The 70,728-nt window shown below is 39.7% G+C and overlaps 6 protein-coding genes and 1 pseudogene across 6 annotated transcripts; all 7 read right to left on the bottom strand.

The window, feature by feature from the left end:
• The window catches only part of LOC139909337 (cytochrome P450 2K1-like), a 3,836-nt pseudogene extending 3,737 nt beyond the window's left edge, over positions 1-99 (bottom strand).
• Positions 100-5,067: 4,968 nt separating this feature from the next.
• LOC139918265 (cytochrome P450 2K1-like) lies at positions 5,068-11,268 on the bottom strand. The gene is made up of 9 exons (XM_078284456.1): positions 11,065-11,268; positions 10,501-10,663; positions 10,110-10,259; positions 9,849-10,009; positions 7,885-8,064; positions 7,646-7,787; positions 5,852-6,036; positions 5,578-5,719; positions 5,068-5,420 (listed from the first exon to the last, which is right to left on the bottom strand). Exons 1-9 carry the CDS (start codon positions 11,266-11,268, stop codon positions 5,233-5,235), a joined length of 1,515 nt encoding a protein of 504 aa, XP_078140582.1. The 3' UTR covers positions 5,068-5,232.
• A 4,900-nt stretch (positions 11,269-16,168) lies between these two features.
• On the bottom strand, positions 16,169-22,363 carry LOC144539517 (cytochrome P450 2K1-like). The gene is made up of 9 exons (XM_078284882.1): positions 22,160-22,363; positions 21,594-21,756; positions 21,206-21,355; positions 20,945-21,105; positions 18,990-19,169; positions 18,751-18,892; positions 16,957-17,141; positions 16,683-16,824; positions 16,169-16,525 (listed from the first exon to the last, which is right to left on the bottom strand). Exons 1-9 carry the CDS (start codon positions 22,361-22,363, stop codon positions 16,338-16,340), a joined length of 1,515 nt encoding a protein of 504 aa, XP_078141008.1. The 3' UTR covers positions 16,169-16,337.
• Positions 22,364-27,290: 4,927 nt separating this feature from the next.
• On the bottom strand, positions 27,291-33,488 carry LOC139915524 (cytochrome P450 2K1-like). Its single transcript, XM_078284883.1, has 9 exons — positions 33,285-33,488; positions 32,720-32,882; positions 32,332-32,481; positions 32,071-32,231; positions 30,108-30,287; positions 29,869-30,010; positions 28,075-28,259; positions 27,801-27,942; positions 27,291-27,643 (listed from the first exon to the last, which is right to left on the bottom strand). The coding sequence occupies exons 1-9, from the start codon at positions 33,486-33,488 to the stop codon at positions 27,456-27,458; spliced, it is 1,515 nt and encodes a 504-aa protein (XP_078141009.1). The 3' UTR covers positions 27,291-27,455.
• Positions 33,489-38,421: 4,933 nt separating this feature from the next.
• On the bottom strand, positions 38,422-44,637 carry LOC144539459 (cytochrome P450 2K1-like). The gene is made up of 9 exons (XM_078284505.1): positions 44,422-44,637; positions 43,858-44,020; positions 43,467-43,616; positions 43,206-43,366; positions 41,234-41,413; positions 40,995-41,136; positions 39,198-39,382; positions 38,924-39,065; positions 38,422-38,766 (listed from the first exon to the last, which is right to left on the bottom strand). The coding sequence occupies exons 1-9, from the start codon at positions 44,623-44,625 to the stop codon at positions 38,579-38,581; spliced, it is 1,515 nt and encodes a 504-aa protein (XP_078140631.1). The 5' UTR covers positions 44,626-44,637; the 3' UTR covers positions 38,422-38,578.
• Positions 44,638-49,576: 4,939 nt separating this feature from the next.
• On the bottom strand, positions 49,577-55,691 carry LOC144539458 (cytochrome P450 2K1-like). The gene is made up of 9 exons (XM_078284504.1): positions 55,482-55,691; positions 54,917-55,079; positions 54,528-54,677; positions 54,267-54,427; positions 52,316-52,495; positions 52,077-52,218; positions 50,280-50,464; positions 50,006-50,147; positions 49,577-49,848 (listed from the first exon to the last, which is right to left on the bottom strand). The coding sequence occupies exons 1-9, from the start codon at positions 55,689-55,691 to the stop codon at positions 49,661-49,663; spliced, it is 1,521 nt and encodes a 506-aa protein (XP_078140630.1). The 3' UTR covers positions 49,577-49,660.
• A 2,404-nt stretch (positions 55,692-58,095) lies between these two features.
• On the bottom strand, positions 58,096-62,237 carry LOC139915523 (cytochrome P450 2K1-like). The gene is made up of 10 exons (XM_071904165.2): positions 62,031-62,237; positions 61,608-61,770; positions 61,376-61,525; positions 61,107-61,267; positions 60,428-60,607; positions 60,175-60,316; positions 59,865-60,049; positions 59,485-59,626; positions 59,035-59,304; positions 58,096-58,894 (listed from the first exon to the last, which is right to left on the bottom strand). Exons 1-9 carry the CDS (start codon positions 62,235-62,237, stop codon positions 59,117-59,119), a joined length of 1,518 nt encoding a protein of 505 aa, XP_071760266.1. The 3' UTR covers positions 58,096-58,894; positions 59,035-59,116.
• Between the last annotated feature and the right edge of the window lie 8,491 nt (positions 62,238-70,728).

The raw sequence follows: 70,728 nt of genomic DNA, 5'->3' as shown, positions 1-70,728 counted from the left end.
GAAGCTGGAGGAGAAGAGGTAGAGGACCAGCAGGAACACAGCAGCCCCCAACAGGGAGACTGAACTGCAGGACTGGAGAAGAAGATCCAATATGCCCATGACTTAAATAAACTGTATACTTATGTTACCAGTGTGTTGACAAATAAGAAACCTGCTTGTTCCCTTTAGCTGGGTGTGCCCTTTTGGTAAAAACACACATCTTTCGTAGCTGCCAGCAGAGATTAAGGTACAACCCAAAGGAGGGACTACAGAATCATGGAAAGATTTGGCTGTACACATTTGTAAATTGTTGCCTTCTTTGTGAACTCCTTAGACTTTCCAGCTGTCATAGTTTGATATCTACAAATTGGAGGCAGAATTTAACAAGGAAGTTAAATTACAACTAGGGATGCTAATTTTAATCAATTTCCTTAATCAATTGTCAGTCACGTTAATGAATTAATTAATTGATTAATCATTATGTAAAAAATAGGTTTTGACATAGAAAATAGAAAATACAAAAAGCGTGTTTTTACACTTGTCTTTAGGCCTACTCAAGTTAATCAACCAAGCATAATTCAAAAGATTAACTAGTCGGGATTAAAAGATCCAGACTCCCAACAATATACCTCTGTGTTTCCCACAGGCTGAAAATTTACTTTGTTTAGGGTTAATTACTTGTCTTTACATTGTGTCCAATGGAATCCAACTGGTGATCAGGGGGAATAATAATAATAATAATAATAATAATAATAATAATAATAATAATAATAATAATTAATTTTATTAATATAGAACACTTTAAAATACAACGAAATCTCAAGGTGCTGCACAGAAAGAGTAAAACAATCATAGTACAACGTTAAAACTGGTCAATTTACACAAAAAATCATGCGATTATAGGCATAAACCAAAATAAGGGTTAAAATAAGATAAAGAAAAATGTCAAGTTTAAAGGGAAAGCACATGAACCAGGACCCTAGGGGAAAGCAGAGAGGAACAGGTGAGTCTTAAGATTTGATTTAAAAACAGCGAGTGAGTCTGAGGCCCTAATCGTTCCTGGGAGCTGATTCCACAAGCGTGGCCCCAGCGACGAAAAGGCACGATCTCCCATGCTTGTCAGCTTTGTCCGTGGCACAGCAAGAAGATTTGAGCTGCCAGACCTGAGTGTCCGGGGTGAGGATTGAGGGGTGAGGAGCTCCTGGAGGTAGGTTGGACCGGTGCAATTTATGGCCTTGAACACCAGGAGGAGTAACTTGAAGATGATCCGTTGGTTTATTGGGAGCCAGTGAAGGGAGTGGAGGACTGGAACATGCAATGAAGTCTCTGCACTGGACTCATGTTAACGTTAAGAGTGTTGAGCAGTGTTAGAATTGTCCGATTAAAAAGTATCAAGTTACTCTTTACAATTACCGTTACCAACACGTAAATTTGGAGAAAATGTGGAATTTTATTTTTTTTACTAACGTTTTCAGAGACAGACTGTCGGATTGAGTACAGAGCTACTGCATCACCAAATGACAGACATGACGTGATGCGCACATTAGGCGCATTACCGAACGATTTTGATCAATTTCTATAGCCTACATTGACTAACTTTTGATTTTGCGCCACAAATTATTGATTGGAAACACTGGCACTGTAATCTACTGTTTTTTTATTTAAGAATAAGAGCATATCTACATGGTCAGGGATGAGTCCAGTGTGCAGCCTGGTGACAGTCAGTCCAGTATGGAAGCCCATTCCCGCCACTCAATAAAATAAAAAACGACTCAATTGTGAGTTTTTTTCTCACAATTGTGACTTTATTTCTCAGAATTCTGACTTTATATCTCACAATTCTGACTTTATTTTTCTCTCACAAAAAAAAATGTCTGAATTCCGAGATATAAAGTCAGAACTCTGGATTCTCATACTCTTGGAGGAGCAGCCCACTCCATTGATAACAAGTCCATAAAGTCCTTCAGCCAATTTTCTATGCTGAAACAGTTGGTTTACGTTGTTTCCAGTTCATTAAAATAATTGGCTGATAGGAAGGCCAATGCAAAAATACGCTGTTCAAATTGTGATTGTACGTTGTCCATCTTCACATCTAGTATACAAGTTACCGGACATGGTTTGATATCTATATTAAGAATTTATGCTAAGTTTTCAACAACATAGCTACAACCAAAATCTCTTAACAAGTGGACAATGCCACAATAAGTGCATAAGTGTGCCCTCTACTTCATAACCATGCCTGCACAAGTTTGATAACCTGTGGTCAATTCTTTTTCAATGTGCAGGGTGTAATATAGGCCCTGTGTATTACCTTTACAATTTAAAATTTGTATCTGACACAATAGCATTTTTAATTGCTGCATCCCATTGTGTTGTAGATATGAGCACACCCATGTCACCTTAATTTAGTTTGGGTGTTGCAGTCAGGTGAAGCAAGGCACAACAACCTGAAACTGTACCTCAGCTCCCCTTAGTTTATCCACTAGATCTCGCTTGTTTTCCTATGTGTATACCCTTAGAAAGCAATGATTTGATAATGGACTTTATTTGCAAATAAGTAAAAAATTCAGAGTCTTTCAGCCCAAACTGTGTTTTCAGTTCATTAAATGGAACCATGTCCCCATTCCTGATCACTTGCCCCACCAGTTTTATGCTACACTGCTGCCATACATTGTTCTTAAGGGTTTTACCACCTGCTGTAAAGAGAGAATTGTTCCATAATGGACATGATGATAAAGACATTCCACTAAAAGCCAAACCTTTCTGTATTATTTTCACTATTTCACATGAAAATTGTGTCAGTGGATTGTCCATTCTAAGAATGGGTTTCAGGTTATACCATAGAACAGGCAGAGATCAATCTTTATCTCTCTTTCTCTCTCGCCATGATAAGCCCAAAGCAAGGGGTACCTTGTATTGTATGCTATATACTACTGGTAGATCTCCTCTATGTCGTAGATTAGACAGAAGTGTTGTAGAAGTGTTTTTGTAACTGATCCTGGGTTTTTTATTTCTCCATTGGAAGTCTGAAAATAATTGATTTATTTCCTTAAACCAGCTAGAGGGGAATTTAAGTGGTATAGATGAAATGAGAAAAGCCACCCTTGGTAAAATGTTCATTTTTATAACTTTAATTCTGCTCCACAGTGATAGAGGCAAAACTGTCCACCTTTTAATGTCTTCCCTTACAGATTTTAAAAGATCTGGTGCATTTAACTGAACGATTGTTCCAATAGGGTTTCTAATTTTGATTCCTAAGTATTTCATACCTTTTGTGTTCCAATTAAAAGAGGTAGTGCCTAGATGTGATTAAAAAGTGAAATGATTAAGTGGAATAATCTCACTCTTACTGTAATTTACTTTATAACCAGAAAACTGACCAAATGTATTGATTACCTGTAGCACATGTGGGATAGAATGCTTTGGTTGGTAGTGCGGTTATTTATGAAATATCCTTGGTGGCATGAGGAACTGATTTGAGGAATTAAAATGGTGATAATGTTGGACAGTGACCTGACACCTTTTTCTCAACCTCCTCAGCCAGAGGCACAAAGTAGGGACATGAATACGGTAACACTTTATTTTCCGGGTCCACAATTTCCTAATAATTTCCTAGAAAGGAACTGTTCATTTCTTAGGAAGTTAGTAGTGACAGTAAAATAACAAAAATCCCATTCTGGGATTGCAACCTGAATACAGAGCTGTGCGTCTTTCAGCACCATCAAGGCCTGGAAAGTGGAAAGGAGAGAGAGAAGCAGAGAGGGAGGAAAATAGAATGACCAAAAAATACACAGACCCAAAACGCATTTACATAAAGGTGTGGAAAGCAGTATGGACGGCACAGACTGCAGAGGGAGCTGCAGGTGAGCAGCAAATGTGAATCAAATACCTGTTGATACATAATGGAGCCAAAGCTATGAAGTGGGAGCTGAGAACGTTTGTAGGAGATGTTGGCTACGGTGCCAGATGATTATGTTGCAAAACCGGACTGCGCATTTACATTGTCTGGTCAGGACTACCGACCGGACATGTAGGCTAATAAATAATAATTATAAAACCTGACTTTCCGGTCTAAAATCGGCATCTGGCAGCCAAGGTTTTGTGTAAACAATAATTGAGTCTTCTCTGTATTTTTTTCCTGTGTGCCTTGGTACCAGAAAGATTGGTAGGCCTATCTATAAATGTATTGTATGAAGAATTAACTAGTTGATTGCTCCTTGGTGTAGGCTAAACACTGTATTGGCTTGTTATGGCATAGCTTCATAGTTTTTAATTGGCTATTGACGGGACCCACTGCATTTGAGTTGTTGACGAGTACACACTACCCGACTGCGTCCAGATTCCGCTTGTAAAAATCAAACATGTTTGATATAATCGTAGTGGCTCCGACTCACGTCGGGAGGCAAGAGATTAGAGTCTGTTCCCCTCACACACTTGTCGATTAAAGTCTGTTCCCCTCACACACTTGTCGATTTTCTGTGCCAACTGGCCACGCCGACTGCCCCAAAATCTGCAGACTAGTGCAGACCAGGACAGACTCGGCCCGATTGTGAATCCTGGCTAAAATCGGGGCAATAGCTGTCTAGTGTATCCCCAGCTTTACCAGCTACCAAATATTGCAAGATGTCGGTTAGTGGACATAGCATTAAAAATGTGTGCCCTGAATTTATTTCAAATGGTCTGCTTGAATGAATGAATGAACTAGAATCTCTTTCAAACAAACATCAAATGAAATAGAATTTTATGAAAATGAATTAAAAGGGATTACAGAACTAACATTGCAGAATACATACTCAAGTGGGTTTTTTTTAATACAATATCTTATCAAAACTAAGACATCATGAAACACAAAGTAATAATAATGGCTGATAAAGGAATACATAATTTTGCACTATAACAATGACAAACTAGTGAAGAAATAGGTGGAATCTTAATGTCATCCCTAAAAAAGGAATGTATATTGAGCTACTTGGATGCATGTGCAAAGCATTATCAAGATTTAGCTCTTATAATGTATTTAGTGTTGTTTTCTTTCTCCATTTTTGCATGAATTATAGTAGCATGCAAGGGTAAAAGTTTACTGTCCAATTGTCCAACATGGAAAGCTAACAAAACAAGAAATGATATTTCCTATTGCAAAACTCTGCATTTATAGGTAACATTGGATATTTCCATTCATCTGGGTCATAGGTAAATTACTTCTTTTGCATTTCTTTGGTGATGAATAATGAATGTTGGTTCAAGTCCCTTTACTTAGAACTGGCTGACAGCACACAGCTGATGAGGTGAAGGGTTGAGGGTGAAGCCCACAGCTGGTGTCAGATCCAGTTCATCCTCTGTAACTCCGGGTGGAGGAGTGAAACGAAAGTGCTGGAGGAGAGAGGTGAAGAAGAGGAAGAGCTCCATCCTGGCCAGACTCTCTCCGAGACAAACCCTGCGACCTGTAAGACACAACACAAATTCAGACACAGAATTCAGAAGGTGCCATAACTATTAGAAATGTGTGGATTTAGAAATATAAAAAATACATGAATTGTACAAATTTTCATGTCAAATGCAAAGAAAGATTTCACTCTTTACAGAAATGATATATCGTACCTGCAGAGAAGGGCATGAATGCATCTTTTGTCACAAATTTTCCATGCTCATTTAAGAAATGTCCCGGGTTGAATGTGTGGGGGCTCTCCCATTCACTTTCATCATGAAGGACAGACATCAGCAAAGGATACACAATTGTCCCCTGTCATCACAGGATGGAATATTTTAAATGATCAAAAAGGAAATACAATCACATATTTGATGATGTTCATTTTAACATCATCAGTTTTGCTGAATACATTATTCAGCACTTAATGTATTTCATGTATCTGACCTTCCTGATGAAGTAGCCCTGGAAGGTGACGTCTCGGCTGGTGACGTGAGGAATAGAAATGGGGACGATGTTGGCCAGTCTCTGAGTCTCATGGATGACGGCATCAGTGTAGGGCAGGTTCTTCCTGTCCTCCACCCGGACCGGACGACTTCCTATCACCCTGCTCAGCTCCTCCTGGACCTGGTCTGGACAAGCAAAGTAGGAAATAAAACTAAATTTGCCTACGTCTGCTACTCACCCTTAAAAAAAAATGACATTCTTAATCTCTTTAGGTTTCTCTTTAGATTGCATGTGGTTCTCCTTTTTAAAAATATTGTTGGAACAAATCTGATTAACAACCAATTCTCTGTTTTCATAATTGTTCTTACAGCTTCTAAAATAGAAAGCACCTACTCTTTTCGTTATGTGGTCTCTACACTAGTACTGCTGTGATATTGGGCTATCGTATCTGTAACACTATTTTGAATCAATAAAATCAAAGAGTATAACTGAATCAGATGCACAGAGCCTTTGCTCTGATCTTGTCAACAATCTGGATTTCACAAATCTTCTTTCACTAGTAAAGACCCTGTGAGATCTTGATAGCTTGTGAAGTTAGCTGTGGTCTTACTGGCATTGTAGAACTCTCTGTCTGCAGCATTGGAATAATTTCTCTTTTTTAACTCATGTTAATGCTATTGAATTATCTGACTGCCTTCAGTGGCATCACTCTGAAACAGGAGATGCAACCGCAACATACAGTATGATTGCAACCAACCAAAGTACATTTAGAGAGCATGTTAATGTAACCTTACAAAAGGAAAATGAGGGACACTGATATCATAAGGGTGAGGTGGGTGGGGGTACTAAAGAATTCCATATGGTCTCGTGATTATAGCTTGCCTTAAAATGGAGTAAGACAATGTAAGTACATGTAAATGTAAGAAATCTTGTTATTCCTATTGTCTAGGTTAGTGGTTCTCAATGCTGGTCCTCAGGAACCAGAGTACTGCTAGTTTTCTATCCTGCTGGGTATTTAATTGTATTCACTCTGCATCCTATGTGTAAATTATCTATCAACCTATTCATTTGCTATTCATTTGTGGACCCAGATTAGACCCACAGATAATTGGATTATTGTACTTTTTATTCTCAAATGATTTTCATTTTTCAGAAAATGTAGCCTTAACCCAGACAATCGCCCTGGGTCATTTCTGCCCAAGAACTAATACTTCAACATGTTAAGTTGTAAAATATCTTGAAAAGTTGGTTGAAACACAGTATTAGAGGGGTGCTGGCTCACAGGAACAGAAATTCAAAGTAAAAAGTTGTAGCCGCACTCCCACAGCTCCGATGCAGAATTCTTTATTGTATAAAAACCAACGTTTCGACAGAAACCTGTCTTCGTTAGGGTATATGGGAGTTTTTATACAATAAAGAATTCTGCATCGGAGCTATGGGAGTGCAGCTACAACTTTTTGCTTTGAAGTTGTAAAATATGAAATGGAAAAAGATGCCAAATTCATTCTCTTTAGAACAGCCCAGTTCATTCACAGGTTCATGTTTTCTATATGTTCTGTATGTTTTCTGGCTTTATGGCTGTGGATCTATTATGTTGCTCTTGCTGGAGAAATCTTAGTCCACAATTGATTCATAACTGTGTTTTCCTCACCTTAATCACCAAAGAATAAGAAACAGAGCAAACCGCATTCCTTATTGATTTATTAAGGGACGTAAAATTTTTCTCTTTATTACGATGCAATTCTGACGAGTATGTGGGTCCATAACATGTGCATGCCTCAGCGCTGTTCTTACCCTGTACCCGTGGATATTTGGCCATGAACAGCAAACCCCATCTCAATGTAGTGCCTGTGGTATCTGTACCAGCAGCAAACAGGTTGGACACTGTGACTATGAGGTTCTTCTCATGGTAGTGAGAGTCCATGACACAGGAGTCCTGAGAGGAAACACAGCCACATATTGTAAACTAGACATGTATGCAGCATTGCTGTACATACTTTTTCTATGAAAGACATCAAAGGTGTTTGTCGTACCTCCTCTTTCTGCTTACGGATCAGAAAAGAGTCTACAAATCCCCTGCACATCTGAGGGTTCAGAGTCTCTTTCAGATGCTTGACTAAGTCTCTGACATCCAAAATATTATTTTCAACATTTTTTAATATCAGCTCCCGGCTCTTTATCCAATTGGCCAGCCAGGGAAATGTGTTGTACAACTGCCACACAAGAGTACAGGTAACAGAGATTACAATTAGTGAGAATGTAAACCAAACACCAACCCAAAATGTAGATAAGCTTTGGAATTTAATTTCATTGAAAGATTCCAAGAATTCTGTGCAGTAAATTCATGATTATTGACAAAATCTTTCATGTTTTTTAAGTACCTTAGACTTTGTTGTTGTTTATCATTCCACTGCTTAGTTCTTTTGGCATTTTGCTTACTCAGGTTTAACTTTCATGCCAAAGATGAAGTTTTACAGCATTTTATTTACTTTGTAGATTAGGTTATTAGCATGTGTATATAAACCAGTATATGCAGGAATTGATTTCTACATTTACCACATCGCTGGTATACGGAAGAGGATTAGGGCCACATGTGAAAAATGTATTTGAGTTCTTAATCTCAGTATTCTGAGAATCAAGTCAGAATTCTGAGATTAAATATAAAATATAAAACATTTTCTCGGAATTCTGACTATGACAAACACTTCCAGAGTGTACCAAGCTTTCTGCAGCACCTATGTACCATCTACTACCAGTTACCAGTGTGCTGACAAATAAGAAACCTGCCTGTTCCCTTTAGCTGGGTGTGCCCTTTTGGTAAAAACACACATCTTTCGTAGCTGCCAGCAGAGATTAAGGTACAACCCAAAAGAGGGACTACAGAATCATGGAAAGATTTGGCTGTACACATTTGTAAATCATTGCCTTCTTTGTGAACTCCTTAGACTTTCCAGCTGTCATAGTTTGATATCTACAAATTGGAGGCAGAATTTAACAAGGAAGTTAAATTACAACTAGGGATGCTAATTTTAATCAATTTCCTTAATCAATTGTCAGTCACCTTAATGACCAATTAATCGATTAATTATTATGTAAAAAAATAGGTTTTGACATAGAAAACAGAAAATACAAAAAGCGTGTTTTTACACCTGTCTTTAGGCCTACTCAAGTTAATCAACCAAGCATAATTCAAAAGATTAACTAGTCGGGATTAAAAGATCCAGACTCCCAACAACGTCTACTGGTTGAAATCTGCACTTAGGCCGGTGTAAACATGTGGCACCTTGATGAATTTGTCCATTGCATCTTTGTCCCGCGGATACTTGCCATGTGTTTCACAAAATGGATTTCGTGCCACAAAATAAACTTTGTGGTAATTTAAATACAAATGAATACATCTACACAAACAAGTTTCATTTAGATATAAGATGATTTCGTCCACAAAATTTAAATGGTGTTTTCATTTTCATCCACAAAATCAAAAGCCAATTTTATGCACAAAATTAAGTGTTGTGTATGCATTTTGTGGATGAAATCAAACAAGTTGTTTCAGGATTTCATGTTACGAAAAGAATGAAATTCACAAGGTAATATCTCCATCTCACTGACGGCCTCAGGTAGCAAGATTCCCTGTGAAATCTCTCCCTGGCAGGCACAGCTGCTGTCAAATAAATGTACAGTATGTTTTAGGTCTGTTTCTTATCCCTTTGAATGAAAGGTGGTAATAGGCATAATCAGTCAGCATAGGCCTACTGTAAAGAAATACCTTGAGTGATTTAAAAGATTGCAACTGTTTTTAGAATAGATATGATGTTGATGTTGATGTTGATGATGATGATGATGTCAGTACAGTACAAAGTCTCTGCTCCCCAATCATAGCAGTTTTTCATTTTCTAAAATCCACCCGATAATGAAATGCCTGTGTAGGAATTAAGCTGATTTCCAGTTAATCAACTTTTAAAACAACATCAAGTCAATAAACAAAGATTATGCTTACCCGGATTGGTGCAGAACCTGAAATGCGTATGGTCTCATTGGCCCTATTCACCATGCATCTGAATCGGGGGTCAGTGTATTCAAATCTGCTACCATACACAATGGATGAGATAATATTGGATGTAGCGTAATTCACTGGACATGTTGTGTCAAATGCATTCCCTGTTAAAAACAGCAGTGGGAAACAATGAAAGTGTAAAGACTGGAATACAAGACAAACAATACAAAAGAGCATGTTACATTGAGATATGTTACTCCATACCTTCATGCTCTGCAAACACTTTCATCAGATGGTGGCATTCCTCTACGATTTTCTCCTCAGCTGCTCTCTTGCCCATCCCAAAGTCTCTCAGGTTAGTCAGGGCAAAACGCCTCATCTCTTTCCAGGAATCTCCATTGGCAAACAGAATTCCTGCAGAAATCAGAGATTATCACAGATAAAACAAGCTAGAAATGAAAAGATAGAACACTGCAACAAATGATAAAAAAAATAAAAATACAAAAAAAATCCAGAATGATTTGAAACAGGTGAAACAAACAGAACTTGTTGGTGCTGTTGCTTTTGGTATAGTTGTTAATTGCTATTATTTATTTCTTTATTATACCTCTTTATCAGACTGTGCTGCTAAAGGTTTTGTAAGGGAAGTCCATACCATGTCCTTGATTGATGTCATGAGAAAGAGGGGTGATGCCTCTATCCCCAAAATCCTCTGCATGGTTGACCAGAGCCTGCTTGACTGCCTTGTATCCTGCCAGGACCACCACTTTATTGGGTCCAAAGTACACCGTAAATACAGATCCATATTTCTTAGAAAGCTGGAAAAATCAATCATGCAGTCAAATACTGTATCTCAGAAATAAACCCAGAACACTCATTATTACAAAAAAAAAAATGATATTATATTGACCGTAAACATTCTTTTTTTATATATCTAAACCTTTACATACTACTGTGTACTTATCGGTAAAAATTCTAAATGCAATCTTTCCTAAACCAAGGTCTGTCACATCCTTTGACATTCTAATAAATTGCAACATGGTGACTCATTTAACCCAAACACAGTCAACCAAGCCATCATTTAACACTAGAAAGGCTAATGGAACATTGGTCCAGTTAAAATCATGGAGGGATTTTTTGAAAACTGAGATAATTCAGTTCTAAAATTCAAAACAGGCCTAAACTGACGATCGCTTGGCCTTTCTCGTGTTAAACTTACCTCACACAGAGTGTGGTGGGGCCTCTTGAGATCCAGCTGCAACAGGTTACCAAGCAGGGGAAGAGGTTTGGGTCCTGGAGGCTCCTTCCCCTTTTCCTGGGAGCTGAAGCTGGAGGAGAAGAGGTAGAGGACCAGCAGGAACACAGCAGCCCCCAACAGGGAGACTGAACTGCAGGACTGGAGAAGAAGATCCAATATGCCCATGACTTAAATAAACTGTATACTTATGTTACCAGTGTGCTGACAAAATAAGAAACCTGCCTGTTCCCTTTAGCTGGGTGTGCCCTTTTGGTAAAAACACATATCTTTTGTAGCTGCCAGCAGAGATTAAGGTACAACCCAAAAGAGGGACTACAGAATCATGGAAAGATTTGGCTGTACATATTTGTAAATCATTGCCTTCTTTGTGAACTCCTTAGACTTTCCAGCTGTCATAGTTTGATATCTACAAATTGGAGGCAGAATTTAACAAGGAAGTTAAATTACAACTAGGGATGCTAATTTTAATCAATTTCCTTAATCAATTGTCAGTCACCTTAATGACCAATTAATCGATTAATTATTATGTAAAAAATAGGTTTTGAAATACAAAAAGCGTGTTTTTACACCTGTCTTTAGGCCTATTCAAGTTAATCAACCAAGCATAATTCAAAAGATTAACTAGTTGGGATTAAAAAATCCAGACTCCCAACAACGTACCTCTGTGTTTCCCACAGGCTGAAAATTTACTTTGTTTAGGGTTAATTACTTGTCTTTACATTGTGTCCAATGGAATCCAACTGGTGATCAGGGGGAATAATAATAATAATAACAATAATAATAATAATAATAATAATGAATTTTATTTTTATAGCACACTTTAAAATACAATGAAATCTCAAGGTGCTTCACAGAAAGAGTAAAACAATTATAGTACAATGTTAAAACTGGTCAATTTACACAAAAAATCATGCGATTATAGGCATAAACCAAAATAAGGGTTAAAATAAGATAAAGAAAAATGTCAAGTTTAAAGGGAAAGCACATGAACCAGGACCTAGGGGAAAGCAGAGAGGAACAGGTGAGTCTTAAGATTTGATTTAAAAACAGCGAGTGAGTCTGAGGCCCTAATCGTTCCTGGGAGCTGATTCCACAAGCGTGGCCCCAGCGACGAAAAGGCACGATCTCCCATGCTTGTCAGCTTTGTCCGTGGCACAGCAAGAAGATTTGAGCTGCCAGACCTGAGTGTCCGGGGTGAGGATTGAGGGGTGAGGAGCTCCTGGAGGTAGGTTGGACCGGTGCAATTTATGGCCTTGAACACCAGGAGGAGTAACTTGAAGATGATCCGTTGGTTTATTGGGAGCCAGTGAAGGGAGTGGAGGACTGGAACATGCAATGAAGTCTCTGCACTGGACTCATGTTAACTTTAAGAGTGTTGAGCAGTGTTGTCCGATTAAAAAGTATCAAGTTACTCTTTACAATTACCGTTACCAACACGTAAATTTGGAGAAAATGTGGAATTTTATTTTTTTTACTAACGTTTTCAGAGACAGACTGTCGGATTGAGTACAGAGCTACTGCATCACCAAATGACAGACATGACGTGATGCGCACATTAGGCGCATTACCGAACGATTTTGATCAATTTCTATAGCCTACATTGACTAACTTTTGATTTTGCGCCACAACTTATATATTGGAAACACTGGCACTGTAATCTACTGTTTTTTTATTTAAGAATAAGAGCATATCTACATGGTCAGGGTTGAGTCCAGTGTGCAGCCTGGTGACAGTCAGTCCAGTATGGAAGCCCATTCCCGCCACTCAATAAAATAAAAAACGACTCAATTGTGAGTTTATTTCTCACAATTCTGACTTTTGTTCTCAGAATTCTGACTTTATATCTCACAATTCTGACTTTATTTTTCTCTCACAAAAAAAAAGTCTGAATTCCGAGATATAAAGTCAGAACTCTGGATTCTCATACTCTTGGAGGAGCAGCCCACTCCATTGATAACAAGTCCATAAAGTCCTTCAGCCAATTTTCTATTCTGAAACATTTGGTTTACGTTGTTTCCAGTTCATTAAAATAATTGGCTGATAGGAAGGCCAATGCAAAAATACGCTGTTCAAATTGTGATTGTACGTTGTCCATCTTCACATCTAGTATACAAGTTACCGGACATGGTTTGATATCTATATTAAGAATTTATGCTAAGTTTTCAACAACATAGCTACAACCAAAATCTCTTAACAAGTGGACAATGCCACAATAAGTGCATAAGTGTGCCCTCTACTTCACAACCATGCCTGCACAAGTTTGATAACCTGTGGTCAATTCTTTTTCAATGTGCAGGGTGTAATATAGGCCCTGTGTATTACCTTTACAATTTAAAATTTGTATCTGACACAATAGCATTTTTAATTGCTGCATCCCATTGTGTTGTAGATATGAGCACACCCATGTCACCTTAATTTAGTTTGGGTGTTGCAGTCAGGTGAAGCAAGGCACAACAACCTGAAACTGTACCTCAGCTCCCCTTAGTTTATCCACTAGATCTCGCTTGTTTTCCTATGTGTATACCCTTAGAAAGCAATGATTTGATAATGGACTTTATTTGCAAATAAGTAAAAAATTCAGAGTCTTTCAGCCCAAACTGTGTTTTCAGTTCATTAAATGGAACCATGTCCCCATTCCTGATCACTTGCCCCACCAGTTTTATGCTACACTGCTGCCATACATTGTTCTTAAGGGTTTTACCACCTGCTGTAAAGAGAGAATTGTTCCATAATGGACATGATGATAAAGACATTCCACTAAAAGCCAAACCTTTCTGTATTATTTTCACTATTTCACATGAAAACTGTGTCAGTAGATTGTCCATTCTAAGAATGGGTTTCAGGTTATACCATAGAACAGGCAGAGATAAATTTGTATCTCTTTTTCTCTCTCGCCATGATAAGCCCAAAGCAAGGGGTACCTTGTATTGTATGCTATATACTACTGGTAGATCTCCTCTATGTCGTAGATTAGACAGAAGTGTCGTAGAAGTGTTTTTGTAACTGATCCTGGGTTTTTTATTTCTCCATTGGAAGTCTGAAAATAATTGATTTATTTCCTTAAACCAGCTAGAGGGGAATTTAAGTGGTATAGATGAATTGAGAAAAGCCACCCTTGGTAAAATGTTCATTTTTATAACTTTAATTCTGCTCCACAGTGATAGAGGCAAAACTGTCCACCTTTTAATGTCTTCCCTTACAGATTTTAAAAGATCTGGTGCATTTAACTGAACGATTGTTCCAATAGGGTTTCTAATTTTGATTCCTAAGTATTTCATACCTTTTGTGTTCCAATTAAAAGAGGTAGTGCCTAGATGTGATTAAAAAGTGAAATGATTAAGTGGAATAATCTCACTCTTACTGTAATTTACTTTATAACCAGAAAACTGACCAAATGTATTGATTACCTGTAGCACATGTGGGATAGAATGCTTTGGTTGGTAGTGCGGTTATTTATGAAATATCCTTGGTGGCATGAGGAACTGATTTGAGGAATTAAAATGGTGATAATGTTGGACAGTGACCTGACACCTTTTTCTCAACCTCCTCAGCCAGAGGCACAAAGTAGGGACATGAATACGGTAACACTTTATTTTCCGGGTCCACAATTTCCTAATAATTTCCTAGAAAGGAACTGTTCATTTCTTAGGAAGTTAGTAGTGACAGTAAAATAACAAAAATCCCATTCTGGGATTGCAACCTGAATACAGAGCTGTGCATCTTTCCGCACCATCAAGGCCTGGAAAGCGGAAAGGAGAGAGAGAAGCAGAGAGGGAGGAAAATAGAATGACCAAAAAATACACAGACCCAAAACGCATTTACATAAAGGTGTGGAAAGCAGTATGGACGGCACAGACTGCAGAGGGAGCTGCAGGTGAGCAGCAAATGTGAATCAAATACCTGTTGCTACATAATGGAGCCAAAGCTATGAAGTGGGAGCTGAGAACGTTTGTAGGAGATGTTGGCTACGGTGCCAGATGATTATGTTGCAAAACCGGACTGCGCATTTACATTGTCTGGTCAGGACTACCAACCAGACATGTAGGCTAATAAATAATAATTATAAAACCTGACTTTCCAGTCTAAAATCGGCATCTGGCAGCCAAGGTTTTGTGTAAACAATAATTGAGTCTTCCCTGTATTTTTTTCCTGTGTGCCTTGGTACCAGAAAGATTGGTAGGCCTATCTATAAATGTATTGTATGAAGAATTAACTAGTTGATTGCTCCTTGGTGTAGGCTAAACACTGTATTGGCTTGTTATGGCATAGCTTCATAGTTTTTAATTGGCTATTGACGGGACCCACTGCATTTGAGTTGTTGACGAGTACACACTACCCGACTGCGTCCAGATTCCGCTTGTAAAAATCAAACATGTTTGATATAATCGTAGTGGCTCCGACTCACGTCGGGAGGCAAGAGATTAGAGTCTGTTCCCCTCACACACTTGTCGATTTTCTGTGCCAACTGGCCACGCCGACTGCCCCAAAATCTGCAGACTAGTGCAGACCAGGACAGACTCGGCCCGATTGTGAATCCTGGCTAAAATCGGGGCAATAGCTGTCTAGTGTATCCCCAGCTTTACCAGCTACCAAATATTGCAAGATGTCGGTTAGTGGACATAGCATTAAAAATGTGTGCCCTGAATTTACTTCAAATGGTCTGCTTGAATGAATGAATGAACTAGAATCTCTTTCAAACAAACATCAAATGAAATAGAATTTTATGAAAATGAATTAAAAGGGATTACAGAACTGACATTGCAGAATACATACTCAAGTGGGGTTTTTTTAATACAATATCTTATCAAAACTAAGACATCATGAAACACAAAGTAATAAATAATGGCTGATAAAGGAATACATAATTTTGCGCTATAACAATGACAAACTAGTGAAGAAATAGGTGGAATCTTAATGTCATCCCTAAAAAAGGAATGTATATTGAGCTACTTGGATGCATGTGCAAAGCATTATCAAGATTTAGCTCTTATAATGTATTTAGTGTTGTTTTCTTTCTCCATTTTTGCATGAATTATAGTAGCATGCAAGGGTAAAAGTTTACTGTCCAATTGTCCAACATGGAAAGCTAACAAAACAAGAAATGATATTTCCTATTGCAAAACTCTGCATTTATAGGTAACATTGGATATTTCCATTCATCTGGGTCATAGGTAAATTACTTCTTTTGCATTTCTTTGGTGATGAATAATGAATGTTGGTTCAAGTCCCTTTACTTAGAACTGGCTGACAGCACACAGCTGATGAGGTGAAGGGTTGAGGGTGAAGCCCACAGCTGGTGTCAGATCCAGTTCATCCTCTGTAACTCCAGGTGGAGGAGTGAAACGAAAGTGCTGGAGGAGAGAGGTGAAGAAGAGGAAGAGCTCCATCCTGGCCAGACTCTCTCCGAGACAAACCCTGCGACCTGTAAGACACAAGACAAATTCAGACACAGAATTCAGGAGGTGCCATAACTATTAGAAATGTGTGGATTTAGAAATATAAAAAATACATGAATTGTACAAATTTTCATGTCAAATGCAAATAAAGATTTCACTCTTTACAGAAATTATATATCATACCTGCAGAGAAGGGCATGAATGCATCTTTTGTCACAAATTTTCCATGCTCATTTAAGAAATGTCCCGGGTTGAATGTGTGGGGGCTCTCCCATTCACTTTCATCATGAAGGACAGACATCAGCAAAGGATACACAATTGTCCCCTGTCATGACAGGACAGAATATTTTAAATGATCAAAAAGGAAATACAATCACATATTTGATGATGTTCATTTTAACATCATCAGTTTTGCTGAATACATTATTCAGCACTTAATGTATTTCATGTATCTGACCTTCCTGATGAAGTAGCCCTGGAAGGTGACGTCTCGGCTGGTGACGTGAGGAATAGAAATGGGGACGATGTTGGCCAGTCTCTGAGTCTCATGGATGACGGCATCAGTGTAGGGCAGGTTCTTCCTGTCCTCCACCCGGACCGGACGACTTCCTATCACCCTGCTCAGCTCCTCCTGGACCTGGTCTGGACAAGCAAAGTAGGAAATAAAACTAAATTTGCCTACGTCTGCTACTCACCCTTAAAAAAAAATGACATTCTTAATCTCTTTAGGTTTCTCTTTAGATTGCATGTGGTTCTCCTTTTTAAAAATATTGTTGGAACAAATCTGATTAACAACCAATTCTCTGTTTTCATAATTGTTCTTACAGCTTCTAAAATAGAAAGCACCTACTCTTTTCGTTATGTGGTCTCTACACTAGTACTGCTGTGATATTGGGCTATCGTATCTGTAACACTATTTTGAATCAATAAAATCAAAGAGTATAACTGAATCAGATGCACAGAGCCTTTGCTCTGATCTTGTCAACAATCTGGATTTCACAAATCTTCTTTCACTAGTAAAGACCCTGTGAGATCTTGATAGCTTGTGAAGTTAGCTGTGGTCTTACTGGCATTGTAGAACTCTCTGTCTGCAGCATTGGAATAATTTCTCTTTTTTAACTCATGTTAATGCTATTGAATTATCTGACTGCCTTCAGTGGCATCACTCTGAAACAGGAGATGCAACCGCAACATACAGTATGATTGCAACCAACCAAAGTACATTTAGAGAGCATGTTAATGTAACCTTACAAAAGGAAAATGAGGGACACTGATATCATAAGGGTGAGGTGGGTGGGGGTACTAAAGAATTTCATATGGTCTCGTGATTATAGCTTGCCTTAAAATGGAGTAAGACAATGTAAGTACATGTAAATGTAAGAAATCGTGTTATTCCTATTGTCTAGGTTAGTGGTTCTCAATGCTGGTCCTCAGGAACCAGAGTACTGCTAGTTTTCTATCCTGCCAGGTATTTAATTGTATTCACTCTGCATCCTATGTGTAAATCATCTATCAACCTATTCATTTGCTATTCATTTGTGGACCCAGATTAGACACACAGATAATTGGATTATTGTACTTTTTATTCTCAAATGATTTTCATTTTTCAGAAAATGTAGCCTTAACCCAGACAATAGCCCTGGGTCATTTCTGCCCAAGAACTAATACTTCAACATGTTAAGTTGTAAAATATCTTGAAAAGTTGGTTGAAACACAGTATTAGAGGGGTGCTGGCTCACAGGAACAGAAATTCAAAGTAAAAAGTTGTAGCCGCACTCCCATAGCTCCGATGCAGAATTCTTTATTGTATAAAAACCAACGTTTCGACAGAAACCTGTCTTCGTTAGGGTATATGGGAGTTTTTATACAATAAAGAATTCTGCATCGGAGCTATGGGAGTGCGGCTACAACTTTTTGCTTTGAAGTTGTAAAATATGAAATGGAAAAAGATGCCAAATTCATTCTCTTTAGAACAGCCCAGTTCATTCACAGGTTCATGTTTTCTATATGTTCTGTATGTTTTCTGGCTTTATGGCTGTGGATCTATTATGTTGCTCTTGCTGGAGAAATCTTAGTCCACAACTGATTCATAACTGTGTTTTCCTCACCTTAATCACCAAAGAATAAGAAACAGAGCAAACCACATTCCTTATTGATTTATTAAGGAACGTAAAATTTTTCTCTTTATTACGATACAATTCTGACGAGTATGTGGGTCCATAACATGTGCATGCCTCAGCGCTGTTCTTACCCTGTACCCGTGGATATTTGGCCATGAACAGCAAACCCCATCTCAATGTAGTGCCTGTGGTATCTGTACCAGCAGCAAACAGGTTGGACACTGTGACTATGAGGTTCTTCTCATGGTAGTGAGAGTCCATGACACAGGAGTCCTGAGAGGAAACACAGCCACATATTGTAAACTAGACATGTATGCAGCATTGCTGTACATACTTTTTCTATGAAAGACATCAAAGGTGTTTGTCGTACCTCCTCTTTCTGCTTACGGATCAGAAAAGAGTCTACAAATCCCCTGCACATCTGAGGGTTCAGAGTCTCTTTCAGATGCTTGACTAAGTCTCTGACATCCAAAATATTATTTTCAACATTTTTTAATATCAGCTCCCGGCTCTTTATCCAATTGGCCAGCCAGGGAAATGTGTTGTACAACTGCCACACAAGAGTACAGGTAACAGAGATTACAATTAGTGAGAATGTAAACCAAACACCAACCCAAAATGTAGATAAGCTTTGGAATTTAATTTCATTGAAAGATTCCAAGAATTCCGTGCAGTAAATTCATGATTATTGACAAAATCTTTCATGTTTTTTAAGTACCTTAGACTTTGTTGTTGTTTATCATTCCACTGCTTAGTTCTTTTGGCATTTTGCTTACTAAGGTTTAACTTTCATGCCAAAGATGAAGTTTTACAGCATTTTATTTACTTTGTAGATTAGGTTATTAGCATGTGTATATAAACCAGTATATGCAGGAATTGATTTCTACATTTACCACATCGCTGGTATACGGAAGAGGATTAGGGCCACATGTGAAAAATGTATTTGAGTTCTTAATCTCAGTATTCTGAGAATCAAGTCAGAATTCTGAGATTAAATATAAAATATAAAACATTTTCTCAGAATTCTGACTGTGACAAACACTTCCAGAGTGTACCAAGCTTTCTGCAGCACCTATGTACCATCTACTACCAGTTACCAGTGTGCTGACAAATAAGAAACCTGCCTGTTTACTTTAGCTGGGTGTGCCCTTTTGGTAAAAACACACATCTTTCGTAGCTGCCAGCAGAGATTAAGGTACAACCCAAAAGAGGGACTACAGAATCATGGAAAGATTTGGCTGTACACATTTGTAAATCATTGCCTTCTTTGTGAACTCCTTAGACTTTCCAGCTGTCATAGTTTGATATCTACAAATTGGAGGCAGAATTTAACAAGGAAGTTAAATTACAACTAGGGATGCTAATTTTAATCAATTTCCTTAATCAATTGTCAGTCACCTTAATGACCAATTAATCGATTAATTATTATGTAAAAAATAGGTTTTGACATAGAAAACAGAAAATACAAAAAGCGTGTTTTTACACCTGTCTTTAGGCCTACTCAAGTTAATCAACCAAGCATAATTCAAAAGATTAACTAGTCGGGATTAAAAGATCCAGACTCCCAACAACGTCTACTGGTTGAAATCTGCACTTAGGCCGGTGTAAACATGTGGCACCTTGATGAATTTGTCCATTGCATCTTTGTCCCGCGGATACTTGCCATGTGTTTCACAAAATGGATTTCGTGCCACAAAATAAACTTTGTGGTAATTTAAATACAAATGAATACATCTACACAAACAAGTTTCATTTAGATATAAGATGATTTCGTCCACAAAATTTAAATGGTGTTTTCATTTTCATCCACGAAATCAAAAGCCAATTTTATGCACAAAATTAAGTGTTGTTTATGCATTTTGTGGATGAAATCAAACAAGTTGTTTCAGGATTTCATGTTACGAAAAGAATGAAATTCACAAGGTAATATTTCCATCTCACTGACGGCCTCAGGTAGCAAGATTCCCTGTGAAATCTCTCCCTGGCAGGCACAGCTGCTGTCAAATAAATGTACAGTATGTTTTAGGTCTGTTTCTTATCCCTTTGAATGAAAGGTGGTAATAGGCATAATCAGTCAGCATAGGCCTACTGTAAAGAAATACCTTGAGTGATTTAAAAGATTGCAACTGTTTTTAGAATAGATATGATGTTGATGTTGATGATGATGATGATGATGTCAGTACAAAGTCTCTGCTCCCCAATCATAGCAGTTTTTCATTTTCTAAAATCCACCCGATAATGAAATGCCTGTGTAGGAATTAAGTTGATTTCCAGTTAATCAACTTTTAAAACAACATCAAGTCAATAAGCAAAGATTATGCTTACCTGGATTGGTGCAGAACCTGAAATGCGTATGGTCTCATTGGCCCTATTCACCATGCATTTGAATCGGGGGTCAGTGTATTCAAATCTGCTACCATACACAATGGATGAGATAATATTGGATGTAGCGTAATTCACTGGACATGTTGTGTCAAATGCATTCCCTGTTAAAAACAGCAGTGGGAAACAATGAAAGTGTAAAGACTGGAATACAAGACAAACAATACAAAAGAGCATGTTACACTGAGATATGTTACTCCATACCTTCATGCTCTGCAAACACTTTCATCAGATGGTGGCATTCCTCTACGATTTTCTCCTCAGCTGCTCTCTTGCCCATCCCAAAGTCTCTCAGGTTAGTCAGGGCAAAACGCCTCATCTCTTTCCAGGAATCTCCATTGGCAAACAGAATTCCTGCAGAAATCAGAGATTATCACAGATAAAACAAGCTAGAAATGAAAAGATAGAACACTGCAACAAATGATAAAAAAAATAAAAATAAAAAAAAAATCCAGAATGATTTGAAACAGGTGAAACAAACAGAACTTGTTGGTGTTGTTGCTTTTGGTATAGTTCATTGCTATTATTTATTTCTTTATTATACCTCTTTATCAGACTGTGCTGCTAAAGGTTTTGTAAGGGAAGTCCATACCATGTCCTTGATTGATGTCATGAAAAAGAGGGGTGATGCCTCTATCCCCAAAATCCTCTGCATGGTTGACCAGAGCCTGCTTGACTGCCTTGTATCCTGCCAGGACCACCACTTTATTGGGTCCAAAGTACACCGTAAATACAGATCCATATTTCTTAGAAAGCTGGAAAAATCAATCATGCAGTCAAATACTGTATCTCAGAAATAAACCCAGAACACTCATTATTACAAAAAAAAAAAAAAGATATTATATTGACCGTAAACATTCTTTTTTTATATATCTAAACCTTTACATACTACTGTGTACTTATCGGTAAAAATTCTAAATGCAATCTTTCCTAAACCAAGGTCTGTCACATCCTTTGACATTCTAATAAATTGCAACATGGTGACTCATTTAACCCAAACACAGTCTACCAAGCCATCATTTAACACTAGAAAGGCCAATGGAAAATTGGTCCAGTTAAAATCATGGAGGGATTTTTTGAAAACTGAGATAATTCAGTTCTAAAATTCAAAACAGGCCTAAACTGACGATCGCTTGGCCTTTCTCATGTTAAACTCACCTCACACAGGGTGTGGTGGGGCCTCTTGAGATCCAGCTGCAACAGGTTACCAAGCAGGGGAAGAGGTTTGGGTCCTGGAGGCTCCTTCCCCTTTTCCTGGGAGCTGAAGCTGGAGGAGAAGAGGTAGAGGACCAGCAGGAACACAGCAGCCCCCAACAGGGAGACTGAACTGCAGGACTGGAGAAGAAGATCCAATATGCCCATGACTTAAATAAACTGTATACTTATGTTACCAGTGTGCTGACAAAATAAGAAACCTGCTTGTTCACTTTAGCTGGGTGTGCCCTTTTGTTAAAAACACACATCTTTCGTAGCTGCCGGCAGAGATTAAGGTACAACCCAAAAGAGGGACTACAGAATCATGGAAAGATTTGGCTGTACACATTTGTAAATCGTTGCCTTCTTTGTGAACTCCTTAGACTTTCCAGCTGTCATAGTTTGATATCTACAAATTGGAGGCAGAATTTAACAAGGAAGTTAAATTACAACTAGGGATGCAAATTTTAATCAATTTCCTTAATCAATTGTCAGTCACGCTAATGACCAATTAATCGATTAATTATTATGTAAAAAATAGGTTTTGAAATACAAAAAGCGTGTTTTTACACCTGTCTTTAGGCCTATTCAAGTTAATCAACCAAGCATAATTCAAAAGATTAACTAGTTGGGATTAAAAAATCCAGACTCCCAACAACGTACCTCTGTGTTTCCCACAGGCTGAAAATTTACTTTGTTTAGGGTTAATTACTTGTCTTTACATTGTGTCCAATGGAATCCAACTGGTGATCAGGGGGAATAATAATAATAATAATAATAATAATAATAATGAATTTTATTTATATAGAACACTTTAAAATACAACGAAATCTCAAGGTGCTTCACAGAAAGAGTAAAACAATCATAGTACAATGTTAAAACTGGTCAATTTACACAAAAAATCATGCGATTATAGGCATAAACCAAAATAAGGGTTAAAATAAGATGAATAAAATTAGAGACAAAAATGTCAAGTTTAAAGGGAAAGCACATGAACCAGGACCCTAGGGGAAAGCAGAGAGGAACAGGTGAGTCTTAAGATTTGATTTAAAAACAGCGAGTGAGTCTGAGGCCCTAATCGTTCCTGGGAGCTGATTCCACAAGCGTGGCCCCAGCGACGAAAAGGCACGATCTCCCATGCTTGTCAGCTTTGTCCGTGGCACAGCAAGAAGATTTGAGCTGCCAGACCTGAGTGTCCGGGGTGAGGATTGAGGGGTGAGGAGCTCCTGGAGGTAGGTTGGACCGGTGCAATTTATGGCCTTGAACACCAGGAGGAGTAACTTGAAGATGATCCGTTGGTTTATTGGGAGCCAGTGAAGGGAGTGGAGGACTGGAACATGCAATGAAGTCTCTGCACTGGACTCATGTTAACGTTAAGAGTGTTGAGCAGTGTTGTCTGATTAAAAAGTATCAAGTTACTCTTTACAATTACCGTTACCAACACGTAAATTTGGAGAAAATGTGGAATTTTATTTTTTTTTACTAACGTTTTCAGAACGGGAGACAGACTGTCGGATTGAGTACAGAGCTACTGCATCGCCAAATGACAGACATGACGTGATGTGCACATTAGGCGCATTACCGAACGATTTTGATCAATTTCTATAGCCTACATTGACTAACTTTTGATTTTGCGCCACAACTTATGTATTGGAAACACTGGCACTGTAATCTACTGTTTTTTTATTTAAGAATAAGAGCATATCTACATGGTCAGGGATGAGTCCAGTGTGCAGCCTGGTGACAGTCAGTCCAGTATGGAAGCCCATTCCCGCCACTCAATAAAATAAAAAACGACTCAATTGTGAGTTTATTTCTCACAATTCTGACTTTTGTTCTCAGAATTCTGACTTTATTTTTCTCTCACAAAAAAAAAGTCTGAATTCCGAGATATAAAGTCAGAACTCTGGATTCTCATACTCTTGGAGGAGCAGCCCACTCCATTGATAACAAGTCCATAAAGTCCTTCAGCCAATTTTCTATGCTGAAACATTTGGTTTACGTTGTTTCCAGTTCATTAAAATAATTGGCTGATAGGAAGGCCAATGCAAAAATACGCTGTTCAAATTGTGATTGTACGTTGTCCATTTTCACATCTAGTATACAAGTTACCGGACATGGTTTGATATCTATATTAAGAATTTATGCTAAGTTTTCAACAACATAGCTACAACCAAAATCTCTTAACAAGTGGACAATGCCACAATAAGTGCATAAGTGTGCCCTCTACTTCACAACCATGCCTGCACAAGTTTGATAACCTGTGGTCAATTCTTTTTCAATGTGCAGGGTGTAATATAGGCCCTGTGTATTACCTTTACAATTTAAAATTTGTATCTGACACAATAGCATTTTTAATTGCTGCATCCCATTGTGTTGTAGATATGAGCACACCCATGTCACCTTAATTTAGTTTGGGTGTTGCAGTCAGGTGAAGCAAGGCACAACAACCTGAAACTGTACCTCAGCTCCCCTTAATTTATCCACTAGATCTCGCTTGTTTTCCTATGTGTATACCCTTAGAAAGCAATGATTTGATAATGGACTTTATTTGCAAATAAGTAAAAAATTCAGAGTCTTTCAGCCCAAACTGTGTTTTCAGTTCATTACATGGAACCATGTCCCCATTCCTGATCACTTGCCCCACCAGTTTTATGCTACACTGCTGCCATACATTGTTCTTAAGGGTTTTACCACCTGCTGTAAAGAGAGAATTGTTCCATAATGGACATGATGATAAAGACATTCCACTAAAAGCCAAACCTTTCTGTATTATTTTCACTATTTCACATGAAAACTGTGTCAGTAGATTGTCCATTCTAAGAATGGGTTTCAGGTTATACCATAGAACAGGCAGAGATAAATTTGTATCTCTTTTTCTCTCTCGCCATGATAAGCCCAAAGCAAGGGGTACCTTGTATTGTATGCTATATACTACTGGTAGATCTCCTCTATGTCGTAGATTAGACAGAAGTGTTGTAGAAGTGTTTTTGTAACTGATCCTGGGTTTTTTATTTCTCCATTGGAAGTCTGAAAATTATTTATTTATTTCCTTAAACCAGCTAGAGGGGAATTTAAGTGGTATAGATGAAATGAGAAAAGCCACCCTTGGTAAAATGTTCATTTTTATAACTTTAATTCTGCCCCACAGTGATAGAGGCAAAACTGTCCACCTTTTAATGTCTTCCCTTACAGATTTTAAAAGATCTGGTGCATTTAACTGAACGATTGTTCCAATAGGGTTTCTAATTTTGATTCCTAAGTATTTCATACCTTTTGTGTTCCAATTAAAAGAGGTAGTGCCTAGATGTGATTAAAAAGTGAAATGATTAAGTGGAATAATCTCACTCTTACTGTAATTCACTTTATAACCAGAAAACTGACCAAATGTATTGATCACCTGTAGCACATGTGGGATAGAATGCTTTGGTTGGTAGTGCGGTTATTTATGAAATATCCTTGGTGGCATGAGGAACTGATTTGAGGAATTAAAATGGTGATAATGTTGGACAGTGACCTGACACCTTTTTCTCAACCTCCTCAGCCAGAGGCACAAAGTAGGGACATGAATACGGTAACACTTTATTTTCCGGGTCCACAATTTCCTAATAATTTCCTAGAAAGGAACTGTTCATTTCTTAGGAAGTTAGTAGTGACAGTAAAATAACAAAAATCCCATTCTGGGATTGCAACCTGAATACAGAGCTGTGCGTCTTTCAGCACCATCAAGGCCTGGAAAGTGGAAAGGAGAGAGAGAAGCAGAGAGGGAGGAAAATAGAATGACCAAAAAATACACAGACCCAAAACGCATTTACATAAAGGTGTGGAAAGCAGTATGGACGGCACAGACTGCAGAGGGAGCTGCAGGTGAGCAGCAAATGTGAATCAAATACCTGTTGATACATAATGGAGCCAAAGCTATGAAGTGGGAGCTGAGAACGTTTGTAGGAGATGTTGGCTACGGTGCCAGATGATTATGTTGCAAAACCGGACTGCGCATTTACATTGTCTGGTCAGGACTACCAACCAGACATGTAGGCTAATAAATAATAATTATAAAACCTGACTTTCCGGTCTAAAATCGGCATCTGGCAGCCAAGGTTTTGTGTAAACAATAATTGAGTCTTCCCTGTATTTTTTTCCTGTGTGCCTTGGTACCAGAAAGATTGGTAGGCCTATCTATAAATGTATTGTATGAAGAATTAACTAGTTGATTGCTCCTTGGTGTAGGCTAAACACTGTATTGGCTTGTTATGGCATAGCTTCATAGTTTTTAATTGGCTATATTGACGGGACCCACTGCATTTGAGTTGTTGACGAGTACACACTACCCGACTGCGTCCAGATTCCACTTGTAAAAATCAAACATGTTTGATATAATCGTAGTGGCTCCGACTCACGTCGGGAGACAAGAGATTAGAGTCTGTTCCCCTCACACACTTGTCGATTAAAGTCTGTACCCCTCACACACTTGTCGATTTTCTGTGCCAACTGGCCACGCCGACTGCCCCAAAATCTGCAGACTAGTGCAGACCAGGACAGACTCGGCCCGATTGTGAATCCTGGCTAAAATCGGGGCAATAGCTGTCTAGTGTATCCCCAGCTTTACCAGCTACCAAATATTGCAAGATGTCGGTTAGTGGACATAGCATTAAAAATGTGTGCCCTGAATTTACTTCAAATGGTCTGCTTGAATGAATGAATGAACTAGAATCTCTTTCAAACAAACATCAAATGAAATAGAATTTTATGAAAATGAATTAAAAGGGATTACAGAACTGACATTGCAGAATACATACTCAAGTGGGGTTTTTTTAATACAATATCTTATCAAAACTAAGACATCATGAAACACAAAGTAATAAATAATGGCTGATAAAGGAATACATAATTTTGCGCTATAACAATGACAAACTAGTGAAGAAATAGGTGGAATCTTAATGTCATCCCTAAAAAAGGAATGTATATTGAGCTACTTGGATGCATGTGCAAAGCATTATCAAGATTTAGCTCTTATAATGTATTTAGTGTTGTTTTCTTTCTCCATTTTTGCATGAATTATAGTAGCATGCAAGGGTAAAAGTTTACTGTCCAATTGTCCAACATGGAAAGCTAACAAAACAAGAAATGATATTTCCTATTGCAAAACTCTGCATTTATAGGTAACATTGGATATTTCCATTCATCTGGGTCATAGGTAAATTACTTCTTTTGCATTTCTTTGGTGATGAATAATGAATGTTGGTTCAAGTCCCTTTACTTAGAACTGGCTGACAGCACACAGCTGATGAGGTGAAGGGTTGAGGGTGAAGCCCACAGCTGGTGTCAGATCCAGTTCATCCTCTGTAACTCCGGGTGGAGGAGTGAAACGAAAGTGCTGGAGGAGAGAGGTGAAGAAGAGGAAGAGCTCCATCCTGGCCAGACTCTCTCCGAGACAAACCCTGCGACCTGTAAGACACAAGACAAATTCAGACACAGAATTCAGGAGGTGCCATAACTATTAGAAATGTGTGGATTTAGAAATATAAAAAATACATGAATTGTACAAATTTTCATGTCAAATGCAAATAAAGATTTCACTCTTTACAGAAATTATATATCATACCTGCAGAGAAGGGCATGAATGCATCTTTTGTCACAAATTTTCCATGCTCATTTAAGAAATGTCCCGGGTTGAATGTGTGGGGGCTCTCCCATTCACTTTCATCATGAAGGACAGACATCAGCAAAGGATACACAATTGTCCCCTGTCATGACAGGACAGAATATTTTAAATGATCAAAAAGGAAATACAATCACATATTTGATGATGTTCATTTTAACATCATCAGTTTTGCTGAATACATTATTCAGCACTTAATGTATTTCATGTATCTGACCTTCCTGATGAAGTAGCCCTGGAAGGTGACGTCTCGGCTGGTGACGTGAGGAATAGAAATGGGGACGATGTTGGCCAGTCTCTGAGTCTCATGGATGACGGCATCAGTGTAGGGCAGGTTCTTCCTGTCCTCCACCCGGACCGGACGACTTCCTATCACCCTGCTCAGCTCCTCCTGGACCTGGTCTGGACAAGCAAAGTAGGAAATAAAACTAAATTTGCCTACGTCTGCTACTCACCCTTAAAAAAAAATGACATTCTTAATCTCTTTAGGTTTCTCTTTAGATTGCATGTGGTTCTCCTTTTTAAAAATATTGTTGGAACAAATCTGATTAACAACCAATTCTCTGTTTTCATAATTGTTCTTACAGCTTCTAAAATAGAAAGCACCTACTCTTTTCGTTATGTGGTCTCTACACTAGTACTGCTGTGATATTGGGCTATCGTATCTGTAACACTATTTTGAATCAATAAAATCAAAGAGTATAACTGAATCAGATGCACAGAGCCTTTGCTCTGATCTTGTCAACAATCTGGATTTCACAAATCTTCTTTCACTAGTAAAGACCCTGTGAGATCTTGATAGCTTGTGAAGTTAGCTGTGGTCTTACTGGCATTGTAGAACTCTCTGTCTGCAGCATTGGAATAATTTCTCTTTTTTAACTCATGTTAATGCTATTGAATTATCTGACTGCCTTCAGTGGCATCACTCTGAAACAGGAGATGCAACCGCAACATACAGTATGATTGCAACCAACCAAAGTACATTTAGAGAGCATGTTAATGTAACCTTACAAAAGGAAAATGAGGGACACTGATATCATAAGGGTGAGGTGGGTGGGGGTACTAAAGAATTTCATATGGTCTCGTGATTATAGCTTGCCTTAAAATGGAGTAAGACAATGTAAGTACATGTAAATGTAAGAAATCGTGTTATTCCTATTGTCTAGGTTAGTGGTTCTCAATGCTGGTCCTCAGGAACCAGAGTACTGCTAGTTTTCTATCCTGCCAGGTATTTAATTGTATTCACTCTGCATCCTATGTGTAAATCATCTATCAACCTATTCATTTGCTATTCATTTGTGGACCCAGATTAGACACACAGATAATTGGATTATTGTACTTTTTATTCTCAAATGATTTTCATTTTTCAGAAAATGTAGCCTTAACCCAGACAATAGCCCTGGGTCATTTCTGCCCAAGAACTAATACTTCAACATGTTAAGTTGTAAAATATCTTGAAAAGTTGGTTGAAACACAGTATTAGAGGGGTGCTGGCTCACAGGAACAGAAATTCAAAGTAAAAAGTTGTAGCCGCACTCCCATAGCTCCGATGCAGAATTCTTTATTGTATAAAAACCAACGTTTCGACAGAAACCTGTCTTCGTTAGGGTATATGGGAGTTTTTATACAATAAAGAATTCTGCATCGGAGCTATGGGAGTGCGGCTACAACTTTTTGCTTTGAAGTTGTAAAATATGAAATGGAAAAAGATGCCAAATTCATTCTCTTTAGAACAGCCCAGTTCATTCACAGGTTCATGTTTTCTATATGTTCTGTATGTTTTCTGGCTTTATGGCTGTGGATCTATTATGTTGCTCTTGCTGGAGAAATCTTAGTCCACAACTGATTCATAACTGTGTTTTCCTCACCTTAATCACCAAAGAATAAGAAACAGAGCAAACCACATTCCTTATTGATTTATTAAGGAACGTAAAATTTTTCTCTTTATTACGATACAATTCTGACGAGTATGTGGGTCCATAACATGTGCATGCCTCAGCGCTGTTCTTACCCTGTACCCGTGGATATTTGGCCATGAACAGCAAACCCCATCTCAATGTAGTGCCTGTGGTATCTGTACCAGCAGCAAACAGGTTGGACACTGTGACTATGAGGTTCTTCTCATGGTAGTGAGAGTCCATGACACAGGAGTCCTGAGAGGAAACACAGCCACATATTGTAAACTAGACATGTATGCAGCATTGCTGTACATACTTTTTCTATGAAAGACATCAAAGGTGTTTGTCGTACCTCCTCTTTCTGCTTACGGATCAGAAAAGAGTCTACAAATCCCCTGCACATCTGAGGGTTCAGAGTCTCTTTCAGATGCTTGACTAAGTCTCTGACATCCAAAATATTATTTTCAACATTTTTTAATATCAGCTCCCGGCTCTTTATCCAATTGGCCAGCCAGGGAAATGTGTTGTACAACTGCCACACAAGAGTACAGGTAACAGAGATTACAATTAGTGAGAATGTAAACCAAACACCAACCCAAAATGTAGATAAGCTTTGGAATTTAATTTCATTGAAAGATTCCAAGAATTCCGTGCAGTAAATTCATGATTATTGACAAATTCGTTCATGTTTTTTAAGTACCTTAGACTTTGTTGTTGTTTATCATTCCACTGCTTAGTTCTTTTGGCATTTTGCTTACTAAGGTTTAACTTTCATGCCAAAGATGAAGTTTTACAGCATTTTATTTACTTTGTAGATTAGGTTATTAGCATGTGTATATAAACCAGTATATGCAGGAATTGATTTCTACATTTACCACATCGCTGGTATACGGAAGAGGATTAGGGCCACATGTGAAAAATGTATTTGAGTTCTTAATCTCAGTATTCTGAGAATCAAGTCAGAATTCTGAGATTAAATATAAAATATAAAACATTTTCTCAGAATTCTGACTGTGACAAACACTTCCAGAGTGTACCAAGCTTTCTGCAGCACCTATGTACCATCTACTACCAGTTACCAGTGTGCTGACAAATAAGAAACCTGCCTGTTCCCTTTAGCTGGGTGTGCCCTTTTGGTAAAAACACACATCTTTCGTAGCTGCCAGCAGAGATTAAGGTACAACCCAAAAGAGGGACTACAGAATCATGGAAAGATTTGGCTGTACACATTTGTAAATCATTGCCTTCTTTGTGAACTCCTTAGACTTTCCAGCTGTCATAGTTTGATATCTACAAATTGGAGGCAGAATTTAACAAGGAAGTTAAATTACAACTAGGGATGCTAATTTTAATCAATTTCCTTAATCAATTGTCAGTCACCTTAATGACCAATTAATCGATTAATTATTATGTAAAAAATAGGTTTTGACATAGAAAACAGAAAATACAAAAAGCGTGTTTTTACACCTGTCTTTAGGCCTACTCAAGTTAATCAACCAAGCATAATTCAAAAGATTAACTAGTCGGGATTAAAAGATCCAGACTCCCAACAACGTCTACTGGTTGAAATCTGCACTTAGGCCGGTGTAAACATGTGGCACCTTGATGAATTTGTCCATTGCATCTTTGTCCCGCGGATACTTGCCATGTGTTTCACAAAATGGATTTCGTGCCACAAAATAAACTTTGTGGTAATTTAAATACAAATGAATACATCTACACAAACAAGTTTCATTTAGATATAAGATGATTTCGTCCACAAAATTTAAATGGTGTTTTCATTTTCATCCACGAAATCAAAAGCCAATTTTATGCACAAAATTAAGTGTTGTTTATGCATTTTGTGGATGAAATCAAACAAGTTGTTTCAGGATTTCATGTTACGAAAAGAATGAAATTCACAAGGTAATATCTCCATCTCACTGACGGCCTCAGGTAGCAAGATTCCCTGTGAAATCTCTCCCTGGCAGGCACAGCTGCTGTCAAATAAATGTACAGTATGTTTTAGGTCTGTTTCTTATCCCTTTGAATGAAAGGTGGTAATAGGCATAATCAGTCAGCATAGGCCTACTGTAAAGAAATACCTTGAGTGATTTAAAAGATTGCAACTGTTTTTAGAATAGATATGATGTTGATGTTGATGTTGATGATGATGATGATGTCAGTACAGTACAAAGTCTCTGCTCCCCAATCATAGCAGTTTTTCATTTTCTAAAATCCACCCGATAATGAAATGCCTGTGTAGGAATTAAGTTGATTTCCAGTTAATCAACTTTTAAAACAACATCAAGTCAATAAACAAAGATTATGCTTACCTGGATTGGTGCAGAACCTGAAATGCGTATGGTCTCATTGGCCCTATTCACCATGCATTTGAATCGGGGGTCAGTGTATTCAAATCTGCTACCATACACAATGGATGAGATAATATTGGATGTAGCGTAATTCACTGGACATGTTGTGTCAAATGCATTCCCTGTTAAAAACAGCAGTGGGAAACAATGAAAGTGTAAAGACTGGAATACAAGACAAACAATACAAAAGAGCATGTTACACTGAGATATGTTACTCCATACCTTCATGCTCTGCAAACACTTTCATCAGATGGTGGCATTCCTCTACGATTTTCTCCTCAGCTGCTCTCTTGCCCATCCCAAAGTCTCTCAGGTTAGTCAGGGCAAAACGCCTCATCTCTTTCCAGGAATCTCCATTGGCAAACAGAATTCCTGCAGAAATCAGAGATTATCACAGATAAAACAAGCTAGAAATGAAAAGATAGAACACTGCAACAAATGATAAAAAAAATAAAAATAAAAAAAAAATCCAGAATGATTTGAAACAGGTGAAACAAACAGAACTTGTTGGTGTTGTTGCTTTTGGTATAGTTCATTGCTATTATTTATTTCTTTATTATACCTCTTTATCAGACTGTGCTGCTAAAGGTTTTGTAAGGGAAGTCCATACCATGTCCTTGATTGATGTCATGAAAAAGAGGGGTGATGCCTCTATCCCCAAAATCCTCTGCATGGTTGACCAGAGCCTGCTTGACTGCCTTGTATCCTGCCAGGACCACCACTTTATTGGGTCCAAAGTACACCGTAAATACAGATCCATATTTCTTAGAAAGCTGGAAAAATCAATCATGCAGTCAAATACTGTATCTCAGAAATAAACCCAGAACACTCATTATTACAAAAAAAAAAAAAGATATTATATTGACCGTAAACATTCTTTTTTTATATATCTAAACCTTTACATACTACTGTGTACTTATCGGTAAAAATTCTAAATGCAATCTTTCCTAAACCAAGGTCTGTCACATCCTTTGACATTCTAATAAATTGCAACATGGTGACTCATTTAACCCAAACACAGTCTACCAAGCCATCATTTAACACTAGAAAGGCCAATGGAAAATTGGTCCAGTTAAAATCATGGAGGGATTTTTTGAAAACTGAGATAATTCAGTTCTAAAATTCAAAACAGGCCTAAACTGACGATCGCTTGGCCTTTCTCATGTTAAACTCACCTCACACAGGGTGTGGTGGGGCCTCTTGAGATCCAGCTGCAACAGGTTACCAAGCAGGGGAAGAGGTTTGGGTCCTGGAGGCTCCTTCCCCTTTTCCTGGGAGCTGAAGCTGGAGGAGAAGAGGTAGAGGACCAGCAGGAACACAGCAGCCCCCAACAGGGAGACTGAACTGCAGGACTGGAGAAGAAGATCCAATATGCCCATGACTTAAATAAACTGTATACTTATGTTACCAGTGTGCTGACAAAATAAGAAACCTGCTTGTTCACTTTAGCTGGGTGTGCCCTTTTGTTAAAAACACACATCTTTCGTAGCTGCCGGCAGAGATTAAGGTACAACCCAAAAGAGGGACTACAGAATCATGGAAAGATTTGGCTGTACACATTTGTAAATCGTTGCCTTCTTTGTGAACTCCTTAGACTTTCCAGCTGTCATAGTTTGATATCTACAAATTGGAGGCAGAATTTAACAAGGAAGTTAAATTACAACTAGGGATGCAAATTTTAATCAATTTCCTTAATCAATTGTCAGTCACGCTAATGACCAATTAATCGATTAATTATTATGTAAAAAATAGGTTTTGAAATACAAAAAGCGTGTTTTTACACCTGTCTTTAGGCCTATTCAAGTTAATCAACCAAGCATAATTCAAAAGATTAACTAGTTGGGATTAAAAAATCCAGACTCCCAACAACGTACCTCTGTGTTTCCCACAGGCTGAAAATTTACTTTGTTTAGGGTTAATTACTTGTCTTTACATTGTGTCCAATGGAATCCAACTGGTGATCAGGGGGAATAATAATAATAATAATAATAATAATAATAATGAATTTTATTTATATAGAACACTTTAAAATACAACGAAATCTCAAGGTGCTTCACAGAAAGAGTAAAACAATCATAGTACAATGTTAAAACTGGTCAATTTACACAAAAAATCATGCGATTATAGGCATAAACCAAAATAAGGGTTAAAATAAGATGAATAAAATTAGAGACAAAAATGTCAAGTTTAAAGGGAAAGCACATGAACCAGGACCCTAGGGGAAAGCAGAGAGGAACAGGTGAGTCTTAAGATTTGATTTAAAAACAGCGAGTGAGTCTGAGGCCCTAATCGTTCCTGGGAGCTGATTCCACAAGCGTGGCCCCAGCGACGAAAAGGCACGATCTCCCATGCTTGTCAGCTTTGTCCGTGGCACAGCAAGAAGATTTGAGCTGCCAGACCTGAGTGTCCGGGGTGAGGATTGAGGGGTGAGGAGCTCCTGGAGGTAGGTTGGACCGGTGCAATTTATGGCCTTGAACACCAGGAGGAGTAACTTGAAGATGATCCGTTGGTTTATTGGGAGCCAGTGAAGGGAGTGGAGGACTGGAACATGCAATGAAGTCTCTGCACTGGACTCATGTTAACGTTAAGAGTGTTGAGCAGTGTTGTCTGATTAAAAAGTATCAAGTTACTCTTTACAATTACCGTTACCAACACGTAAATTTGGAGAAAATGTGGAATTTTATTTTTTTTTACTAACGTTTTCAGAACGGGAGACAGACTGTCGGATTGAGTACAGAGCTACTGCATCGCCAAATGACAGACATGACGTGATGTGCACATTAGGCGCATTACCGAACGATTTTGATCAATTTCTATAGCCTACATTGACTAACTTTTGATTTTGCGCCACAACTTATGTATTGGAAACACTGGCACTGTAATCTACTGTTTTTTTATTTAAGAATAAGAGCATATCTACATGGTCAGGGATGAGTCCAGTGTGCAGCCTGGTGACAGTCAGTCCAGTATGGAAGCCCATTCCCGCCACTCAATAAAATAAAAAACGACTCAATTGTGAGTTTATTTCTCACAATTCTGACTTTTGTTCTCAGAATTCTGACTTTATTTTTCTCTCACAAAAAAAAAGTCTGAATTCCGAGATATAAAGTCAGAACTCTGGATTCTCATACTCTTGGAGGAGCAGCCCACTCCATTGATAACAAGTCCATAAAGTCCTTCAGCCAATTTTCTATGCTGAAACATTTGGTTTACGTTGTTTCCAGTTCATTAAAATAATTGGCTGATAGGAAGGCCAATGCAAAAATACGCTGTTCAAATTGTGATTGTACGTTGTCCATCTTCACATCTAGTATACAAGTTACCGGACATGGTTTGATATCTATATTAAGAATTTATGCTAAGTTTTCAACAACATAGCTACAACCAAAATCTCTTAACAAGTGGACAATGCCACAATAAGTGCATAAGTGTGCCCTCTACTTCACAACCATGCCTGCACAAGTTTGATAACCTGTGGTCAATTCTTTTTCAATGTGCAGGGTGTAATATAGGCCCTGTGTATTACCTTTACAATTTAAAATTTGTATCTGACACAATAGCATTTTTAATTGCTGCATCCCATTGTGTTGTAGATATGAGCACACCCATGTCACCTTAATTTAGTTTGGGTGTTGCAGTCAGGTGAAGCAAGGCACAACAACCTGAAACTGTACCTCAGCTCCCCTTAATTTATCCACTAGATCTCGCTTGTTTTCCTATGTGTATACCCTTAGAAAGCAATGATTTGATAATGGACTTTATTTGCAAATAAGTAAAAAATTCAGAGTCTTTCAGCCCAAACTGTGTTTTCAGTTCATTACATGGAACCATGTCCCCATTCCTGATCACTTGCCCCACCAGTTTTATGCTACACTGCTGCCATACATTGTTCTTAAGGGTTTTACCACCTGCTGTAAAGAGAGAATTGTTCCATAATGGACATGATGATAAAGACATTCCACTAAAAGCCAAACCTTTCTGTATTATTTTCACTATTTCACATGAAAACTGTGTCAGTAGATTGTCCATTCTAAGAATGGGTTTCAGGTTATACCATAGAACAGGCAGAGATAAATTTGTATCTCTCTTTCTCTCTCGCCATGATAAGCCCAAAGCAAGGGGTACCTTGTATTGTATGCTATATACTACTGGTAGATCTCCTCTATGTCGTAGATTAGACAGAAGTGTTGTAGAAGTGTTTTTGTAACTGATCCTGGGTTTTTTATTTCTCCATTGGAAGTCTGAAAATTATTTATTTATTTCCTTAAACCAGCTAGAGGGGAATTTAAGTGGTATAGATGAAATGAGAAAAGCCACCCTTGGTAAAATGTTCATTTTTATAACTTTAATTCTGCCCCACAGTGATAGAGGCAAAACTGTCCACCTTTTAATGTCTTCCCTTACAGATTTTAAAAGATCTGGTGCATTTAACTGAACGATTGTTCCAATAGGGTTTCTAATTTTGATTCATAAGTATTTCATACCTTTTGTGTTCCAATTAAAAGAGGTAGTGCCTAGATGTGATTAAAAAGTGAAATGATTAAGTGGAATAATCTCACTCTTACTGTAATTCACTTTATAACCAGAAAACTGACCAAATGTATTGATTACCTGTAGCACATGTGGGATAGAATGCTTTGGTTGGTAGTGCGGTTATTTATGAAATATCCTTGGTGGCATGAGGAACTGATTTGAGGAATTAAAATGGTGATAATGTTGGACAGTGACCTGACACCTTTTTCTCAACCTCCTCAGCCAGAGGCACAAAGTAGGGACATGAATACGGTAACACTTTATTTTCCGGGTCCACAATTTCCTAATAATTTCCTAGAAAGGAACTGTTCATTTCTTAGGAAGTTAGTAGTGACAGTAAAATAACAAAAATCCCATTCTGGGATTGCAACCTGAATATAGAGCTGTGCATCTTTCCGCACCATCAAGGCCTGGAAAGCAGAAAGGAGAGAGAGAAGCAGAGAGGGGGAAAATAGAATGACCAAAAAATATACAGACCCAAAACGCATTTACATAAAGGTGTGGAAAGCAGTATGGACGGCACAGACTGCAGAGGGAGCTGCAGGTGAGCAGCAAATGTGAATCAAATACCTGTTGCTACATAATGGAGCCAAAGCTATGAAGTGGGAGCTGAGAACGTTTGTAGGAGATGTTGGCTACGGTGCCAGATGATTATGTTGCAAAACCGGACTGCGCATTTACATTGTCTGGTCAGGACTACCAACCAGACATGTAGGCTAATAAATAATAATTATAAAACCTGACTTTCCGGTCTAAAATCGGCATCTGGCAGCCAAGGTTTTGTGTAAACAATAATTGAGTCTTCCCTGTATTTTTTTCCTGTGTGCCTTGGTACCAGAAAGATTGGTAGGCCTATCTATAAATGTATTGTATGAAGAATTAACTAGTTGATTGCTCCTTGGTGTGGGCTAAACACTGTATTGGCTTGTTATGGCATAGCTTCATAGTTTTTAATTGGCTATATTGACGGGACCCACTGCATTTGAGTTGTTGACGAGTACACACTACCCGACTGCGTCCAGATTCCGCTTGTAAAAATCAAACATGTTTGATATAATCGTAGTGGCTCCGACTCACGTCGGGAGACAAGAGATTAGAGTCTGTTCCCCTCACACACTTGTCGATTAGAGTCTGTACCCCTCACACACTTGTCGATTTTCTGTGCCAACTGGCCACGCCGACTGCCCCAAAATCTGCAGACTAGTGCAGACCAGGACAGACTCGGCCCGATTGTGAATCCTGGCTAAAATCGGGGCAATAGCTGTCTAGTGTATCCCCAGCTTTACCAGCTACCAAATATTGCAAGATGTCGGTTAGTGGACATAGCATTAAAAATGTGTGCCCTGAATTTACTTCAAATGGTCTGCTTGAATGAATGAATGAACTAGAATCTCTTTCAAACAAACATCAAATGAAATAGAATTTTATGAAAATGAATTAAAAGGGATTACAGAACTGACATTGCAGAATACATACTCAAGTGTTTTTTTTTAATACAATATCTTATCAAAACTAAGACATCATGAAACACAAAGTAATAAATAATGGCTGATAAAGGAATACATAATTTTGCACTATAACAATGACAAACTAGTGAAGAAATAGGTGGAATCTTAATGTCATCCCTAAAAAAGGAATGTATATTGAGCTACTTGGATGCATGTGCAAAGCATTATCAAGATTTAGCTCTTATAATGTATTTAGTGTTGTTTTCTTTCTCCATTTTTGCATGAATTATAGTAGCATGCAAGGGTAAAAGTTTACTGTCCAATTGTCCAACATGGAAAGCTAACAAAACAAGAAATGATATTTCCTATTGCAAAACTCTGCATTTATAGGTAACATTGGATATTTCCATTCATCTGGGTCATAGGTAAATTACTTCTTTTGCATTTCTTTGGTGATGAATAATGAATGTTGGTTCAAGTCCCTTTACTTAGAACTGGCTGACAGCACACAGCTGATGAGGTGAAGGGTTGAGGGTGAAGCCCACAGCTGGTGTCAGATCCAGTTCATCCTCTGTAACTCCGGGTGGAGGAGTGAAACGAAAGTGCTGGAGGAGAGAGGTGAAGAAGAGGAAGAGCTCCATCCTGGCCAGACTCTCTCCGAGACAAGCCCTGCGACCTGTAAGACACAACACAAATTCAGACACAGAATTCAGGAGGTGCCATAACTATTAGAAATGTGTGGATTTAGAAATATAAAAAATACATGAATTGTACAAATTTTCATGTCAAATGCAAATAAAGATTTCACTCTTTACAGAAATTATATATCATACCTGCAGAGAAGGGCATGAATGCATCTTTTGTCACAAATTTTCCATGCTCATTTAAGAAATGTCCCGGGTTGAATGTGTGGGGGCTCTCCCATTCACTTTCATCATGAAGGACAGACATCAGCAAAGGATACACAATTGTCCCCTGTCATGACAGGACAGAATATTTTAAATGATCAAAAAGGAAATACAATCACATATTTGATGATGTTCATTTTAACATGATCAGTTTTGCTGAATACATTATTCAGCACTTAATGTATTTCATGTATCTGACCTTCCTGATGAAGTAGCCCTGGAAGGTGACGTCTCGGCTGGTGACGTGAGGAATAGAAATGGGGACGATGTTGGCCAGTCTCTGAGTCTCATGGATGACGGCATCAGTGTAGGGCAGGTTCTTCCTGTCCTCCACCCGGACCGGACGACTTCCTATCACCCTGCTCAGCTCCTCCTGGACCTGGTCTGGACAAGCAAAGTAGGAAATAAAACTAAATTTGCCTACGTCTGCTACTCACCCTTAAAAAAAAATGACATTCTTAAATCTCTTTAGGTTTCTCTTTAGATTGCATCTGGTTCTCCTTTTTAAAAATATTGTTGGAACAAATCTGATTAACAACCAATTCTCTGTTTTCATAATTGTTCTTATAGCTTCTAAAATAGAAAGCACCTACTCTTTTCGTTATGTGGTCTCTACACTAGTACTGCTGTGATATTGGGCTATCGTATCTGTAACACTATTTTGAATCAATAAAATCAAAGAGTATAACTGAATCAGATGCACAGAGCCTTTGCTCTGATCTTGTCAACAATCTGGATTTCACAAATCTTCTTTCACTAGTAAAGACCCTGTGAGATCTTGATAGCTTGTGAAGTTAGCTGTGGTCTTACTGGCATTGTAGAACTCTCTGTCTGCAGCATTGGAATAATTTCTCTTTTTTAACTCATGTTAATGCTATTGAATTATCTGACTGCCTTCAGTGGCATCACTCTGAAACAGGAGATGCAACCGCAACATACAGTATGATTGCAACCAACCAAAGTACATTTAGAGAGCATGTTAATGTAACCTTACAAAAGGAAAATGAGGGACACTGATATCATAAGGGTGAGGTGGGTGGGGGTACTAAAGAATTTCATATGGTCTTATGATTATAGCTTGCCTTAAAATGGAGTAAGACAATGTAAGTACATGTAAATGTAAGAAATCTTGTTATTCCTATTGTCTAGGTTAGTGGTTCTCAATGCTGGTCCTCAGGAACCAGAGTACTGCTAGTTTTCTATCCTGCTGGGTATTTAATTGTATTCACTCTGCATCCTATGTGTAAATTATCTATCAACCTATTCATTTGCTATTCATTTGTGGACCCAGATTAGACCCACAGATAATTGGATTATTGTACTTTTTATTCTCAAATGATTTTCATTTTTCAGAAAATGTAGCCTTAACCCAGACAATCGCCCTGGGTCATTTCTGCCCAAGAACTAATACTTCAACATGTTAAGTTGTAAAATATCTTGAAAAGTTGGTTGAAACACACAGTATTAGAGGGGTGCTGGCTCACAGGAACAGAAATTCAAAGTAAAAAGTTGTAGCCGCACTCCCATAGCTCCGATGCAGAATTCTTTATTGAATAAAAACCAACGTTTCGACAGAAACCTGTCTTCGTTAGGGTATATGGGAGTTTTTATACAATAAAGAATTCTGCATCGGAGCTATGGGAGTGCGGCTACAACTTTTTGCTTTGAAGTTGTAAAATATGAAATGGAAAAAGATGCCAAATTCATTCTCTTTAGAACAGCCCAGTTCATTCACAGGTTCATGTTTTCTATATGTTCTGTATGTTTTCTGGCTTTATGGCTGTGGATCTATTATGTTGCTCTTGCTGGAGAAATCTTAGTCCACAATTGATTCATAACTGTGTTTTCCTCACCTTAATCACCAAAGAATAAGAAACAGAGCAAACCGCATTCCTTATTGATTTATTAAGGAACATAAAATTTTTCTCTTTATTACGATACAATTCTGACGAGTATGTGGGTCCATAACATGTGCATGCCTCAGCGCTGTTCTTACCCTGTACCCGTGGATATTTGGCCATGAACAGCAAACCCCATCTCAATGTAGTGCCTGTGGTATCTGTACCAGCAGCAAACAGGTTGGACACTGTGAATATGAGGTTCTTCTCATGGTAGTGAGAGTCCATGACACAGGAGTCCTGAGAGGAAACACAGCCACATATTGTAAACTAGACATGTATGCAGCATTGCTGTACATATTTTTTCTATGAAAGACATCAAAGGTGTTTGTCGTACCTCCTCTTTCTGCTTACGGATCAGAAAAGAGTCTACAAATCCCCTGCACATCTGAGGGTTCAGAGTCTCTTTCAGATGCTTGACTAAGTCTCTGATATCCAAAATATTATTTTCAACATTTTTTAATATCAGCTCCCGGCTCTTTATCCAATTGGCCAGCCAGGGAAATGTGTTGTACAACTGCCACACAAGAGTACAGGTAACAGAGATTACAATTAGTGAGAATGTAAACCAAACACCAACCCAAAATGTAGATAAGCTTTGGAATTTAATTTCATTGAAAGATTCCAAGAATTCCGTGCAGTAAATTCATGATTATTGACAAAATCGTTCATGTTTTTTAAGTACCTTAGACTTTGTTGTTTATCATTCCACTGCTTAGTTCTTTTGGCATTTTGCTTACTCAGGTTTAACTTTCATGCCAAAGATGAAGTTTTACAGCATTTTATTTACTTTGTAGATTAGGTTATTAGCATGTGTATATAAACCAGTATATGCAGGAATTGATTTCTACATTTACCACATCGCTGGTATACGGAAGAGGATTAGGGCCACATGTGAAAAATGTATTTGAGTTCTTAATCTCAGTATTCTGAGAATCAAGTCAGAATTCTGAGATTAAATATAAAATATAAAACATTTTCTCAGAATTCTGACTGTGACAAACACTTCCAGAGTGTACCAAGCTTTCTGCAGCACCTATGTACCATCTACTACCAGTTACCAGTGTGCTGACAAATAAGAAACCTGCCTGTTCCCTTTAGCTGGGTGTGCCCTTTTGGTAAAAACACACATCTTTCGTAGCTGCCAGCAGAGATTAAGGTACAACCCAAAAGAGGGACTACAGAATCATGGAAAGATTTGGCTGTACACATTTGTAAATCATTGCCTTCTTTGTGAACTCCTTAGACTTTCCAGCTGTCATAGTTTGATATCTACAAATTGGAGGCAGAATTTAACAAGGAAGTTAAATTACAACTAGGGATGCTAATTTTAATCAATTTCCTTAATCAATTGTCAGTCACCTTAATGACCAATTAATCGATTAATTATTATGTAAAAAATAGGTTTTGAAATAGAAAACAGAAAATACAAAAAGCGTGTTTTTACACCTGTCTTTAGGCCTACTCAAGTTAATCAACCAAGCATAATTCAAAAGATTAACTAGTCAGGATTAAAAGATCCAGACTCCCAACAACATCTACTGGTTGAAATCTGCACTTAGGCCGGTGTAAACATGTGGCACCTTGATGAATTTGTCCATTGCATCTTTGTCCCGCGGATACTTGCCATGTGTTTCACAAAATGGATTTCGTGCCACAAAATAAACTTTGTGATAATTTAAATACAAATGAATACAGCTACACAAACAAGTTTCATTTAGATATAAGCTTATTTCGTCCACAAAATTTAAATGGTGTTTTCATTTTCATCCACAAAATCAAAAGCCAATTTTATGCACAAAATTAAGTGTTGTGTATGCATTTTGTGGATGAAATCAAACAAGTTGTTTCAGGATTTCATGTTACGAAAAGAATGAAATTCACAAGGTAATATCTCCATCTCACTGACGGCCTCAGGTAGCAAGATTCCCTGTGAAATCTCTCCCTGGCAGGCACAGCTGCTGTCAAATAAATGTACAGTATGTTTTAGGTCTGTTTCTTATCCCTTTGAATGAAAGGTGGTAATAGGCATAATCAGTCAGCATAGGCCTACTGTAAAGAAATACCTTGAGTGATTTAAAAGATTGCAACTGTTTTTAGAATAGATATGATGTTGATGTTGATGTTGATGTTGATGTTGATGATGATGATGATGTCAGTACAGTACAAAGTCTCTGCTCCCCAATCATAGCAGTTTTTCATTTTCTAAAATCCACCCGATAATGAAATGCCTGTGTAGGAATTAAGCTGATTTCCAGTTAATCAACTTTTAAAACAACATCAAGTCAATAAACAAAGATTATGCTTACCTGGATTGGTGCAGAACCTGAAATGCGTATGGTCTCATTGGCCCTATTCACCATGCATTTGAATCGGGGGTCAGTGTATTCAAATCTGCTACCATACACAATGGATGAGATAATATTGGATGTAGCGTAATTCACTGGACATGTTGTGTCAAATGCATTCCCTGTTAAAAACAGCAGTGGGAAACAATGAAAGTGTAAAGACTGGAATACAAGACAAACAATACAAAAGAGCATGTTACATTGAGATATGTTACTCCATACCTTCATGCTCTGCAAACACTTTCATCAGATGGTGGCATTCCTCTACGATTTTCTCCTCAGCTGCTCTCTTGCCCATCCCAAAGTCTCTCAGGTTAGTCAGGGCAAAACGCCTCATCTCTTTCCAGGAATCTCCATTGGCAAACAGAATTCCTGCAGAAATCAGAGATTATCACAGATAAAACAAGCTAGAAATGAAAAGATAGAACACTGCAACAAATGATAAAAAATAAAAAAATAAAAAAAAAATCCAGAATGATTTGAAACAGGTGAAACAAACAGAACTTGTTGGTGCTGTTGCTTTTGGTATAGTTGTTAATTGCTATTATTTATTTCTTTATTATACCTCTTTATCAGACTGTGCTGCTAAAGGTTTTGTAAGGGAAGTCCATACCATGTCCTTGATTGATGTCATGAGAAAGAGGGGTGATGCCTCTATCCCCAAAATCCTCTGCATGGTTGACCAGAGCCTGCTTGACTGCCTTGTATCCTGCCAGGACCACCACTTTATTGGGTCCAAAGTACACCGTAAATACAGATCCATATTTCTTAGAAAGCTGGAAAAATCAATCATGCAGTCAAATACTGTATCTCAGAAATAAACCCAGAACACTCATTATTACAAAAAAAAAAATGATATTATATTGACCGTAAACATTCTTTTTTTATATATCTAAACCTTTACATACTACTGTGTACTTATCGGTAAAAATTCTAAATGCAATCTTTCCTAAACCAAGGTCTGTCACATCCTTTGACATTCTAATAAATTGCAACATGGTGACTCATTTAACCCAAACACAGTCTACCAAGCCATCATTTAACACTAGAAAGGCTAATGGAACATTGGTCCAGTTAAAATCATGGAGGGATTTTTTGAAAACTGAGATAATTCAGTTCTAAAATTCAAAACAGGCCTAAACTGACGATCGCTTGGCCTTTCTCATGTTAAACTCACCTCACACAGGGTGTGGTGGGGCCTCTTGAGATCCAGCTGCAACAGGTTACCAAGCAGGGGAAGAGGTTTGGGTCCTGGAGGCTCCTTCCCCTTTTCCTGGGAGCTGAAGCTGGAGGAGAAGAGGTAGAGGACCAGCAGGAACACAGCAGCCCCCAACAGGGAGACTGAACTGCAGGACTGGAGAAGAAGATCCAATATGCCCATGACTTTGACAAACTGTATACTTATGTTACCAGTGTGCTGACAAAATAAGAAACCTGCCTGTTTACTTTAGCTGGGTGTGCCCTTTTGTTAAAAACACACATCTTTCGTAGCTGCCGGCAGAGATTAAGGTACAACCCAAAAGAGGGACTACAGAATCATGGAAAAATGTGGCTGTACACATTTGTAAACCATTACCTTCTTTGTGAACTCCTTAGACTTTCCCGCTGTCATAGTTTGATATCTACAAATTGGAGGCAGAATTTAACAAGGAAGTTAAATTACAACTAGGGATGCAAATTTTAATCAATTTCCTTTCCTTTCACCTTAATGACCAATTAATCGATTCATTATTATGTAAAAAATACAAATACAAATACAAAAAGCGTGTTTTTACACCTGTCTTTAGGCCTACTCAAGTTAATCAACCAAGCATAATTCAAAAGATTAACTAGTCGGGATTAAAAAATCCAGACTCCCAACAACGTACCTCTGTGTTTCCCACAGGCTGAAAATGTACTTTGTTTAGGGTTAATTACTTGTCTTTACATTGTGTCCAATGGAATCCAACTGGTGATCAGGGGGAATAATAATAATAATAATAATAATGAATTTTATTTATATAGAACACTTTAAAATACAACGAAATCTCAAGGTGCTTCACAGAAAGAGTAAAACAATCATAGTACAATGTTAAAACTGGTCAATTTACACAAAAAATCATGTGATTATAGGCATAAACCAAAATAAGGGTTAAAATAAGATGAATAAAATTAGAGACAAAAATGTCAAGTTTAAAGGGAAAGCACATGAACCAGGACCCTAGGGGAAAGCAGAGAGGAACAGGTGAGTCTTAAGATTTGATTTAAAAACAGCGAGTGAGTCTGAGGCCCTAATCGTTCCTGGGAGCTGATTCCACAAGCGTGGCCCCAGCGACGAAAAGGCACGATCTCCCATGCTTGTCAGCTTTGTCCGTGGCACAGCAAGAAGATTTGAGCTGCCAGACCTGAGTGTCCGGGGTGAGGATTGAGGGGTGAGGAGCTCCTGGAGGTAGGTTGGACCGGTGCAATTTATGGCCTTGAACACCAGGAGGAGTAACTTGAAGATGATCCGTTGGTTTATTGGGAGCCAGTGAAGGGAGTGGAGGACTGGAACATGCAATGAAGTCTCTGCACTGGACTCATGTTAACTTTAAGAGTGTTGAGCAGTGTTGTCCGATTAAAAAGTATCAAGTTACTCTTTACAATTACCGTTACCAACACGTAAATTTGGAGAAAATGTGGAATTTTATTTTTTTTACTAACGTTTTCAGAGACAGACTGTCGGATTGAGTACAGAGCTACTGCATCACCAAATGACAGACATGACGTGATGCGCACATTAGGCGCATTACCGAACGATTTTGATCAATTTCTATAGCCTACATTGACTAACTTTTGATTTTGCGCCACAACTTATGTATTGGAAACACTGGCACTGTAATCTACTGTTTTTTTATTTAAGAATAAGAGCATATCTACATGGTCAGGGTTGAGTCCAGTGTGCAGCCTGGTGACAGTCAGTCCAGTATGGAAGCCCATTCCCTCCACTCAATAAAATAAAAAACGACTCAATTATGACTTTATTTCTCAAAATTCTGACTTTATATCTCACAATTCTGACTTTATTTTTCTCTCACACAAAAAATGTCTGAATTCCGAGATATAAAGTCAGAACTCTGGATTCTCATACTCTTGGAGGAGCAGCCCACTCCATTGATAACAAGTCCATAAAGTCCTTCAGCCAATTTTCTATGCTGAAACATTTGGTTTACGTTGTTTCCAGTTCATTAAAATAATTGGCTGATAGGAAGGCCAATGCAAAAATACGCTGTTCAAATTGTGATTGTACGTTGTCCATTTTCACATCTAGTATACAAGTTACCGGACATGGTTTGATATCTATATTAAGAATTTATGCTAAGTTTTCAACAACATAGCTACAACCAAAATCTCTTAACAAGTGGACAATGCCACAATAAGTGCATAAGTGTGCCCTCTACTTCACAACCATGCCTGCACAAGTTTGATAACCTGTGGTCAATTCTTTTTCAATGTGCAGGGTGTAATATAGGCCCTGTGTATTACCTTTACAATTTAAAATTTGTATCTGGCACAATAGCATTTTTAATTGCTGCATCCCATTGTGTTGTAGATATGAGCACACCCATGTCACCTTAATTTAGTTTGGGTGTTGCAGTCAGGTGAAGCAAGGCACAACAACCTGAAACTGTACCTCAGCTCCCCTTAGTTTATCCACTAGATCTCGCTTGTTTTCCTATGTGTATACCCTTAGAAAGCAATGATTTGATAATGGACTTTATTTGCAAATAAGTAAAAAATTCAGAGTCTTTCAGCCCAAACTGTGTTTTCAGTTCATTAAATGGAACCATGTCCCCATTCCTGATCACTTGCCCCACCAGTTTTATGCTACACTGCTACCATACATTGTTCTTAAGGGTTTTACCACCTGCTGTAAAGAGAGAATTGTTCCATAATGGACATGATGATAAAGACATTCCACTAAAAGCCAAACCTTTCTGTATTATTTTCACTATTTCACATGAAAACTGTGTCAGTAGATTGTCCATTCTAAGAATGGGTTTCAGGTTATACCATAGAACAGGCAGAGATAAATGTGTATCTCTTTTTCTCTCTCGCCATGATAAGCCCAAAGCAAGGGGTACCTTGTATTGTATGCTATATACTACTGGTAGATCTCCTCTATGTCGTAGATTAGACAGAAGTGTCGTAGAAGTGTTTTTGTAACTGATCCTGGGTTTTTTATTTCTCCATTGGAAGTCTGAAAATAATTGATTTATTTCCTTAAACCAGCTAGAGGGGAATTTAAGTGGTATAGATGAATTGAGAAAAGCCACCCTTGGTAAAATGTTCATTTTTATAACTTTAATTCTGCTCCACAGTGATAGAGGCAAAACTGTCCACCTTTTAATGTCTTCCCTTACAGATTTTAAAAGATCTGGTGCATTTAACTGAACGATTGTTCCAATAGGGTTTCTAATTTTGATTCCTAAGTATTTCATACCTTTTGTGTTCCAATTAAAAGAGGTAGTGCCTAGATGTGATTAAAAAGTGAAATGATTAAGTGGAATAATCTCACTCTTACTGTAATTTACTTTATAACCAGAAAACTGACCAAATGTATTGATCACCTGTAGCACATGTGGGATAGAATGCTTTGGTTGGTAGTGCTGTTATTTATGAAATATCCTTGGTGGCATGAGGAACTGATTTGAGGAATTAAAATGGTGATAATGTTGGACAGTGACCTGACACCTTTTTCTCAACCTCCTCAGCCAGAGGCACAAAGTAGGGACATGAATACGGTAACACTTTATTTTCCGGGTCCACAATTTCCTAATAATTTCCTAGAAAGGAACTGTTCATTTCTTAGGAAGTAAGTAGTGACAGCAAAATAACAAAAATCCCATTCTGGGATTGCAACCTGAATACAGAGCTGTGCGTCTTTCAGCACCATCAAGGCCTGGAAAGCGGAAAGGAGAGAGAGAAGCAGAGAGGGAGGAAAATAGAATGACCAAAAAATATACAGACCCAAAACGCATTTACATAAAGGTGTGGAAAGCAGTATGGACGGCACAGACTGCAGAGGGAGCTGCAGGTGAGCAGCAAATGTGAATCAAATACCTGTTGCTACATAATGGAGCCAAAGCTATGAAGTGGGAGCTGAGAACGTTTGTAGGAGATGTTGGCTACGGTGCCAGATGATTATGTTGCAAAACCGGACTGCGCATTTACATTGTCTGGTCAGGACTACCGACCGGACATGTAGGCTAATAAATAATAATTATAAAACCTGACTTTCCGGTCTAAAATCGGCATCTGGCAGCCAAGGTTTTGTGTAAACAATAATTGAGTCTTCCCTGTATTTTTTTCCTGTGTGCCTTGGTACCAGAAAGATTGGTAGGCCTATCTATAAATGTATTGTATGAAGAATTAACTAGTTGATTGCTCCTTGGTGTAGGCTAAACACTGTATTGGCTTGTTATGGCATAGCTTCATAGTTTTTAATTGGCTATTGACGGGACCCACTGCATTTGAGTTGTTGACGAGTACACACTACCCGACTGCGTCCAGATTCCACTTGTAAAAATCAAACATGTTTGATATAATCGTAGTGGCTCCGACTCACGTCGGGAGACAAGAGATTAGAGTCTGTTCCCCTCACACACTTGTCGATTTTCTGTGCCAACTGGCCACGCCGACTGCCCCAAAATCTGCAGACTAGTGCAGACCAGGACAGACTCGGCCCGATTGTGAATCCTGGCTAAAATCGGGGCAATAGCTGTCTAGTGTATCCCCAGCTTTACCAGCTACCAAATATTGCAAGATGTCGGTTAGTGGACATAGCATTAAAAATGTGTGCCCTGAATTTACTTCAAATGGTCTGCTTGAATGAATGAATGAACTAGAATCTCTTTCAAACAAACATCAAATGAAATAGAATTTTATGAAAATGAATTAAAAGGGATTACAGAACTGACATTGCAGAATACATACTCAAGTGGGGTTTTTTTAATACAATATCTTATCAAAACTAAGACATCATGAAACACAAAGTAATAAATAATGGCTGATAAAGGAATACATAATTTTGCGCTATAACAATGACAAACTAGTGAAGAAATAGGTGGAATCTTAATGTCATCCCTAAAAAAGGAATGTATATTGAGCTACTTGGATGCATGTGCAAAGCATTATCAAGATTTAGCTCTTATAATGTATTTAGTGTTGTTTTCTTTCTCCATTTTTGCATGAATTATAGTAGCATGCAAGGGTAAGAGTTTACTGTCCAATTGTCCAACATGGAAAGCTAACAAAACAAGAAATGATATTTCCTATTGCAAAACTCTGCATTTATAGGTAACATTGGATATTTCCATTCATCTGGGTCATAGGTAAATTACTTCTTTTGCATTTCTTTGGTGATGAATAATGAATGTTGGTTCAAGTCCCTTTACTTAGAACTGGCTGACAGCACACAGCTGATGAGGTGAAGGGTTGAGGGTGAAGCCCACAGCTGGTGTCAGATCCAGTTCATCCTCTGTAACTCCGGGTGGAGGAGTGAAACGAAAGTGCTGGAGGAGAGAGGTGAAGAAGAGGAAGAGCTCCATCCTGGCCAGACTCTCTCCGAGACAAACCCTGCGACCTGTAAGACACAAGACAAATTCAGACACAGAATTCAGAAGGTGCCATAACTATTAGAAATGTGTGGATTTAGAAATATAAAAAATACATGAATTGTACAAATTTTCATGTCAAATGCAAAGAAAGATTTCACTCTTTACAGAAATTATATATCGTACCTGCAGAGAAGGGCATGAATGCATCTTTTGTCACAAATTTTCCATGCTCATTTAAGAAATGTCCCGGGTTGAATGTGTGGGGGCTCTCCCATTCACTTTCATCATGAAGGACAGACATCAGCAAAGGATACACAATTGTCCCCTGTCATGACAGGACAGAATATTTTAAATGATCAAAAAGGAAATACAATCACATATTTGATGATGTTCATTTTAACATGATCAGTTCTGCTGAATACATTATTCAGCACTTAATGTATTTCATGTATCTGACCTTCCTGATGAAGTAGCCCTGGAAGGTGACGTCTCGGCTGGTGACGTGAGGAATAGAAATGGGGACGATGTTGGCCAGTCTCTGAGTCTCATGGATGACGGCATCAGTGTAGGGCAGGTTCTTCCTGTCCTCCACCCGGACCGGACGACTTCCTATCACCCTGCTCAGCTCCTCCTGGACCTGGTCTGGACAAGCAAAGTAGGAAATAAAACTAAATTTGCCTACGTCTGCTACGCACCCTTAAAAAAAAAATGACATTCTTAATCTCTTTAGGCTTCTCTTTAGATTGCATCTGGTTCTCCTTTTTAAAAATATTGTTGGAACAAATCTGATTAACAACCAATTCTCTGTTTTCATAATTGTTCTTACAGCTTCTAAAATAGAAAGCACCTACTCTTTTCGTTATGTGGTCTCTACACTAGTACTGCTGTGACATTGGGCTATCGTATCTGTAACACTATTTTGAATCAATAAAATCAAAGAGTATAACTGAATCAGATGCACAGAGCCTTTGCTCTGATCTTGTCAACAATCTGGATTTCACAAATCTTCTTTCACTAGTAAAGACCCTGTGAGATCTTGATAGCTTGTGAAGTTAGCTGTGGTCTTACTGGCATTGTAGAACTCTCTGTCTGCAGCATTGGAATAATTTCTCTTTTTTAACTCATGTTAATGCTATTGAATTATCTGACTGCCTTCAGTGGCATCACTCTGAAACAGGAGATGCAACCGCAACATACAGTATGATTGCAACCAACCAAAGTACATTTAGAGAGCATGTTAATGTAACCTTACAAAAGGAAAATGAGGGACACTGATATCATAAGGGTGAGGTGGGTGGGGGTACTAAAGAATTTCATATGGTCTTATGATTATAGCTTGCCTTAAAATGGAGTAAGACAATGTAAGTACATGTAAATGTAAGAAATCGTGTTATTCCTATTGTCTAGGTTAGTGGTTCTCAATGCTGGTCCTCAGGAACCAGAGTACTGCTAGTTTTCTATCCTGCCAGGTATTTAATTGTATTCACTCTGCATCCTATGTGTAAATCATCTATCAACCTATTCATTTGCTATTCATTTGTGGACCCAGATTAGACACACAGATAATTGGATTATTGTACTTTTTATTCTCAAATGATTTTCATTTTTCAGAAAATGTAGCCTTAACCCAGACAATCGCCCTGGGTCATTTCTGCCCAAGAACTAATACTTCAACATGTTAAGTTGTAAAATATCTTGAAAAGTTGGTTGAAACACACAGTATTAGAGGGGTGCTGGCTCACAGGAACAGAAATTCAAAGTAAAAAGTTGTAGCCGCACTCCCACAGCTCCGATGCAGAATTCTTTATTGTATAAAAACCAACGTTTCGACAGAAACCTGTCTTCGTTAGGGTATATGGGAGTTTTTATACAATAAAGAATTCTGCATCGGAGCTATGGGAGTGCGGCTACAACTTTTTGCTTTGAAGTTGTAAAATATGAAATGGAAAAAGATGCCAAATTCATTCTCTTTAGAACAGCCCAGTTCATTCACAGGTTCATGTTTTCTATATGTTCTGTATGTTTTCTGGCTTTATGGCTGTGGATCTATTATGTCGCTCTTGCTGGAGAAATCTTAGTCCACAATTGATTCATAACTGTGTTTTCCTCACCTTAATCACCAAAGAATAAGAAACAGAGCAAACCGCATTCCTTATTGATTTATTAAGGGACGTAAAATTTTTCTCTTTATTACGATACAATTCTGACGAGTATGTGGGTCCATAACATGTGCATGCCTCAGCGCTGTTCTTACCCTGTACCCGTGGATATTTGGCCATGAACAGCAAACCCCATCTCAATGTAGTGCCTGTGGTATCTGTACCAGCAGCAAACAGGTTGGACACTGTGACTATGAGGTTCTTCTCATGGTAGTGAGAGTCCATGACACAGGAGTCCTGAGAGGAAACACAGCCACATATTGTAAACTAGACATGTATGCAGCATTGCTGTACATATTTTTTCTATGAAAGACATCAAAGGTGTTTCTCGTACCTCCTCTTTCTGCTTACGGATCAGAAAAGAGTCTACAAATCCCCTGCACATCTGAGGGTTCAGAGTCTCTTTCAGATGCTTGACTAAGTCTCTGACATCCAAAATATTATTTTCAACATTTTTTAATATCAGCTCCCGGCTCTTTATCCAATTGGCCAGCCAGGGAAATGTGTTGTACAACTGCCACACAAGAGTACAGGTAACAGAGATTACAATTAGTGAGAATGTAAACCAAACACCAACCCAAAATGTAGATAAGCTTTAGAATTTAATTTCATTGAAAGATTCCAAGAATTCCGTGCAGTAAATTCATGATTATTGACAAAATCTTTCATGTTTTTTAAGTACCTTAGACTTTGTTGTTGTTTATCATTCCACTGCTTAGTTCTTTTGGCATTTTGCTTACTCAGGTGCTTTGGCCAACTTTCATGCCAAAGATGAAGTTTTACAGCATTGTATTTACTTTGTAGATTAGGCTATTAGCATGTGTATATAAACCAATATATGCAGGAATTTATTTCTACATTTACCACATCGCTGGTATACGGAAGAGGATTAGGGCCACATGTGAAAAATGTATTTGAGTTCTTAATCTCAGTATTCTGAGAATCAAGTCAGAATTCTGAGATTAAATATAAAATATAAAACATTTTCTCAGAATTCTGACTGTGACAAACACTTCCAGAGTGTACCAAGCTTTCTGCAGCACCTATGTACCATCTACTACCAGTTACCAGTGTGCTGACAAATAAGAAACCTGCCTGTTTACTTTAGCTGGGTGTGCCCTTTTGGTAAAAACACACATCTTTTGTAGCTGCCAGCAGAGATTAAGGTACAACCCAAAAGAGGGACTACAGAATCATGGAAAGATTTGGCTGTACACATTTGTAAATCATTGCCTTCTTTGTGAACTCCTTAGACTTTCCAGCTGTCATAGTTTGATATCTACAAATTGGAGGCAGAATTTAACAAGGAAGTTAAATTACAACTAGGGATGCTAATTTTAATCAATTTCCTTAATCAATTGTCAGTCACCTTAATGACCAATTAATCGATTAATTATTATGTAAAAAATAGGTTTTGAAATAGAAAACAGAAAATACAAAAAGCGTGTTTTTACACCTGTCTTTAGGCCTACTCAAGTTAATCAACCAAGCATAATTCAAAAGATTAACTAGTCAGGATTAAAAGATCCAGACTCCCAACAACATCTACTGGTTGAAATCTGCACTTAGGCCGGTGTAAACATGTGGCACCTTGATGAATTTGTCCATTGCGTCTTTGTCCCTTGCCATGTGTTTCACAAAATGCATTTCGTGCCACAAAATAAACTTTGTCGTAATTTAAATACAAATGAATACATCTACACAAACAAGTTTCATTTAGATATAAGATGATTTCATCCACAAAATTTAAATGGTGTTTTCATTTTCATCCACGAAATCAAAAGCCAATTTCATGCACAAAATTAAGTGTTGTTTATGCATTTTGTGGATGAAATCAAACAAGTTGTTTCAGGATTTCATGTTACGAAAAGAATGAAATTCACAAGGTAATATCTCCATCTCACTGACGGCCTCAGGTAGCAAGATTCCCTGTGAAATCTCTCCCTGGCAGGCACAGCTGCTGTCAAATAAATGTACAGTATGTTTTAGGTCTGTTTCTTATCCCTTTGAATGAAAGGTGGTAATAGGCATAATCAGTCAGCATAGGCCTACTGTAAGGAAATACCTTGAGTGATTTAAAAGATTGCAACTGTTTTTAGAATAGATATGATGTTGATGTTGATGATGATGATGATGTCAGTACAAAGTCTCTGCTCCCCAATCATAGCAGTTTTTCATTTTCTAAAATCCACCCGATAATGAAATGCCTGTGTAGGAATTAAGTTGATTTCCAGTTAATCAACTTTTAAAACAACATCAAGTCAATAAACAAAGATTATGCTTACCCGGATTGGTGCAGAACCTGAAATGCGTATGGTCTCATTGGCCCTATTCACCATGCATCTGAATCGGGGGTCAGTGTATTCAAATCTGCTACCATACACAATGGATGAGATAATATTGGATGTAGCGTAATTCACTGGACATGTTGTGTCAAATGCATTCCCTGTTAAAAACAGCAGTGGGAAACAATGAAAGTGTAAAGACTGGAATACAAGACAAACAATACAAAAGAGCATGTTACATTGAGATATGTTACTCCATACCTTCATGCTCTGCAAACACTTTCATCAGATGGTGGCATTCCTCTACGATTTTCTCCTCAGCTGCTCTCTTGCCCATCCCAAAGTCTCTCAGGTTAGTCAGGGCAAAACGCCTCATCTCTTTCCAGGAATCTCCATTGGCAAACAGAATTCCTGCAGAAATCAGAAATTATCACAGATAAAACAAGCTAGAAATGAAAAGATAGAACACTGCAACAAATGATAAAAAAATAAAAAAATAAAAAAACAAATCCAGAATGATTTGAAACAGGTGAAACAAACAGAACTTGTTGGTGTTGTTGCTTTTGGTATAGTTGTTCATTGCTATTATTTCTTTATTATACCTCTTTATCAGACTGTGCTGCTAAAGGTTTTGTAAGGGAAGTCCATACCATGTCCTTGATTGATTTCACGAGAAAGAGGGGTGATGCCTCTATCCCCAAACTCCTCTGCATGGTTGACCAGAGCCTGCTTGACTGCCTTGTATCCTGCCAGGACCACCACTTTATTGGGTCCAAAGTACACCGTAAATACAGATCCATATTTCTTAGAAAGCTGGAAAAATCAATCATGCAGTCAAATACTGTATCTCAGAAATAAACCCAGGACACTCATTATTACAAAAAAAAAAAATTATATTATATTGACCATAAACATTCTTTTTTCATATATCTAAACCTTTACATACTACTGTGTACTTATCGGTAAAAATTCTAAATGCAATCTTTCATAAACCAAGGTCTGTCACATCCTTTGACATTCTAATAAATTGCAACATGGTGACTCATTTAACCCAAACACAGTCAACCAAGCCATCATTTAACACTAGAAAGGCCAATGGAAAACTGGTCCAGTTAAAATCATGGAGGGATTTTTTGAAAGCTGAGATAATTCAGTTCTAAAATTCAAAACAGGCCTAAACTGACGATTGCTTGGCCTTTCTCGTGTTAAACTCACCTCACACAGGGTGTGGTGGGGCCTCTTGAGATCCAGCTGCAACAGGTTACCAAGCAGGGGAAGAGGTTTGGGTCCTGGAGGCTCCTTCCCCTTTTCCTGGGAGCTGAAGTTGGAGGAGAAGAGGTAGAGGACCAGCAGGAACACAGCAGCCCCCAACAGGGTGGTGGGACTAAGGGACAGGAAGAAACCTAAATCTTCGACAAGAGACATTGTTCTTGACATACTGTATACTCCTCTGACTGAGCTTTATCGGTCAAGGAACAATGTTGTTTGTGCTCGCAGTAGCATCACCGTGACGTATTCCTGTAGGGTTGGGAGGGGTGGAGGGTTGGGACAAAAATACGTCTCAAAGGAGGGGCAAAGAAGAATGTTTGAGTACAAGGCCTTGCTTAGACAGGCTTTAACCCGGCATGCTTGGCCAGCAGACCCATCCTATTGAAAGAACATGTTAAGAGCAGACACTAACACTTTCTTTCCATTATAGTATCCTGAATTCCTGTATCCAAACAAACACACGTAGATACAGTATGTTGCAGGTTAACATGAGCTACCTGTCTCTTAGGCCATAAATCCCTTGCAAATCTCTGCTGTTGACTACTGCACAGTCATTCACCCTCCTCTGCCCATCTCTTACTTTCTTCAATGTACACCTATCATGGAAATGCTTGTAAAAATTATTCTCTTGTACACCAAAAACCCTTCTCACTTCTACCTCTTTCTGGAATCTGATTGGGTGAAACCTGGTTTGAAATATGAGTATGCTGTGTTGATGAAATCCTTTGTCAAGTATGAAATTATTTTTGCTTCATTCGACACACCTGTTGATTAATTCCGATAGATTTCAGCATACAATCTGGAAAGCATTTCAATGCTTTTTTTCTAAATGGTGAATATACATAAAGGCACATAATGTGGTAATTAGAACAAAGTATATAATTACTGGCTAAAGGAATGGGAACATGTCAAGCAGGTTCCTGATAATCCCTTAACCATCAGTGTGACGAGGATCATTTTACAGGCCCGTCAGAAGCCCCAACAGATAAAGCATGCCGCGTTTGAGCATAAATTTTAGAATCATTAACTTCACAAAGTACATTCTCACCAATACAAAGATCCTCTTGAAGCTTAGAGAATTAAACATTCACAAATAAATTTATATTTGGGCCATGGCTTTAGAATATGTATTGCAGACTCATTGCGAAAGGAAATGATTATAGGTTCAAGTCATTCTCCTCAGAGACATCTGACAGCACAATGGATGTGGTGGAGGGTTTAGGATGAAGCCTACAGATCCAGTGTCAGGTCAAGTTGATCCTATTACACCAGCTAAGGAGTGAAATGAAAGAGCTGGAGGAGGAAGGTGAAGAAGACGATGAGCTCCATCCTGGCCAGACTCTCCCCCGGACACATCCTGCGAACTGAGAGATTAAAGAGTGCGAGAGGATTAGAAAAGGAGTGTAATTAAATTCACAACACAAACACTGACAAAACGTTTATATCCACAGAAAAGGGCAAGAGGGCAAATTAGATCTAGATTAGATGACCACCATTTTCCAGGAGCACGGCAGGAGTAATGTGTGGGAGTTGAGTTAGCCAACAACTAAGAACAAGTACATTATGGAAGGTCTCAAAACAATGAGTAACATTGTAACAGACTATAGCTCAGAATTGACCATGGGCTATATAGGCATTAGAATTATAATCAGTAAATCAGAAATCATTTGGATTGAACAGGTAGGTAATGCAGAAAAAGCTTACTGCCTTAACATATTATTCTTATGATGATTTCACATCTGGCAGAGTCAGTAAGTATGTGAACTACTCCTTGACCTGCAACAACTGATTTGAGTGCAGTAGTTGGTCACACAAATATGATAGAGGAAATAGTGAGGACCGGGATAAAAAAAAAAAAAACACATTCCACCAGTCCCATTTGCCGGACACCTCTTTCAGATGTGCTCAGGCCAGCAGGGAACCGATTGTCATTGTTAGGATTAGACTATAAACTTTTGAGCAATGAATGAAATTAATTTGAAAAGTGCAATCATTACACTTTTAAAATATTACCAATCCCTGTTATAATCGTTGTTATGAGCATATACTGTATAGTGATCAGTAAACAGGAAACACCTGGTGGACAGTTAATGTAATGACCGTTGTGATACTGCAGACAGCAGAGTTTAACTATTAGGAATATGTCCTGATGACAAATCTACAACAGCACTACTGACTGATCACATCAAATAACATGCTGGGAGTCAGCTAGCCACTTGGCTGACTAGTTAGGAAGATAAGATTCAGGCATATTTGAAGCAGTGGTCTTTGCTGATGAGCGAACTCATCTTTATTGTGCTGTATCACACTATACCTGATAAAGGAGTTACTCAGATTGTTTTGACAGTAAATGAGTAAAGGGAGGGGGGAAATGTGTAACATTATGCAGCAGATCTGGAAAAAATGTTTAATCAGGAATTGCTAGCAATGACATGTTGAATATATGACAAGTACAATATAGCCTAAAACATGTAACCAAAATAACTAAAGTAAATGTTCATTTTCATCTTTGGTGTTTTATACTTCAGTGTGAACAAGATGAGATACACACACATCCCAACTTAAGAAGGTGCTAGAGTTCAGTAGCTTACAAGGAAGACTGCATACTGCTCTTTCATATTTATTCAACCAGTTAACATTTTGACACTAGGTCTTCATCGAGTATCTGCTATAGGAAGAAACAGGTGTGTCAATTTTAGTCAATCAATGACATCACTTCCTGGCATAGAAAGTACACAGTTTAAAGAAAGTAAAAACAGTTTACAAAGTACAACACACAATCCCAAAGTACATCAGCATTAGAAAATTCAAGAAATATAATCAATAATATAGATCAATCAATAATATATACACCAACATCAAATGAAATAGAAAGAAATACAACTCATTGTACCAGAAATAAGATTTCATCCACAATACTCATTAAGCCAGAAAAATATTGTGGGTTCATATGTCACACGTATCAATCCCAAAACATATCAGTACCAGAGCACATCATTCATTGGGATAGAAAGAGGAAAACACACCAAAATTAATCAGCATCATGATCTCTTCATTATTCACCAGAATTTGGATGTCCTCAGATACATATAAAATATTTACGCCAAAAATGGTTTTGGAAAGAGATTTTTTTTCCAATTTGAATATCCACAGCGTTTCTCTTTTAGCAGGATTCCGGCAGCATCCTCAATCCTGTACATGATACACTCTGTTTCCAATACCTACTGTATGTATCCAAGGAAACCGACTGGCTGTCTTGTCTGATTTGAAATAAACTACAAGATGACTTAACTTGTCTCCTGTCTGTATGCTGCTGTGGTGTTCCTTCATCCTGATCTTCAGGCATCTGCTGGTTTTGGCTACATAGGATATAGACCACAAGGACATCTCAGCATGTAAATCCCATTGGTGGATGTGCAGGTAATGAAGCCTCTGCCCTATATGAGGGTGAGTAGAAGACTCTGAGAGGCGTGAAGTGTCTCCTCCCTGACTGACTCACCTGAATTTGATGACATTGGCACTGTGGTGAAGGCACCGTGGTAAACAGACACCAAAACAATCAAAAGCTCCAGAGCTTTTCCTCACTGACGACTGACAGCACACAGCTGATGAGGTGAAGGGCTCAGGGTGAAGCCAACAGCTGGTGTCAGATCCAGTTCATCCTCTGTAACTCCAGGTGGAGGAGTGAAACGAAAGTGCTGGAGGAGAGAGGTGAAGAAGAGGAAGATCTCCATCCTGGCCAGACTCTCTCCGAGACAAACCCTACGACCTGAAAGAACAAAGAGTTGCAACAGAATTAGAATTGAAGTTAAATTAAATAAAAGGTTAGAATTGTAAGACGTTTGACAAAAATACTGTACTAGATATATCTGGGTGTATAGCAGTGAAATATCTATGATCCCTAAAGAATAAAAACCTCACAAAATAAACATTGGCAAAGTTGTTATACCTGCAGAAAAGGGCATGAAGGCATCTCTCTTGACAAATTTACCATCCTTATCCAGGAAGTGGGAAGGGTTGAAAGTGTGTGGGCTCTCCCATTCACTCTCATCACGCAGGACAGAAGTAAGTAGAGGAAACACAGTAGTCCCCTGTACGCAAAATAAGACAACAGCTCTATGACATAAAGTCTCAAAAGAATGAGTATCGTTTCAAGTTTTCAGAGGAACATGCCCTGATAAAGGCAACCATGCCTCAATGGGTTTTTTAACCTCTGCAAGATGCTTTAGCCATGAGAATAAAGGCTTTTTAACTTTTCAATGAGAGAGTAGCCTTGGATTTTTTTGTTATGAAAACTAATTTGTGTGAATCTGTATTTAAACAACTGACCTTCCTGATGAAGTAGCCCTGGAAGGTGACGTCTCGGCTGGTGATGTGAGGAACATTAAGGGGGACGATGTTGGCCAGTCTCTGAATCTCATGGATGACGGCATCAGTGTAGGGCAGGCTCTTCCTGTCCTCCACCCGGACCTGACGACTCCCTGTCACCCTGCTCAGCTCCTCCTGGACCTGGTCTGGAGACACGTGACATGGGGAATAAATCTCTGATGAAAATGTAACGCCACGTAAGCACTCTTAAACAGAACAGAAGAGCAGTTGTCAGACTGTATGCGTCATCAGGTCTGATGTGTTTTGGAACCTTGAACATGCGGGTACTTGGCCATGAGCAGTAGACCCCATCTAAGTGTATTTCCTGTGGTATCAGTCCCAGCCGCAAACAGGTTGAGCACACTGTTGACCAGGTTATCATCATGGTAGTGTGAGTCCATGATTCCAGACTCCTAGTATGTACCGAGACACAGATGACAGGTATTTTAGCTATGGTTGGTTGATCGGTATGAACGGTGAAGCACTGAGGATGAGGAAGAATTCACTACAGTTGGACACCTCACCTCCAGACTCTGCTTCTGGGTCAGGAATGAATCTATAAAGCATCTGCACATCTGAGGGTTGAGAGTCTCTTTCAGACCCTTTATCAACCTTTTTGTCTCCTCCTTGTTGTCTTCCACATTCCTCAGCAAATTCCTCAAGGTTTTCAGCCAAGGGCCCAGCCAAGGAAATGCATTGTACACCTATAATTTGGTACAATGCAAACAAGCTCATTATTACATTAACATACACGACGAGGTTTCAAAATATGAGAGCCACCAGCTCTCTCCATTAGATAGACTGACCAGATGAATCAATGTGAAAGCTGTAAGCCCACATTGATTTCTTTTATGAAATCCATTTTAATAATGACAAAGATGTAGGAGAAGGAGAGGAAACAGTGATTTTAAAGCCTCGAGACAAGTGAGACATGAATTGTGAAAAAGAAGGCACAACACAATAACAGGAAAGTGGTCCTAATTTTGTAAACTCAGTGTAGCTATAGCTACAGATGATGTTATTTTTCAGTCCTTTGCTGCGATTGCCAATCATTTAAATTAGAATAATGTCTGGAGGACTGAACATTATGGACTATAACATGCACAGTTATATCAGGCATCTTGTGAGGTGTAAAAAAAATATTTTCAGAGAACGTATGGCCTATTTGGGGAAGTCGCTCAAAGTAAAATCACTCTACAGTACCTGGATGATAGCTGATCCTGTGAGATGGATGGTTTCATTGTCTCTGTCCACCATGGCTTGGAAGTCAGGGTCATTGTATTCAAATCTTTCTCCATACATGATGGCTGAAATGATATTGCAAGCTGCATAATTGACTGCCTGGGTGGTATTGAAGGCTCTACCTGTGACAAACAGAGCATGAATTATGTCAAATGTTAGGTCAAAGTTAGGTCAAATGTTTGAATTACTGTTGTATAAGCTTTGTACTGCAGTAGAGACGATAATGTTACCTTCATGTTTTTCAAATACTTCCGTCAGGTAGCGACACTCCTCAATGATTTTCCCCTCACTGATCTTTTTGCCCATCCCGAAGTCTCTCAGGGTACTTAGGGCAAAACGCCTCATTTCTTTCCACGACGCTCCATTGGAAAATATTATGCCTGGACACAAAAAGTGGTTGACTTGATTTGACAAGACAAATACAATTCAAATAAAAAGTCAGTTACTCAAAACATTCTTTACCATGCCCTTGGTTGAAATCATAGAATACAGGAGTGACCTCTCTGTCTCCAAACTCTTCAGCATGGTGGACTAGAGCCTGCTTGACCGTCCTATATCCTGCCAGGACCACCACCTTCTTGTGTCCCAAGTAGACTGTGAACACTGACCCGTATTTCTTTGACAGCTAAAGAGATGAAGGCAGGGGAAAGTGTGACATAGAGGAAGATAAGGAATAGATAAGGAATCTGGTACAATGTACTTATAATAAAAAATAATTTGCTGATATTAATTATAATTTCTATTAATTTCCAACATATCAAACATACTGAAAACATGTTTGTTTATGCAAGTAAATATGATTACTTATATAAATAAACATTTACAGTCTCCTAGCAAAGCAATGGGTAGAATCACAGTATTTCAGATAGATTAGACATTTCTCACATCACATAGAGTATTGTAGGGTCTCTTGAGATCCAGCTGCAACAGGTTACCAAGTAGGGGAAGAGGTTTGGGTCCTGGAGGCTCCTTCCCTTTTTCCTGGGAGCTGAAGTTGGAGGAGAAGAGGTAGAGGACCAGCAGGAACACAGCAGCCCCCAACAGGAAGACTGAACTGGAGGACTGGAGAAGACTATCTTCCAGTAGAGACATGTTCCCAGACTCACCAGGGACTGAGCTATTCCCCCGAGCGCGAGCCCTTAACAACTGTGATCAAAGTGGGTTTGACTAATGTGCAGAGCAACCAGTTGCTCCAGGAGAGACTGTGTTCAGCAACCCCCACCAGGCCTGTCAATCAATGAGTGTTGCTTACTGCTTTGAGGAAACGTCTGCACGGGCAAGCTGGGACAAAGCACCTAGGGTGGGGATTCAGTGCTACAATCAAGTTTTATTCAGTGTTGTCCATTAATTCATTTTTTACCAGATTTAGGCTACATTTCCCTAATGGATGATAAAGTGGTGGAATCTGACTGTGTATTAGGCTATAGCCTACATTACATTTTAAATATATTTGTTCAGCTTTAATCTGATGGGGACAAAACACAGCGGTAACTTTAGATAGTCCTTGAGTAACAAACTAATATCCAACCAGGATTTTGATTCTGACATACAGTAAACCTCCGCTAATTAATGCGCTTTGATACAGATTGAATGAATGAGGAAATGAAACAGCTTGTCTGGCTCTGTAAGAGGGAGGAGACAGAGAGAAACTCAGGGTTGAAGAAAACCTGCCAGCGAGCAGGTTAGGTTCGCAGAGTCAGTTACCATGGTAACTCTGGAGCTGAAAACCCGGAGTTTCCCTCATCTCAGGTTTAACAAACCTGAGTTTTCACTAAACCCGCTTTCTGGAATACCACCCTGAAGCCCAAAGTTATCCGTTTTGCAGACCTACTGGTAATAAAATTGATTCCCGACTTAATGGTCCATTCTATTTACAGTCTGGAATAAACAGCAGGGCCGTAAGTCAAACTATTGATGATCTTTATGCCTCTCAAAAATAAGATAAATTTGTGAAAAATGCAGTGCTGTTGTAGTCCACTTTTTTCCTCCCAGGATAAGCCCAATGATTCAACTTCTCGTTTTAATGCTTATATGGGGCGCCGATTGTAAAGTGGTCCACGCTGAAATTAACAGCAAGATTTCGCCACATTTAGCTCCAAACAACGTTTAAAAAAGTGATGTGAATTTTTTAAAGTCATTTTTTACCAGATTTACAGCAATATTTGTGAACTTTGTCATATTTACTTTTTTTGTAAAAAAAAAAATATTAAATATAATGTCAATGTTAAATCTAAATAGTCTATTAAATGTTAAACCTAAATGTTTAATCTAAATCTAAATGTTAAATGTTAAACCCAAATGTTAAATGTTAAATCTAAATGTTAAATGTTAAACCTAAATGTTAAATGTTAAACCTAAATGTTAAATGTTAAACCCAAATGTTAAATCTAAATGTTAAATGTTAAACCTAAATGTTAAATGTTACACCTAAATGTTAAATGTTAAACCTAAATGTTAAATGTTAAACCCAAATGTTAAATCTAAATGTTAAATGTTAAACCTAAATGTTACACCTAAATGTTAAATGTTAAACCTAAATGTTAAATGTTAAATCTAAATGTTAAATGTTAAACCTAAATGTTAAATGTTAAACCTAAATGTTAAATGTTAAACCCAAATGTTAAATCTAAATGTTAAATGTTAAACCTAAATGTTAAATGTTACACCTAAATGTTAAATGTTAAACCTAAATGTTAAGTGTTAAATGTAAAAGTCAAATGTTAAAAATAAAGTTAAATCTTAAATTTAAATGTAAATGTTAAATCTTAAATCTAAATCTTAAATCTTAAATCTTAAATCTTAAATCTAAATGTTAAATGTTAAATCTAAATGCTAAATGTCAAATCTAAATGTTAAAACGGTGCTTGGTGAAACTAAATATTTAGCTAATATGCAAATTCCACACTGCCGGTCAGCGGAAATACCAAAATAAAAGCTCGATGAAGAGCTCCAGCTCTAGGCCAATACTACTACAGCATTCAAAGGAAAGTAGGAGAAATGAGAGGAAGCAATAGAAATAGAAAGGAGGAGGACATCATATCAAGGATGAGGTTTGGTCACACCGGTCTGAACAATACATTAAACATAATGAATAAGCATGCTACGGGTAGATGTGATCATTGCGGACTACAGGAAACGGTGGAGCATGTATTTTTATACTGTTGTGGCGGACTCTATGGACATTATTCACCATAATCTGTGGTTTGGGTACGTTTAACACACGCAGTTATATTGTGTGCTTCTCAGGGTTAAGGAGACACGGTCCCTTTAAGAAAGTCTGTGTTTTCTGAGTGACGTCAGCTCGACGTAGGGTTGTTGTGTTGTTGGGCAGCGCGATGTAAATTGTCTGGCTCTGTGGGTTTCAAATAAATGACACACGAGTTGGTGTAGTCAACGAGAGAAGTTGTCCGTCTCCACATTCCTGCCACTTCTACACTGGTGACCCCTACGTTTGTCTGCTGGACATTTCCAGTGACAGCTCTTCTCAAACATGGGGACTAACGCAGTTTCCCTCAAACTGCCGGAGTTCTGGGAATCGTCGGCCTCAGCCTGGTTCGCCCAGATGGAAGCGCAGTTTGCGCTTCGGGAGATCACCGCGGACGCCACAAGATATTGTGTATGTAGTGAAGGGTTTGGAGGCAAATTCAATTGGAATTTGTAATTGCTTCCTTAGCTTTTAGGCATAATATCAGTGAATTGCTACTGTATGTTTTGTTTTATGTGCTTTTAATGTTTGCTTGTATGTTGTTTGAAATTCTGTATTGCTGCTATCTTGGCCAGGGCTCCCTCGAAAAAGAGATCTTGTAATCTCGATGGGACTCATCTGGTTAAATAAAGGTTTAATAATTAAAAAAAATACTTTTACGTGGTGTCGGCCCTCAGGAGTTCAACTCCATCCCGAGTGGTGAGCCTCCTCAAAACTCCCCTGCAGCAGGATAAATATGAGACACTCAAAGCCCATCTGTTGAAAGCTTTTGAACTTTCCGACGCCGAGCGGGGTAGCCGGCTCTTCTCTCTTCAAGGCCTCGGCGACAGCAAGCCATCTGAGCTCATGGACAGGATGCTGGATCTCCTGGGTGGGCACAAACCCGATTTCCTCTTCGTCCACCTGTTCCTGCGACAGCTGCCTTCCCAGGTACGGGCTTTCCTGGCCAACACCGCCATCACTGACTGCCGTGCTCTGGCCGATGAGGCTGATAAATTTTTCCTGGCTGGTCAGCAACACTGCGCGGCCACGTTGCTTCCTGCCCCAGCTCTTTCACCACTGCCTGGAGGCACAACGGTCGCCGCCGTAGCAACAGCTCCTCGTCGGCGGCAGGACCCCAGCCTGTGTTTTTACCACGCAAAGTTTGGGCCCAAAGCCAAGCGGTGCCGATCAGCATGCAGCTTCAGCATCAGCTTCAGCGGGCCGGCACTCAGTAGTGGCCCTGAGTGTCGGCAGGCTGCTGTTCATTCAGGACACCATCTTCGGACGTTTCCTGTGCGACACGAGCGCACAGAGGAGTGTCCTGCCCGCATCGGGAGTGGACATCCTGGCCGGCAGACACGGCCCCCCCCATGGAAGCCGCTAACGGCAGCCCCATCCGCACCTACGGCACGAGGTAAGTGGCGCTGTGTTTCGGCGGACAGCGGTTTGGCTGGGACTTTGTCACGGCGAAAGTGACCGTCTCCCTCCTCGACGCGGATTTCCTATGCGCCTATGGACTGCTGGTGGATGTCAAACACCGCCGCTTGATGGACGCTGTCACCTTCAGTTCAGACGCGCATGTACACTCAGCGGAGCAGACTCCATCAGACTGTCTAGCATGCTCTCCGCTGCGGACGAGTTTCTCTGTCTTCTCGCCGAGTTCCCGGACCTCACGCAGCCCACCTTCTCGTCGTCCACCGCCAAGCGCGGGGTGGAACACCACATCGCCACCACCGGCCCCCCGGTCTACGCCCGGGCCCGGCGGCCAAGCTCGCTGTGGTGGGAGTTTTCTGTAATAAAGAGACTTGGAGATGAGAAGTTGTCCTTCTGATATCTTTATTGTCTGCAGGCAAGGCGCAATGCTCACCCAGCAAGTGTGTGAGACAAAGAGCGAAGCAATGAGCTTTGTCCACCCTTCTTATAATCATGTAGTAGAAACAGCTGAGTCATGAGAAGTCTAGCACATTCTTATACTTGAAACATTCTACGATTTGGGTACATCTGTGCAAAACAAAGATAAACGGGCTAGCGTTCCCAGGGTCATCTTCACACAGTAGCCATTGTCTCAAGCCAGTGGAAATGTACTGAGAGCAGAAAACATAGAAATAAGACAGTGCTTCATGCATAGAGAAACAGAATGGTATAATATAATTTCCACTACACTCGCCATCGCCAGGACGGAGTTCGAGACTATGGAGTGCCTCGGCATCATTCGCCGCTCCAACAGCCCATGGGCTTCACCCCTCCACATTGCCCCGAGCCCTCTCAACAACGTGTCGACGCCGGACCGCTACCCGGTTCCGCACATCCAGGACTTTTCCGCCCACCTGGCGGGGAAAGTCATCTTTTCCAAAGTGGACCTCGTTCGTGGATACCACCAGGTGCCCGTCCACCCGCTGGACGTCCCCAAAACGGCGGTGATCACCCCATTCGGACTGTTCGAGTTCCTGCGCATGCCATTCGGCCTTAAGAACAACGCACAGACCTTCCAGCGCCTCATGGACTCGGTGCTACGGGACCTGCCTTTCCTTTTCGTCTATCTGGACGACATCCTCCTCGCCAGCACCTCCAAAGCGGAACACCTGTCCCACCTTCGGACTCTCTTCAAGCAGCTCAGCCAGCACGGGCTGATTGTCAACCCAGCCAAGTGCCAGTTCGGGCTGACCACCATCGACTTCCTTGGTCACCGCATCACCAAAGACGGGGCAGTCCCCCTCCCGTCGAAGGTGGACGCCGTCACAAACTTCTCGCGCCCGCTCACGATCAAGTCCCTGCAGGAGTTCCTCAGCATGGTGTACTTTTAACTTTTTTCATGCTCTCAAGGCCCCCAAACACGCGGTGGACTGGTCCGCAGAGAGGGACAGGGCGTTTACGGACGCTAAGACTGCTCTGGCTAACGCCGCAATGCTGGCGCACCTGTCACCTACGGCCCCGATCGCCATCACCACGGACGCTTCGGATTATGCCGTCGGCACGGTGCACGAGCAGTGGGTGGGCGGTGCCTGGCAACCGCTCGCTTTCTTCAGCCGCAAGTTACGCCCCAGTGAACGGAAGTACAGCACCTTCGATCGGGAGCTCCTCGGCCTCTTCCTCGCCATTCGACATTTCCGTTTCTTGCTGGAGGGCCGCCAGTTCCCGGCATTTGTAGACCACAAACCGCTGACGTTCGCCATGACTAAGGTGGCCGAACTGTGGTCCGCCCGCCAACAGCGGCAGCTTTCCTACATTTCGGAGTTCACCACGGACATACGGCATGTCGCGGGCAAAGCCAACCTCATAGTCGACTGCCTCTCCCGGGCCATTGTGGGGGCCGTTCACTTGGGACTTGACTACGCTCGCATGGCAGCTGATCAGGCCGCCGACCCGGACGTGCAGGCTTACAGGATGGCTGTCACAGGGCTGCAGCTGGAGGACGTGGTTTTCGACGACGCCGGCACCACACTCCTGTGCGACGTCTCCATGGGTCAGCCCCGGCCCATCGTTCCCTCTGGGTGGAGACGGCGTGTGTTCGACGCCGTCCATGGCCTCTCCCACCCGGGCAAAAAGCCATCTCTAAAGCTGGTGGTGGCTAGGTTTGTCTGAAGTTTGTCAGGTTTGTCAAAAAAGACGTGAGAGACTGGGCTGGCACCTGCATGGAGTGCTAGCGCTCTAAAGTGCACCGCCACACCAAAGCCCCCCGGCGCAGTTCCCAGTGCCCGAAAGGAGGTTCGACCCCGTCAACGTGGACCTGGTGGGCCCCCTTCCCCCCTCCCACGGTTTCACTTACCTCCTCACCATGGTGGACAGGACCACTCGATGGCCGGAAGCCGTCCCGCTGTCATCGACGACGTCCACCGAGGTGGCCCGGGCGTTCATCAGGTCCTGGGTCGCCCGGTTCGGCACCCCATCTGACCTCTCCTCTGACCAAGGCCCACAATTTACGTCCAAGCTCTGGAACGCAGTCGCAGAGGGCCTGGGGGTGAAGCTCCACCGCACCACCGCATACCAGGCCAACGGGTTGTGTGCCATGAAGGCCGCTCTTCGGGCCAGCCTCAAGGACAGCAGCTGGGTCGACAGGCTCCCGTGGGTCATGCTGGGCCTCAGGACCACCCCTAAAGAGGACCTCCAGTCCTCATCTGCCGAAATTGGTTTACGGCCAGCCGCTGCGGGTCCCAGGGGATTTCGTCCCTAACACCACGGCTCCCTGGTCTGCAGCCCGCCAACGGACCATGCTCCGGGACACGCCAGTGTTTTCGCACTGGTCCCCACTTCGCATCATGGCCTCCCGCGGTCTCACGTCCCCACAAGTCTGCAGTCGGCAGGGTACGTTTTCATCCGCCACGACGCCCACCGTGGGCCCCTGCAACCTCCCTACGACGGCCTGTTCCGCGTCCTGGAGACTGGGGACAAGCACTTCGTGGTAGACGTCGGCGGCAAGCCAGAGCACGTTTCTGTGGACCGCCTCAAACCAGCTCACCTGGACTTGGACCGACCCGTTGGCCTGGCCCTACCCCCGCGGCAGGGGCGCCCCCCTGCCCTGCCTCCACCCACCACCCTGCCCCCATGCCGCCGCAGGGTCCCCAAGGCTCCTCCTGCAGGCGCCCCGGCCCCCGTTTCCGTTCTGCAGAGCCGTTGCGGCCGGGCCATCCGTCCCCCTCCACGTTGACTTTCTCTGTTATGGTGAATTCTGGGGGGACGTATGTGGCGCACTCTATGGACATTATTCACCATAGTCTGTTGTTTGGGCAGGGTGCGAATTGCCGGGGGGGATGGGGGGGATGGGGGGGATTTCCCTCCCTCTGCTTTTGATATCCCCCCCTCTGGTCATTCATTTTTATCGCTGGTGGGGATACGTTTTATCCCTGCTTCTGGTCAGACTGAATTAAATAAATGCATTTCCTATGCCCAACAATTAGATTGCGCAATGAAATGCAATCGCAGGTGGGGACACGCTTTCCCCCAATCTCTGGCATGTTTTATTCTGTCAGTAAATTAAATACATGTATTTCTCCAATATGACAGTACATGGCGCAAACAACTTCCAAGAAAACCCGCATGGATTATAGAAGGTGCTTTCTTTGCAGCTCATAAATTTGCAGAGCTGTGGATAAAAGAAGGGTGACCAAGTGTAAAAAGAAAAGGAGGTCCGTCATCAACACTAACCCAGCAGGCACCAGACGTCAATGTAACGTCAGAAAGACGTTGGACTCTAACGTTGGACAGACGTTGAATTTTGGTTGGAAATGAAAATCGGGTTGACGCCAAAACCCAACGTCGGGTTGACATCAATCTCCAACGTTGTACAGACGTTGAATTTTGGTTGGAAATGAAAATCGGGTTGACGCCAAAACCCAACGTCGGTTTGACATCAATCTCCAACGTTGTACAGACGTTGAATTTTGGTTGGATATGAAAATCGGGTTGACGCCAAAACCCAACGTCGGGTTGACATCACTCTCCAACGTTGTACAGACGTTGAATTTTGGTTGGAAATGAAAATCGGGTTGACGCCAAAACCCAACGTTGGGTTGACATCAATCTCCAACGTTGTACAGACGTTGAAATTTGGTTGGAAATGAAAATCGGGTTGACGCCAAAACCCAACGTTGGGTTGACATCAATCTCCAACGTTGTACAGACGTTGAAATTTGGTTGGAAATGAAAATCGGGTTGACGCCAAAACCCAACGTTGGGTTGACATCAATCTCCAACGTTGTACAGACGTTGAATTTTGGTGGAAATGAAAATCGGGTTGACGCCAAAACCCAACGTTGGGTTGACATCAATCTCCAACGTTGTACAGACGTTGAAATTTGGTTGGAAATGAAAATCGGGTTGACGCCAAAACCCAACGTTGGGTTGACATCAATCTCCAACGTTGCACAGACGTTAAATTTTGGTTGGAAATGAAAATCGGGTTGACGCCAAAACCCAACGTTGGGTTGACATCAATCTCCAACGTTGTACAGACGTTGAAATTTGGTTGGAAATGAAAATCGGGTTGACGCCAAAACCCAACGTTGGGTTGACATCAATCTCCAACGTTGTACAGACGTTGAAATTTGGTTGGAAATGAAAATCGGGTTGACGCCAAAACCCAACGTTGGGTTGACATCAATCTCCAACGTTGTACAGACGTTGAATTTTGGTGGAAATGAAAATCGGGTTGACGCCAAAACCCAACGTTGGGTTGACATCAATCTCCAACGTTGTACAGACGTTGAAATTTGGTTGGAAATGAAAATCGGGTTGACGCCAAAACCCAACGTTGGGTTGACATCAATCTCCAACGTTGCACAGACGTTAAATTTTGGTTGGAAATGAAAATCGGGTTGACGCCAAAACCCAACGTTGGGTTGACATCAATCTCCAACATTGTACAGACGTTGAAATTTGGTTGGAAATGAAAATCGGGTT

Source organism: Centroberyx gerrardi, chromosome 7 (assembly GCF_048128805.1).
Source record: "Centroberyx gerrardi isolate f3 chromosome 7, fCenGer3.hap1.cur.20231027, whole genome shotgun sequence".
Classification (NCBI taxonomy): domain Eukaryota; kingdom Metazoa; phylum Chordata; class Actinopteri; order Beryciformes; family Berycidae; genus Centroberyx; species Centroberyx gerrardi.
Note: the sequence above shows the minus strand (reverse complement) of the source record. Positions and strands in the feature narration are given on the sequence as shown.

Bases quoted from the DNA above. Each gene is read 5' to 3' on its own strand.
- LOC139918265 (XM_078284456.1), bottom strand. From the start codon at position 11,268: ATGGGCATATTGGATCTTCTTCTCCAGTCCTGCAGTTCAGTCTCCCTG. The intron at 10,260-10,500 runs GTATGGACTTCC...TGATTTCTGCAG, and splicing joins TGACATCAATCAAGGACATG to GAATTCTGTTTGCCAATGGA. The intron at 6,037-7,645 runs GTAAGAACAGCG...TTGCTTGTCCAG, and splicing joins CAAATATCCACGGGTACAGG to ACCAGGTCCAGGAGGAGCTG.
- LOC144539517 (XM_078284882.1), bottom strand. From the start codon at position 22,363: ATGGGCATATTGGATCTTCTTCTCCAGTCCTGCAGTTCAGTCTCCCTG. The intron at 17,142-18,750 runs GTAAGAACAGCG...TTGCTTGTCCAG, and splicing joins CAAATATCCACGGGTACAGG to ACCAGGTCCAGGAGGAGCTG. The intron at 16,526-16,682 runs GTATGATATATA...TGTGTCTTACAG, and splicing joins ATTCATGCCCTTCTCTGCAG to GTCGCAGGGTTTGTCTCGGA.
- LOC139915524 (XM_078284883.1), bottom strand. From the start codon at position 33,488: ATGGGCATATTGGATCTTCTTCTCCAGTCCTGCAGTTCAGTCTCCCTG. The intron at 32,482-32,719 runs GTATGGACTTCC...TGATTTCTGCAG, and splicing joins TGACATCAATCAAGGACATG to GAATTCTGTTTGCCAATGGA. The intron at 28,260-29,868 runs GTAAGAACAGCG...TTGCTTGTCCAG, and splicing joins CAAATATCCACGGGTACAGG to ACCAGGTCCAGGAGGAGCTG.
- LOC144539459 (XM_078284505.1), bottom strand. From the start codon at position 44,625: ATGGGCATATTGGATCTTCTTCTCCAGTCCTGCAGTTCAGTCTCCCTG. The intron at 43,617-43,857 runs GTATGGACTTCC...TGATTTCTGCAG, and splicing joins TGACATCAATCAAGGACATG to GAATTCTGTTTGCCAATGGA. The intron at 43,367-43,466 runs GTATGGAGTAAC...TGTTTTTAACAG, and splicing joins AGTGTTTGCAGAGCATGAAG to GGAATGCATTTGACACAACA.
- LOC144539458 (XM_078284504.1), bottom strand. From the start codon at position 55,691: ATGTCTCTTGTCGAAGATTTAGGTTTCTTCCTGTCCCTTAGTCCCACC. The intron at 55,080-55,481 runs GTGAGTTTAACA...TGATTTTTCCAG, and splicing joins CCCACCACACCCTGTGTGAG to CTTTCTAAGAAATATGGATC. The intron at 54,678-54,916 runs GTATGGACTTCC...TGATTTCTGCAG, and splicing joins TGAAATCAATCAAGGACATG to GAATTCTGTTTGCCAATGGA.
- LOC139915523 (XM_071904165.2), bottom strand. From the start codon at position 62,237: ATGTCTCTACTGGAAGATAGTCTTCTCCAGTCCTCCAGTTCAGTCTTC. The intron at 60,608-61,106 runs GTACTGTAGAGT...ACCAAATTATAG, and splicing joins CAGGATCAGCTATCATCCAG to GTGTACAATGCATTTCCTTG. The intron at 60,317-60,427 runs GTGAGGTGTCCA...GGTACATACTAG, and splicing joins CCCAGAAGCAGAGTCTGGAG to GAGTCTGGAATCATGGACTC.